The sequence below is a fragment of the Arachis ipaensis genome, chromosome B8, assembly GCF_059453495.1.
Source record: "Arachis ipaensis isolate K30076 ecotype BB chromosome B8, ASM5945349v1, whole genome shotgun sequence".
In the NCBI taxonomy this organism is placed as follows: domain Eukaryota; kingdom Viridiplantae; phylum Streptophyta; class Magnoliopsida; order Fabales; family Fabaceae; genus Arachis; species Arachis ipaensis.
The window spans coordinates 123,007,409-123,079,497 of record NC_142443.1 but is presented as its reverse complement, the minus strand read 5'-3'; the positions used below and the strand labels follow the sequence as shown (position 1 = coordinate 123,079,497).

At 34.4% G+C, this 72,089-nt stretch overlaps 2 protein-coding genes across 2 annotated transcripts; both read right to left on the bottom strand.

The window, feature by feature from the left end:
- Positions 1-27,941: 27,941 nt before the first annotated feature.
- On the bottom strand, positions 27,942-30,814 carry LOC110262460 (putative disease resistance protein RGA1). The gene has a single exon (XM_088496103.1). The coding sequence runs from the start codon at positions 30,723-30,725 to the stop codon at positions 28,143-28,145; it is 2,583 nt and encodes an 860-aa protein (XP_088352229.1). The 5' UTR covers positions 30,726-30,814; the 3' UTR covers positions 27,942-28,142.
- An 8,664-nt stretch (positions 30,815-39,478) lies between these two features.
- Positions 39,479-46,232, bottom strand: LOC110265344 (uncharacterized). The gene is made up of 4 exons (XM_021108303.2): positions 46,185-46,232; positions 45,875-46,120; positions 41,985-42,033; positions 39,479-40,526 (listed from the first exon to the last, which is right to left on the bottom strand). The coding sequence occupies exons 1-4, from the start codon at positions 46,230-46,232 to the stop codon at positions 39,751-39,753; spliced, it is 1,119 nt and encodes a 372-aa protein (XP_020963962.1). The 3' UTR covers positions 39,479-39,750.
- Between the last annotated feature and the right edge of the window lie 25,857 nt (positions 46,233-72,089).

The window sequence follows — 72,089 nt, the reverse complement described above, 5'->3', positions numbered from 1 at the left end:
AGATACTTGCAACTCTATTCATATGGAAATTAATAATTAGTTGGAATATTATGTAGATGGGGAATGGGGTACCCGCGGGGAATGGGGCCCCGTGGGGAATGGGGATGGGGAGCAATATTCCTCCACGGCGGGGAATAGGGGCGGGGATGGGGAGCAGGGAGGCATCCCCGCCCCCGCCCTACCCTGTTGACATCCCTAATAATTATCAATGACTAATTATAAATTTGACAATCAAAATGTATAATATGACCTTCTTTAATTGTATTAAAATTAAAATTAAAATATTGAAACCGAAATTAAAATTAAAATATATCTATATTATGTATCATATATTACTATCTAATTTAATAACCAAATGACATTCTCTTATTAAAATTGAAAAAATATTTTCTTCCAAAATTAATAAATTATATTCCTAAATTCTCTCATCTATCTCTCTCTATTTTTCTATTTTTCTCTACCATTTTCACTCTATATATAATTTATATTTTATATTAGTAATTTGACAAATCAAAATATGTCATTCGATATTTTTTATTAAATTAAAATAATTTTTTTTCCAAAATTAACAAACTCTCACTCTAATTCTTCATCTTTATCTTTCTCTCTCTTTTTCTCTCATTTTTTATTTTTTCTACTTTTTGTTCTACAAAAAACAAAATTAACAAAATAATATAAATTTAAATAAAAAATATTATTATTATATATATATTTTTTTAATTTTTATTTAATTTTAATTTCTCACCACTTATCTTTCTAATCTATATTTTCATTTTTTTTCTTTTAAATATTTATTATATATAATTTGGAGAAAATATTAATGTTATAATTAAAAGTTAGAATCAAGATTTAATTGTTTAAAAATAATTAATTTTGAGTTAATTTTATAACTATCAATATAATTTTTTTATACTAATATCTAATTATATTTTTATATACATAAAAAAAAAAATATTATTTTTAAATAACAAGTCTAAAAATTAATTATTTTTATTTGTATAACAAATTTAATATATAATTAAATATAAAAATATACATATAAAATTATTTCAAATTTTACTTAACGAATTTAAAATTAATTATAATAAAAAATTAGACTTTTTTTTTATAAAATTAATAATTAAAAATTTTATTATTTGATTTTTTATTTTTAAAAATTTTGGTCTTTTTAGTTATAGAGTTTTATTTATCTATAACTTTTTTTGTTAACAATAATTTAATTTTATAAATTTTGTTGTATAATATATAATTTATACTATTAAAATAAAATAAATCATAATTTTAAAAAATTTATATTTTCGTAATGCTAATGTAGATAAAAATATTAGTTTTCGCTAACAGTACTATCGAAAATGATGCAGAAGCTTCAACCAAAAATGCAAAGGGAAATGGAATTTTATTTTTGAAAAATGCATTCCTAGAAATGTGTGAAACTGGCATGTAGGTAGGAGTCAATTTCACTGATGCTATTAATCTTTCGGTTCAAAGTTTTCATTTTAGTATAGATTATTCGTTTCTTACAAAAATTATGTGTGATTGATTTGGACGTTTTTATTTTTATTTTTGATAAACATAAAAATAAAGTATAAAAATATGATTGATGGAATATTTTAAAAATATTTTTAATAAAAATATTTTTAAAAAGGAGTATCAAATTAAAAATGATATTTTTTTGTTTTTAATTTTTTAATTAAAAATGATAAAAATATTTTTAATTTAAAACACGGTATTTTTAATTGAGAATTTTTTGATTGATCGTATTCGATTCTTGACTATTTTTTTTTATATCTTACCACCAAAATTAAAAATACTCTCTCACGTTATGATGGAAATCGTAGAGACAACATTTTCAATTCTTTTTTTATTAGTTCTTCTAATTTCGTAGTTTTCTTCAATTGAACTTTTTCTTTTTCAACTGTACAGTGTACACTGAAAGGTATCTCTTTTAAGTTAGTTAAAAAATTTCTGTTATATTTTTTAAAATTAGATTTTAACATGGTATCAAATTTGAGTTCTTTATAAGCATTTTTATCTCCTCTTTCAGTTTCTACTCACATTGTCATTTGTCATTTACTAGTTGTTTACTTGTAGCTAGTTCTCTTTTATTCAAAAATAAAAAATGTCTATAAAACTTTATTTGACTTAATTAAAAATTCCTAACATTTTTGTAAATTAAATTAGAATATTAAGTAATATGAGATTTGAGTTCTATTTTTTTTTTGGTTATAATCAGCTATTTTTTTTTATTTCAAACTCCTTTCTATCTTTAATGTCTTTTAATTTTCTTTTATTTTTTTAAAATTTTTGTGATGGTATATTTTTTATATCATGAAAATATGATAATTTTTTTATTAGTATATTGTTTATTTTCTATATTGTTATATGTTTTGATGTTTTTTATTTAATTCGAAGAAAATAATGAATAAAATTGATAAGTGCATAAAAATATTAATATAAAAATTTATTTATATTCTTATTCAATATCAATTTTTTCATTCGTATTCTCGTTTTAAAGCCAAATTCCCGTGTACTCTCATTTTATATATTTTTTTTGTTTTATATTTATAATCTATATTTAATTTTGTCAATGAGTAATAACTCAAATGGCATATTCTCCCCATACTCAATTAAGAGGTTGTGGGTTTGAATCTCATATCTTTGGTAAAAAAAAAAACTATATTTAATTTTTAATAGTAATATAATTTATTTTTGTGTTTAAAAATATTAATTTAAAATATTTTTATTTTAAAATATTTTTTTCACATTATTTTTTTAAATGCCCTGATCTATCTTGTTTAACAAAATAAATAAAATATTGTTATAATTGAATAAAAATATAATTTTTAAATCTAAAATATTAGAAATACATTTTAAAAATAGACTAACCAAACATATTTTTATTATTTTCAACGTTTAGAAATGAATTCTCTTTTCACATATCAATCGTATTTTTTAAAATGTGAAAAGTTGAAAAATAAAAATTATTTTTAGAAAATAAAAACAGAAAATATTTTCGCAAACTAATCCGCTCTTTAAATTGTATTTTTTCTTGGGTTTAGTTAAGATTTTCATAAATATAAAAATAAATTCATTGAAAACTTAAAATTTTTAATAGGTTTTACAATTTTTAATTTTAATAGATATAAAATAAATACATTAAAAATTTAAATTTTTTATATTTTTAATAAAATTTTTTAATTTATAATCTTAACATATATTTTTATGACACATGATAGATAAACTCTTTTTCTCTTTTAAGTATAAATTTATATCCCACTCAATAAAATGATTAGAATAACAACAAAAAAAAAGAAATATTAATATAATAGAAAAAGAAAGAAAATAAATGAGATAATAATTGAAGATAATTTTATAAAATAAATTAGATCTGTTATAAACTTATAATTATTATACTTTTCAATCATGTAAATATTTAAAAATAAAGAATTGTTTTTAAGCAAATATAGTAATGATTAATTAATGCTTAAATCTTTGTTTAAGCATTTTTTTTCTTTTTAATTCGAGAGAAAAAAAGGGTAAATTTTTTCAAAAATAAAATCCCATTATCTTGCATAGAAATAAATGAAAGCGTGTTGGAAATGCCTAAACATTTGTGATTTGATAAATTCTATTATCCTTGCATTTTCGCTTGCAGCTTCTATAAATGTTATTTCGTTCTCACGTGTACGGTAGTATTAGCAAAAATGTGAGTTTAAATTTTTCCCAATTTTTGCTAGCTTAGTCACCAAAAGCATTGTAAATTTGATTTTTGTATTTTATGTCTGCAAAACTGTCACTTATATTGGTAAATATTTTTTTATTTAAATTAAAAAAAGTCCCTTAAACTCTTCCTATTATTTTTTTTTTAAACAAGACATTTTGAAAACCTGGCTAATAATTAGTTATAAAAAATATATTCATCCAGCATTTTTCATTCTCATAACACTATTGGGCACTAATAATATGAAAAATATTACTTGAATCAATTTTACGGAAGAACTCTAGAAAAGGATTGAAATTTTTTTTTTTAGTTATTAATTAGAAACATTAGAGTGGTGAGAAGAACCAAAAATTTTATACTTTTATAGTTTCCTGGGCAGTTAATAATAAAATTCTACTTTTCATTTTTAATTTGTAAAATTTTTCCTTTCTTGTTCTTTTATAAAAATGCTTTTTTCTTTTAGAATCACTAATCTACCCAATCCTGAGATAGAAGATAACTTAGAAATCACGCACCACAAGCTTCAAGTTTAAAGCATTGTCAAAATGAGGGAATCTTATTCCAATAGTGAAAAGTGTCCTATTCTTTGCTGCTCAATCTCCACTGTTTTATTCATGGTATAAACAAGAAATAATAAAATATATGGAAAAACAAAAAGGTGTGGAGAGGGAATTTGGGATGATGGGCAGACCATTGAAATCAGAAAGGATAATAAATAAAGAATAAAAAAAAAAGAAAAAAGGAAAGAGATTCAAGGTACTTGGATATATGTCTAGAAAAACGTACCCAAAAAAATGTCAAAACTTTAAGTATTTTAAAAAAATAATATTTTAATAAAAAAATAAATGTAATATTTTTATTAGTTTAGAGACTGGTAGAAAGTAATAATTTAATATTATTTTAAACAAATTTAATTATTTTATGAGAAAAAACAGTTAAAAATAATAATAAATTATTTTTTTTAATATAAGAGAGTTAGTGTTCCAAAATCAATATTTATTTTGTTTGAGAAGTTAAAATTGTGATTTTGCATAAATTTTCATGGTATAGAGTTCTCTTGAGAAGTTTTTTTTTAGAAGCCATAGAAACTAATGTGTGTTTATTAATATATTTTAAGGATGAGATTATATTTTATACCATATACAAAACAATGTGTGAAATTTACTTGTGCAAGTCTAGTATTTTTTATTATTCCTTACACGATATGACGATATCATTTGTAGAGTTACAAAGTAGACTATGCCAACATATATACGATGATTTGTCAAACAGAGTTAGCAGTATTTTATACAAGCAACCCATGTTAGTTTTTAGTGATGTAATACAGTTTCAAGTAATGAATGTGACCGCTGAATCCATCATGTTAGAAATGTTAGTGATTTATCGACAGAATTAAGCTCATGTGTCGATGATCGAGCTGTATGTTGAACTCGAGGAGTTGGCTATTAGTCACGAGGTTGACGAATCCTTCCTAAATGAAGGGGGCAACACAGACTGGGAAAAAAAAATAATAGTGACAGTGAAGAAGAGTTCTTATCCAACAATGACATGTTGGGAGAAAACAAGACTATTGACATGGAAGTTCAGGCTACAACAAGCATGGTAAGAAGCCAACATTCATTTGGTGTTCCATCTTTCATGCGTGCTTTAGATCTTGAAACTATGAACGCACCTAAATTTTCTGAATCATCAAATTCAGGTATGTCAGCATATCATTTTTGTCATGACAATTTTATTTTTAATCTTCAAATTTCGGTTATACATTTTAATTTTATTTGTTGAATTATTTAAGATATATTTGTTTTTAAGTTATCAGTTAAAGTGTGTTTCAAAAATTGTTAACTATTTAAAAACGATAAATTTTGCTCAACTTGAGAGTACTTTTTAATAAGATTGTTTTGTACGAAAGATAAAGAAAAACCCAACTTACATTATTTTGCTAGATATTGTGACTGCTTTGATGAAATATTATACAAATCATTGAAAATTGAAAATCCTTTAAATACAATTAGATATATTTTCTTAGAACTTAGAAATTGTTATTCCGCATACACAGATGTTTCTTTTGTTCAAGATGGTGAGTTTGTTGTTGGAATGGAGTCCAGTTCTAGAGAGGCTGTAGTCATGGCAATTAGGAATTACACCATTTTCAGGGATGTCGATTACAGGGTGTTTGAGTCTGAGCCTTTAACATTTTATGCAAAATGCATGTAGTATGATAGAGGTTGTGATTGATTGATTCGGGCTAGTTTGATTCAGAGAAAATATTGTTGGAAAATTAGACGATACAATGGAAGTCATACTTTCACTATTGGCACAATTTTTCAACACCGTTCAAAACTAGATTCCGACACAATCGTGGACGCTATAAGGCCTCTAGTTGAAGCTGACCCATCTCTGAAGATCCGAGTCGTGATCGCAGATGTTCAGTTGAAATTCAACTATACGATAAGCTATCATAAAGCATGGTTGACAAAGTAAAAGTCGATTGCAAAAATCTTTGGTGGTTGGAAAGCTTCCTATGAGTGTTTGCTGGCATGGGGTATGCAAATGTTTGCTGAGAACTCAGGATCTATGGTTCAGGTTGATACTATATAGGTATATCGTGGATCTAAGGTGGAGGAAGGTGTTAAGATAATGCGCCAAGTTTTTTGGAGCTTCCATCCATGCATTAAAGCGTTTTGACATTGCAAACCACTCATGCAAGTTGATGGCACACATTTGTATGGGCGATATAAAGGAGCTTTTTTGGTTGCTGTGTCTCAAGATGGAAACCAGAATATTGTGCCACTTACTTTTGCCATCGTTGAAGGAGAGACCGCTGACGTATGACACTTTTTTTTGAATAATCTACAGAGGAATGTCATTAGGAGGGACGATGTCGGTATTATTTCTGATAGGCCCGACTCTATCAGTGCAGCAATGGCTAGATGTAATAGTGTGTGGAGTCCTCCTAGGGCATTTCACCTATTCTATGTCAGGCATATTGCATCAAACTTCCTACGAAGATTCAAAGCACCTTAATTGCAAAAACTCATCATAAACATGGGTAAAACATGTTCTTTATATTGAGTTGATCTTTGTTGAACTTAAAATTGCTATATACTATTTGAATTACTGATGAGTGGTACTATGTTGAAATGAATTTTTCTGTAAGGTATTGTAAGATAGAACAACAATACAACAAGCAGTACCAGTGGTTGTGGGATCGAGGAGAGGCATATACTCAATGTTGTGACGCTATTGATCGTCGTTAGTGGGTTATGGCTTTTGAGGAAGGGCATCGCTGGGGTCACATGACGACCAATCTGGTGGAGTGCATAAACTCTGTGTTAAAAGGTGTCACAGCATTGGTCAGGGCAACCTTTTACTACTTAAATGAGCTATTTACCTAGAAGAGCACTGAGGCTCAAGAGTGCATCAATGCTGGACATGCTTTCTCAGAATTTACCACCGTGAAGTTGCAGGAAAATTTACAAGCATCAGGGAACATACAAGTGCATCATATGATAGATGCAACAAAGTTTTTGAGGTTCATGTAGTGGGGCTGAATACACCATCAATCTAAGGCACAGAGTCTACGGATGTGGCAACTGTAACACCCTACCACACAGAGTCTTACGCTTAAGTCGTAAAGCAGAGGTGGCGAGGTATTACGACCTCTAAAAGAAAAGACGTACACATATATAGTTGAAAAAAAAACTATAATGATATCATCTATCGATTATATAGCCAACCCGACATGTCCTGGTAGCTAACCGGTGACAGTCTCTCTGTACACGCATCCCCAAGCTCAATTATATCCATGGAAAAATCCCAAGCTCATCCATAGGGGAGACAAAATTCCAAGCTCAACTTATAGGGGAGACACCCCAAGCTCAAATTCACATATATATATGTATGTCCATGGGGGAACTCAGGGAGTTAAAGTGCCCGGTCACATCTTACGATAGATGGTCAATAATTTGTCTCAATTATATAAGTCAAGTAGATTTTTAATTCATCATTTATTAATGTTATTATCATCATCAATTCATATCTCATTTCATCTCAATTTCATCATTATTATTATCATCATTGTCAATTACATATCATGTATCATTCATTCACTTTATTGCCTTAACAATTCAACCATTCACTTCTCAATATTTTCCTCAATTTTCTACCTAACTTACTCAACCCATTCGCCCTTGGTTAAAAACTCGCTAACGAACCTTAAACAGGTGTTAAAGAGGTTTGAAAAACTCAAGGAATGGTTTAAAACTTAAAAAATGCACTTTTCATCAAAATAGGGGTCATGCGTACGCATGTCCACTCTCGTGTATGCATGCTTACTCTCGCGTACGCATGAGCGTTAAAATGCCAAAGTCGCATACGCGAGCTACATCTGCGTATGTGAGCTGCACGTTCCCACGTACGCGTGGTTGAAAAATTGACAAGGTCGCATACGCGTCCACCCCATGCGTACGCGAGTATATTGAACAGAGAGAATTCTAGCGTACGCATGCATGTTTCTGCATATGCATGCATTACGTTTTTCCAAAAAGCTTATAAGTTTGCAGAAATCAGTTTTTCATACCCAACTTCGAATGCGCAACTTTTTCATTAAAAATAATTTTTAGTCCGTTCTTTGAGCGTTATAATCCTAACGAATCCAATTTTCATTCAAAATAATTTTTACAAAATTTGGGGATCCAGAAGCCAAGTTATGACCCGCCGAAGTTGGTTAATAATCACCTTTTACCAAAGTTTACAAACTCTCAAGTTTTCCAAATTCTCAATTCCAAACCAACAATTTCACAACCAAGACAATCCTAACAGTCCCTAACTAGGTTCATACACTACTCATTCATACCACAACATGCCAACATACAAATTAACTCAATCTATTCAATTCAATTCACATTCCACCATCAATCCTCAACAACAATAATAATCATCATCATTTTATACTTATCAAAATCACACTCCAAATCATAAAAAATTATACCTCACCACATACAAGCTCATTCATCCTTCATTCACAATTTATATACCACAAACACATTTCAATCAATAACTCATTTAGTTCATTCCTATCTTAAAGTCTTCTAGCCTAAGTTTTCACATGATATTAAACATTAACTATGAAAAATTAAAACTATACCTTGGTTGATTCCTCCTTAAGGCCAGAACACCTCAAAACACCTCTTTTTCACCAACCACCAACCACCGGACTTGTGCTACATTCCACCTCTACTTTACCTTCTCTGGTCCAGCCCCATTCTTGTTTTTGTTCATCTTTCCAGGTTCCAATTTTCCTCTATTTTAGTTCTATTAAAAATTTAGCTTGCTTAATCTGTTAGATTTTTGTTAGTTAGATTATTTGAAAATGCATGTTAGTGGATTATAGGGGGTTAGGTAGTTAATTGGTTTTGTAGTGGATATAGGTTTGCTTGATTATTATGCTGTTTGATGATGTTTCTGTTTTATGCATTTGCCATGTTGCTGAGATGTTTTGTTTGATGTTGTTTATTGCTATTTTCTTGTATATCTTATGATTGATGCCGTTGGTGCTGTCTTTATGTGTTAATGCCAAATTCATATGAGTTATTGTGTTTATTGGCGTTTAAATTTGTCTTAAGCTCATATGATTTGAGTTTGCTACTTGTTTACATTTCGGGAACGTCTAATTTACTGCCGGAATGCTGCCGAATTTTTCTAAAATTTTTGTGCTATTAATTTCCAATGTGTGAATTGAATTTGGTGCATTCTGACTTTGGTTTCATTTGGTTATTACCAAACTCAATTCATGAATTGGTCGGCTGGCATTTCCGCTCTTTTTGGTTCCCTTTTATTTGAATTAATGATTGACGGCCATTCAATTTTGAACCTCTTTTATGTTTTTCATTTTTCAAGTTAGGTTAATACTTTTTCTTCTTCTTGGTTCTATTTCACTTTTAATTTTTTCTTAACCATTGAAGTTGTTTTCATAGATTTTTAAAATTGGCCTAATCTTGTTCCTTTTTTATTAAGGTTCTTTTAAGTTGTAATTATTGGTGCATTTTTACTTTTGTAACCGTTTTCAATAAATTCTTAGTTTTCAATTCACTTGGGGTTGCATGAGTACATGTTTAATTCTTCCACACCAATTTTTGCACTTAAGTGATCAAACGCATTGATGATGACTTTCATTTCTCTTTTGTGCTTATGTGCATTACATATTTCATCATCAATGACTTGCATTGCATTTCATGAATGTGAGTATGCTTGTCTCTCAAAATATTTGAAATTATCTTGGTTAAGATCATTAATTGTTATGCCTCTAACTTCTAACTTTTGGTTTAACAAACTTTCTAACTTTTCTTTTTAATTTTTCCTTTTCCAATCGACTTTTTTTAAATTCTTTTAAGGCATAACAAATTTTATTTCTTAACGGACAAGCATTCTAAATCTTATTGTGTTTAATTTCTTGGAATGCGATTTCTTATTGATTTTGAATTCTGTCTTCCATCCATTCCAAGAAATTACATTTTATACACTCACTTCATGTTTTAGTTCTAACTCTTTTGTTTCTTATTTTCTATTTGTTTGATTGGATACTTTTTGCTTTCCATTCCTCTGCTTTTATTTGATATTCTATATCCTGTGAATTCTGTTTTTCAAGATGGCTAACAGAGGAAAATGCAAAGCTAAAGCCACCTCCAGTAAGAGAAAAAGGTCACAGCCATCCGCTGAGTCAGCGAATGTGGATTTGTTTGAGCGGCAGCTTACTGAGAAGGAGAAGGCTAACCTAGCCACGCCTTCCTCCAACCCAGTTAAGTTTGCCAATCTTAACTGTGAGCTCAGATTTCTGCAGTTCTTGGAGCGGAACCTCATTCTGGAGAAGAAATTAGTTGTACCCTCCGATATGAAGCAGTTTACTGAGCGTCGGATTGAGGAGCACGGTTGGGTATTCTTGGATAGAGATTTGGTGAGAGTGAACCAATCTTAGGTCTGAGAGTTTTACAATAATTATTACCGGGTGACCCTTGATGCAGTTCACCCCAGAGACAGACAGATTCTGGTGACAGAGGAAGCTATTGAGGAGATCCTCCATTTTCAGCTGAAGATCAGTGATAAAGATGACTTCCATAAGGCTGAGGAAGCGATTCATTGTATGGATTTTGATTGGGACGCAGTGCGCCAGGTTGTTGCTATTCGTCCTGATGTCCCTTGGGAGTATGGTCATTCTAAACCAACTCCCAAAGGCATCAAGTTTGATTATCTGACGCAGGAGGCTAAGGTGTGGCAGCAGATCCTGGGTATTTATGTCATGCCTAGCACTCATGCTACTGATGTTTCGGCCAATATGGTTGTTCTGATATGGTGTGTCTTGGATGGGAAGGAACTCTACCTTCCAAGACTCATCAGAAGATATATGGCCCGGGCCTACATCAGAGGTAACCTGCCATTTCCGTGTTTGATCACACAGTTAGCTCACCAGGCTAAGGTACCATGGGAGCAAGGAGATGAGACACCAGCATTTCATGGTAAGAAAGAGAAAGTCATTCCCTATGGGAACTGGTTTGGTGATCGTCTAGTAGCCCAGTGCCTAGACCGAGCTGCACTTGCAGCAGCTATTTAGCCGGCTACTTCTTCAGCTGCCGCAAGACCTTTAGCAACACCATCAGCACCTTCTAGACCAGCACCATCATCCACATCTCAGCCGATCTACCATCTAGTGCAGCGTCTCTTTGAGCGCATGGATCAGATGGAACGTTGCAACAAGCGACGTTACCAGCACTTGAGGCGGATTGTGATTTCCGGTGGCACCGATATTCCCTATGACCCCGACACTTCATCCGACCAGTCTGAGGAGGAGGCTTAACAGGAGGATGCCTAACAGGAGGAGCCACAGCAACATGTGATAAGGGATTTAATTGGGGTTTAAGGGTTTAATACATTCAAAGTAATAAAATCCTAATGGAAGGGGGACAAGAAAAGAATGACATCAAGAAGTGGAATTTATTAGCATAAAGAGACACAGCGAAAACACAAAAGATAGATAAAGGAAAAACAAAGGATAGATAAGGTTTTCCTACTAGACCTCTAAGATACCTGTTCTTAGCAACCTAGGTCACTGGAAAGGATTCCCTGCTAGACCTTCAAAGAACATGTCCTTGACAACCTAGATTAGAGAGACGAAAATTGAAAGAAACCACCACGCAGATCACCTTAGTGTTGGATCCTCCAATCTTCCTCATACAACAAGTGAAACAAATCACTCACCTCACTTCTCACACAATAAAAAGTGCTTAAAAGCAACTGAAATTTATTCATCAAAGTTATGTAAATTGTCTCACCAAAGGTGTTTAAATAGGCACCTAACAACTAACTAAAAGATAAGATAAGTAATTTAAATCAGATTTGATCTTATTGGATTAGATCAGATTTGATTTAAATTTTAAAATCCTAAAGATATGATAACTAATTTAAATCAGATTTGATCTTATTAGATTAGATCAGATTTGATTTAAATTTAAAATCTCTAAAAATACTACTAAGCATAGCATATTTAAAATAAGTCTTCTAACAAACTTTTGACCACATAACAAACTAAAACAAAAGTCTAGAATTTTGAAATTTAAAGATAAATTATGCCTCTCACTAAATTCGGAAAGCATTATTGGGCTTCTTGCTGTCCTGACTTAGCCCAATGGGCCTTGCCCATTCTTCCTTGGTTAGAACTTGATGTAACTCCATATGCACAATCGCTGCCAGGTTCCCAAAACTCTCCTTGAGCTTCTTTGCACGTGCTCTAGTGATGGGGCCCTCTGAAAGTGTGAAATTTCCATTCTGTCCTTTTGTCTTAGAATGCCCCTGTTGTCTTTCCGAGCATGTATCATTCCCTCCTTCCTCAAAAAGATTCGTCCTCAAATCTGTGTCCATATCAAAAGGAGAGAGATCAGAAATATTGAAAGTAGCAGAGACATTATACTCACCTGCTAGGTCAATCTTGTAGGCGTTGTCATTGATCTTCTCAAGCACTTGGAATGGGCCATCCCCTCTAGCATCAAGTTTAGTCTTCCTCTGAGTAGGAAATCTCTCCTTCCTCAAATGTACCTAAACCCAATCTCCTGGTTCGAAGACTATATGCTTTCGGCTCTTGTTAATCCTTTCAGCCGTGGTTTTGTTCTTCCTCTCAATTAGGTCACGAGCCTTTACATGTATTGCTTTAACTTTCTCAGCCTTGCTAGCTCCATCTAAACTAATAAGATCACTCAAAGGTAAAGGCATTAAATCTAAGATAGTGAGAGGATTAAAACCATAGACAAGTTCAAAGGGTGAAAAACCAGTGGAAGAATGGATTGTCCTGTTATAAGCAAACTCAATAAAAGGTAAACAATCTTCCCAGGTTTTCAAATTCTTACCAACAATAGCACGCAATAAAGTTCCCAATGTCCTATTTACGACTTCAGTTTGACCATCAGTTTGAGGGTGACAAATAGTTGAGTATAACAATTTTGTTCCCAACTTACTCCACAAAACTTTCCAAAAGTGACTTAAGAATTTGACATCATGATCAGAAACAATAGTTTGGGGAACACCATTTAAGCACACAACTTATCGAAAGACTAGGTCAGCAATATGTGTGGCATCATCAGTTTTATGGCAAGCAATAAAATGAGCCATTTTACTAAATCTATCTACCACAACAAAAATGCTATCTCGACCTCTCCTAGTTCTAGGCAAACCAAGAACAAAATCCATAGAAATATCAACCCATGGATGCACAGGAACAGGTAAAGGAGTATACAAACCATGTGGTAAAGACTTAGATTTAGCTTGTTTACCTGCAATGCATTTAGCACAAAATTTCTCAACATCTTTACACATGTGGGGCCAGTAAAAATGCTCAGATAAAACATCCAAAGTCTTATGCACACCAAAATGACCCATCAAACCCTCACTATGTGATTCTAGAATAAGTCACTCCCTAATAGAACAAGTAGGTACACAAATCCTATTACCCCAAAAAAGAAAGCCGTCATGCTTATAGAATTTGTTATATGCACCATGTTCACATGCAGCATAGATAGAGGCAAAAGCAGAATCAGTTGCATACAATTCCTTCATACACTCAAAACCTAACAGTTTAGAAGTAAGGGTTGTGATTAAGGAATACCTTCTAGATAATGCATCAGCAACCACATTCTCTTTACTTTGCTTATAGGCGATTACATATGGAAGGGATTCAAGGAATTCTATCCATTTTGCATGTCTCTTGTTCAGATTCCCTTGGCCCTTCAAGTGTTTGAGGGATTCATGGTCAGTATGTACCACAAATTCCTTAGGTAGCAAATAATGCTGCCACACTTCCAAAGCTCGCACCAAGGCATAAAGCTCTTTATCATAAGTGGAGTAGTTGAGACAGGCCCCATTCAACTTCTCACTGAAATAGGCAATTGCTCGCTTTTCCTGCATCAAAACAGCACCTATACCAATTTCGGAAGCATCACATTCAATTTCAAAAGTTTTAGAAAAATCTGGTAAAATAAGAATGGGGGGCAGAACACAATAATTCTTTCAAGGTGTTAAAGGCAAGTTCTTGTTCTTGATCCCATTTAAAGTTGACATGTTTCTTGATGATTTCAGTTAAAGGTGCAGCAATAGTAGAAAAATCTTTAACAAACCTCCGATAAAAACCCGCAAGACCATGAAAACTTCTAACATCAGAGACACTCTGAGGTGTGGGCCATTCTCTAATAGCCTTCACCTTCTCATCATCTACCTCAATTCCTATAGAACTTATCACAAAACCTAGGAATATGACTTTACTCAAACAGAACGAGCACTTTTGGAGATTAGCATACAATTTTTCCTTTCTAAGTACCTCTAAAACAGATTGAACATGCAAAATATGATCATCAAGACATTTACTGTAGATAAGGATATCATTAAAATAAACAACCACAAATTTACCTAAAAACTCTCGCAAAACATGATTCATTAGTCTCATGAATGTACTAGGTGCATTAGTCAAACCAAATGGCATAACTAACCATTTATACAAACCATATTTAGTTTTGAAAGCTGTTTTCCATTCATCACCAAGTTTCATTTGTATTTGATGATAACCACTCCTTAAATCTATTTTAGTAAAAATAACAGAACCGTGCAATTCATCAAGCATATCATCAAGTCTAGGAATAGGATGGCGATACTTTACCGTAATCTTATTTACAGCTCTGCAGTCAACACACATCCTCCATGAGCCATCCTTCTTGGGCACCAATAGTACCGGAACAGCACAAGGACTCATGCTTTCTCTCACAAAACCGTTAGCCAAAAGGTCCTCGACTTGCCGTTGCAGTTCCTTCGTCTCCTCAGGATTGGTCCGGTAAGCTGGCCAGTTAGGAATGCTTGATCCGGGGACAAAGTCAATCTGATGTTCAATGCCTCATAATGGAGGTAAACCTGAGGGCATCTCATCCGAAAATACATCGCCAAATTCCTGCAAGAGTGAAATAAAAGCACTAGGCAGGTTATGATTAATTTCAATGGTAGAAAGTAAAAACTCTCTAAATCGTACTAACACCAATGCTTTTTTTCCTAAACTAGCATGCTTCAGATCCCTCTTTTTCATAAAAACATATTTTGTGAGCACTCTCACTCTCCACAGATGCTTCTCTTTTAGAACTCTCTTTTTCACTCAGACCCTGACTCTTTTTCTCACACGTTTCATCTCTCAAAGCCGTCTCTTTACCCTCTTGTTTTTCAATTTTCTCACATCCTAAAGACTCTTTAGTAGATTTGCGCATGCTCAGCTACTCCAGGTACACTTCTTTAGGTGTCAAAGGTGCAAGGGTAATCTTCTTCCCAAGATAAGTGAAGGAGTATCGGTTTGTGAAATCATCATGGACCACCTTCCTATCATACTGCCATGGACGGCCTAGGAGTAGATGACAAGCCTGCATGGGAACCACGTCACAAAGTACCTCGTCACTATATCTCCCAATAGAAAATTGTATGCGGGCTTGCTTCATAACCTTCAATTCACCAACATCACTTAGCCACTCCAGTTTGTAAGGGTTATGGTGTTTGGTGCATTTCAACCCCAATTTTGTGATCAAAGTAGAGCTAGCAACGTTTGTATGACTTCCAGCATCAATGATCATGAGTCCAACCTTACCTCCCAATAAAACTTCTGTATGAAAGATGTTCTCTCGCTGTTCTAGATGATCGTCCTTGGCTTGTACATTTAAGATTCGCCTAGTAACAAGGGTCTTGCCACTAACAGCATACTCAACTATATCTTCATTATCTGTAGCATCATCCGCATGTGGCATGTCTTCATACCCATATGAGTTATCAGATTCTGAGAAAATATCATTTGCTTTAATTACCATGGTCCTTTTATTTGGACACTCGGAAGCATAATGGCCTAATCCGCGGCACTTAAAGCAGGTAATATCACGATGTCGTGCAGGAGGTTTAGAAGTGGAATTAGGCGTGTGCGTCTTCCTGTGCTGCTCTGTGGGCTTCTCCTTTGATTCGGTAGGTTTGGATCCAGTCTTCTTCCCGAAATTAGCACCTCTCGAATACCACCTTGAAGTAGAATTACGCAGCCCTTTCGCCTTTTGCTGTCTTTCCACCTTGATAGCTAGGTTCACCAAGTCTTCCATAGTCACAAATGGGAGATGTTCTACAATATTTGCAATGTCTCGGTTCAGCCCACTCAAGAAACGTGCCATAGTAGCCTCAGACTCTTCCTCAATGTTTGCTTGGATTAGCAGCATCTCCATCTCCTTATGATACTCATCTACAGACTTAGAACCTTGGTATAACCGTTGGAGCCGTTGATGTAGCTCCCTGTAGTAGTAAGAAGGGACAAACCATTGTCGCATGACCTTCTTCATCTTCTCCCAAGACATAATTGGTGGTTTTCCATTCCGCCTCCTCTGTTTGTCCAGCTCGGCCCACCAGACAAGGGCATAATCTGAGAATTCTACAGCCGCTAGTCTTACCTTTTTTACATCAGAGTAGTTATGACACTGAAATAAGAGCTCTACCTTGCGTTCCCATTCCAGGTACGCCTCAGGGTCACTTCTGCCTTTAAATTCTAGGATGTGCATCTTGATAGCATTAAGGTTATTATCAACATCTGCTGGTTGTCTATGATGCCGGGATCTGGATGAAGTCTCCTCTTCAGACTTCATAGAATCATTATGAATAGATTCTCGTGACCGTGCTTTTCGCCTAGGGGAAAAAGAGTTAATTCGAGAATCCATGTCATCAAGACGTTGTTGAATCCCTGTAAGGATGCTGGTAAGTGCGTCGAGGTGGAAAGTTAGTTGTGGATCGGGGTTCCCTTCAGTGTTAGCCATCAATGAACCTATAAAAGAAAAGACCTTACAGCACTCTTCTCACGTGTATCACTCGGAATAGGACACTCGTGTTTCACTCAATACGTGGCTTTTACCCTCTGATGAGCTCACCACTCTTACCTTTTTTCACTCTTGGATTGCTTTAACAAGTTGTACTTCGGAAGATGAGGAATTGAGACACCAAACTAAGATAATCTGAATGATAGAAACGTTCAACTTGACAAGAAGACAATTAAAGTATGTGAAAAATGAAATAAGGAGTGATACTAGGATGACAAAAACTAGCAAAATTGAATCCTAAGTGGAACCCAAGGAAAATTTGAAAAGATAAAACAAAGGAAAAATTTAAAATTTCGTTTTTTTTTTCTTATTTCTTTTTTTTTTGCTTTTTTTTTTTACATTTTTTTTGTTAACTGGAATAAACAGAAATTGCAGTAATAGAATTTAAGGAAGAATTTTTTCATTTTTTTTAATCTAAAGTAAATTTGTAGAAATTGAAGAGAAAAATAAAGAGATTAAACAAGACCCATGGAACGTGTAGATAAATAAGAATTTACCTACGACCTGTAACTAATACCAGATGATAAGAAAATAAAAAAAAAGATAGATAAAGGAAAAACAAAGGATAGATAAGGTTTTCCTACTAGACCTCTAAGATACCTGTTCTTAGAAACCTAGGTCACCGGAAAGGATTTCCTACTAGACCTTCAAAGAACCTGTCCTTGACAACCTAGATCAGAGGGACGAAAACTGAAAGAAACCACCACGCAGATCACCTTAGTGTTAGATCCTCCAATCTTTCTCATACAACAAGTGAAGCAAATCACTCACCTCACTTCTCACACAATAAAAAGTGCTTAAAAGCAACTGAAATTTATTCATCAAAGTTATGTATATTGTCTCACCAAAGGTGTTTAAATAGGCACCTAACAACTAACTAAAAGATAAGATAACTAATTTAAATCAGATTTGATCTTATTGGATTAGATCAGATTTGATTTAAATTTAAAATCCTTAAAAATACTACTAAGCATAGCAGATTTAAAATAAGTCTTCTAACAAACTTTTGACCACATAACAAACTAAAACAAAAGTCTAGAATTTCGACATTTAAAGATAAATTATGTCTCCCACTGAATTCGGAAAGCATTATTGGGCTTCTTGCTGTCCTGACTTAGCCCAATGGGCCTTGTCCATTCTTCCTTGGTTAGAAGTTGATGTAACTCCATATGCACAAGCGCTGCCAGGTTCCCAAAACTCTCCTTGAACTTCTTTGTACGTGCTCTAGTGATGGGGCCCTCTGGAAGTGTGAAATTCCCATTCTGCCCTTTTGTCTTAGAATGTCCCTGTTGTCTTTCCGAGCATGTATCAACAGGCCCCTGCATAGCCACAACCGACAGGGCCAGAGGCACATCCACCCACAGGCGATGGTGGAGATACAGGCGTTGACCCCTCTCACCCGACTTGATTTGAGGAGCATCGAGGACGATGCTGTCATTTAAGTGTGGGAAGGTCGCCGTCATCGGCAGAGTTTATATTTTGGTGAACCATTCCAGACACTTCTACTTTTATTTTGTTTTACGTTTCAGTACTTGCATTTTTACTTTATTGCACTTTTGGATTCTTGTATATATGAGTTGTTTTGGATACTTTTTAGTTTGTTGCATTTTGCACTTTTTCTTGTATATACCTTAGATTTTTAGTTTAATCTGCACTTTTTAGTTTGATAGTATATATATAGTTATTTTGGTTTATTAGTTGTGATTGAAAAAAAATGCGCATAATTGAGCTTAGTTTATTCCGTTGCATATGAGAAATTGATTTGGTTGAAAATGGGAAATAAACTAAGGATTTTTAACTTTTCACAATCACACCATATCATTTAGTTAGTATATAATAGATGTTGGTCGATTTGATGAAATTTTCAAGAAATTCTTTTCTCTTAGGCATTAAGATTCAAAATTGATTGAGTTGAAACTTCTTTTTGAAACTTGCATGATATATATATATATATATGTATGTATGGTTTTTGAGCTAAGAACCCACAACTTGTGAGTTTTTTAGCCTAATTGCATGGTTACATTATTTAACCATGATTTTGATTCTTGTGTGTTTTCTTCTCTATGATTGCAATATTTGGTTTGTTCCATTCTATATGTCCATTATTTAATGTATATTCATGCATTTATGTGATTGAGGCCATCATTTGATTATAGCTCACTTGATCCAAAGAGCCTACCATTTCCTTTACCTTTGTTTGCCACTTTTGAGCCTTTTTATCCCCCTTTTGTTCTTTATATTACCACATTACTAGCCTTAAGCGAAAAAATAATTAATTGTCCTATTTGAATCTTTGGTTAGTTTAAGATAGTGAGTGTGTGTGTTAATTAAGTGTGGAGAGGTATGGAAACTTTGGTTGATGAGAATGTGTTTTATTTTTATTAAGAAATATTGAGAATTTGGGTGTATACTCATGTGAAAGTATAGAAACCATATGCATTGATGTCCTTTGTATATATTATGCTTACATATATAAAAAAAAGAAATAAATAAATAGGGGACAAAATTACCCCAATGTAAAGTTTAATAAAAAGATCAATTCATGTGTGTGTGTAAAAGTGAGATTTTGGGTAGTTAAGCTTGATTTTAGAATTGCTTAGATTGTGTGTGTGTTAGGTGAGAACTTATGTTAGTCAAAGATTCAAATGATAGCTCACTTGACCATACATATATCCTTACCCTTACCTTAGCCCCATTACAACTTTGAAAAGCCCTCATGATAGTTGCATATGTACACTAAATATTTGTTGATTGGTTAGATGAAGAACAAACTTTTAGAAAGTATGATTAGAGGAGATTTGAGTGGATTAACCCTAAACACTTGAGCGATTAAAGTGCATATATACATCCGGAGAGGGTTCAATTGCTCAATTCCATATTTCCATCTTTGATCATTGCTTACCTTGCAAGTTTTTAAATTCTTTTGAATAACTCAATTCAATTGTGAATGTGTTTTGATATGATTGATTTAGCCCTTGATTGTGCATATATGATTTCTTGGAAATTTGACTCACTTTGACCACATATATATATATATATATATATATAGCAATTAGAATAGTTAGATGCATGTAGGTCACTTGCATTTAGATAGTTTGCATTGAATAAATTGATTACCCCTTTTGTCTTTCTTGAATTTAGCATGAGGACATGCTAATTTTAAGTGTGGGGAGGTTGATAAACCACAATTTTATGGTTTATTTTGTATTGTATTTGGTGGATTTTGTTAACTTTTCTCCCATTTGTTCAACAAAATAGCATGGTTTCATGAATTTCTCCTAATTGTGCTTAATGGTTAAAAACATGCTTTTTAGGCTTTTAATTAGTTAAATTTACTTTACTTTGATTCCACTCGATTCCTTGATATGTTTGTTAGTGATTTTAGGGTTAAGAGGCAAGGAATGGATCAAATGAGTGAAGAGAAAAGCATGCAAGATGGAGAATTCATAAAAAATAATGATTTGGAAGATTCAAGGCGACGCGTACGCGTGAAAAAGAAACTCGTCAAGGCGACGCGTACGCGTGACAAGCGGCACGTGACCTCATTAAAGGCAACATGCTGGGGGAAATTTATGAGCTCACTGAGGCCCAAATTCAACTCAATTCTGAAGTATTTGAGGCAAAATTCAAGAAGGAACAAGGGAGAGCAATTAGGATAGAATAGTAACATGCTTTAGGTTACATTATAGAGAAAGAAGCTCTCTCTTCTCTCTAGAATTAGGGTAGATTTAGAGTAGATCTCTCCTTGGTTTAGTCTTTAATTCTTGCCTTGATTTAATTTCCTTGTAATTTATTTTTCTTACATCTTTGTTTTTTTAGTTTGATTTGCTACTCTTTTTATTTTGTTACTTGTATGTTCATGCACTCTTGTTATTTTTTATCTTTATTAATACAATTTATATTTTCATGTTATTATTGCTTTCTTTAATTGTTATTGTTATTTTCTTGCATTGGATAGTTGTAGATTTATATTTCTTGCAATTTTAACATGCTTTCCTTTTAGTGCCTTCCAAGTGTTTGAAAAAATGTTTGGTTGGATTTTAGAATAGATTTTGGTACTCTTGACTTGTGATTGAGGATTTAGGACCATTGAGATCATTGATGTCCAGTTCCATTGGCCATTTAGGGTTGTTAGTAGTTTTTGGATCAACTATCTCCACTTGACTTAATCCTCCGATGTTAGAGGACAACTAAGTGGAATTAACTCTTTTTAATCGCTATGTTGTGGTCAATAATCCAAGATAGGAGCCCTTGACTCTTGATCCTTGCTAAGACCCATCTTAGTTGTTAGTTTTACTTTCTTGTCATTTTTATTTTCTTGTCAATCAAACCTAAAACCCCCAAAAGATACAATCATAGCCAATAATATGCACACTTTTCTGCAATTCTTTTGAGAGACAATCCGAGGTTTGAATACTTCAGTTTATTTTTATTGGGGTTTGTACTTGTGACAAACAAATTAAACTTTGATCGAGGATTGTTTATCGATTTAGATCTATACTTTGACGAAATAATTTTGTGAAATTCCTAACCGACATTAATCCTACACAAAAAATGCAACTTTCTTATCTAATTGTTTAGATGGTTTTGAAGAGAATTCTGAGACGAACGCGTGGCTGCTGACGACTCGTCAATCAGAGCTCCGAATTAAAAGTTATAAGGATTTGAAATTGGAGGTGGAAGGGTTAGGGTTCAATGGTTGTTTGCTTCTTCCTCAACGTGCTTCAGATCATTTGGGGAAGATGAGGCTGAATTATGTGTTATATATATATATATATGTTATGATTTGGGTCCGGTTTGGACCCAATCCAATCAGTTCGGCCTGTTGATCCAATTTTGGGCCAAATTCTTTAAAATCAGTGTTAAAATTTGTATTTTAAATATTTTTACTTCTCTAAACTATAAAATTTAATTTTTTAATGTCTTTTAATAATATTTAATTTATTAACTAATTATTCATCAGTTTTGCGGGATTTACAGTAACTTCCAGGTGACCCGACTTCTGTGTCGATACGTTTTTGCATGTTGTGCAGACCAATGTTTAAATTGCAGTGTTTATGTGCATGAATGTCTTCAAGATGGACGAAATTCAAAGAGTTCACCGAACTGAGTTTGTACTAGTTGGAGATCTGAGCACATGGCCAGCTGACACTGGTCCACAGTTGATCCCTAATCCGGCACCTAGGCGAGGTGGTAAGGGTTGACAGAAATCAACTCGATACTTGAGCGAAATGGATGCTTGCCAGATGCATGGTCTGCGACGATGTAACTTTTTTAGAGGTGAGGGACATAGCCACAGTTGATGTCCTTATCGTGCCGGGTCGAGCTCAGGTTGGGGAGGACCTGTTACATAGTTGGTTATGTTAGGGTCTTCTAATTATCAATATGTTCATAGAGTTTACATGATTAATTTAGATGTTGTCTTTCTATTCAATGTTTTGTTGTAGATGTCATTACTTTGTTATTGTCTAACTTGTTGACATTAGTTTTTGGTCCTTCCATTTTTGTCTAGGTTTTACAGTACATGTAGTTTTGCAGTGACTTATACTGTAACATAAAAAACCACAGCTTGCATTTCAAGTCACTAGACAAACGATTAATTATGGAAAATTAAATAACGTTATACATATGATAGTTGGTACAAAAGAGTTCATAGTACATAAAAGGTTTACATCACATCGCACACACAAGAGCTGCTTAAGAGTATACTACACTATAAAATCACTTGAGGTTCATTTTTTCTTTCTTTTTTCAAGCCAACTTGGTCTACCGACTACAAACTTCTTTTTCTTCTTAAGCATTTTCATGAAGGGCGATGGACTGAGTTTATCTGGAGGTGCTATATTAGTCTGAAGTAAATATGCCGTCTCATGTCCACTATTGCATTGGCGGTTGCCACCTGCACTACCACGTGGGGAGTCATCATCGCCACCATCACCGCTGTCACCCATGCTTGCGTCCTCAGATCCCTCGTCATCCTCTTCGTCGGAGTCGCTACATACTTTTTTTTCCACCCATTTGCCATGCTTGTTCATGCAGGCGTGTATCAAGCTTCTCATGCATGTACCTGAAGCCACCATTTGGGCAACTATCCTTGGAATCTGTAGATGCTTGTGCAGTAGACTAGCCAATATCTAAAGGAACACGACCAGACCGAGTATCTAGTGACATACGACCAGGAACTAGTTGACTAAGAACGAAATGTGCATGTAATTTCTCGTTATTCTGTGGTTCCTGTTGCTAGATACCAAAATGGAAACCAAAACTCGTCTCATCCCAATTCCATTAACCAAGATATTGACAAACTTCCAATATTTCCTTCTTGTTGTTACCATTGTTTTTGTTGCGAATGAGGTGGTGCTAGTCGTCCTTGTGGTGGTTAATATGATGGAGGAGGTCGGTACTATGGTGGATAGTAGGGTGACAGTGGTGAATAGTATGGTGTATGGTGTGGTGGTGGAGGTGGATACTGCATATAATAGTCCGCTGGTGGAGGTGGATGTTGTGGTTCAGGCAATGGTGGGTAGTACGGTGGATACTGTGGTGGTGGTAGGGCCAGATAGTATGGCTGTAATGGTGGTCATTGTCGGGGTAGGGGTGGTTATTGATGTGGCGGGTGTGGTTGTTGTGCATCAAATGGATCGACCCAAATTTTGTCACATACAGTCAGATGATCACCAAACTCTCTTGTATACCAACCGATGTATTCAACACTAGGCACATAAGGATCTACCTGAAAGTCATCAATGGTGTAATGGCATCGGTGCACCTCCCACGTTGCGACCCAGTCACTATGATATAGTCTCCAGTTGGTATTTTGCTCACCACGCAACATGACATTGTGTGCCTCCTCCAAATTCTTTGGCGGGCCAGGTTCAGGCTGTGGATAATGAAATTGCCGGCAAACGTTATCAGCTGGGTGCCATTCTATGATCTTAAAGTTAATCAATGGGCCCATAACAGTTCATATCTCATGATGACATATACATCTTGCGACACCTCATGTTGGATGTGTACAAATGGTCGCCACAGAAACTGCATTAAAGTGTTTTGTCAGTCAAATTGAAGTTAGCAAATGCAAATATACTATTTTTTATTTTATCTCACGGTTTGTAATTATTACCCCTTTAGACTGGATATCGTCCAGCAGCTGCCAAACTTGTGCTACTTTCATTTCTCTATGGATCTAGCGTTTCCTCCAATTATTCCACCTGAAAATATTAACATATCTATTACTAACATGACAACAAGGACTTAACACAGTAGTATACAATTCACCATGTAATAATACTATTTTTCAAGTGAAAAAATAATTTTACCTTCGTGCCAACAGAAATACTCCACCTGCAAGAATGGGTGCGGGAATTGGAGCTAGCCAAGGAATTCGCTCCCATGCCCAGACATACAACAGCACTAGGGGACCTTCCATCTCCTTCGTATCATAACGCGAGGTCCGACACAAGGACTTATACAAATATGCCAAACATGCCGATCTCCAATTGTAAGAACTGATTTTTCTGCAAAATTCCTCAACAGGGGCAAGTACTTGCAGCTCATCATTGACGTCGACTTATCAGGAAACAAAGTGGTCCCAATCAAGCAGAATATGTGACAACGGACATAGTGTAACACAGACTTTGGAGTGTCCAACGCCTCTGTGTCACGGATTTGTCTGATCCATGACAGCTTGATCACACTAGACACATGATCGTTTTCACCTAGCGGTATCCGAAAGTTGGCCACGCATTTGTCGACCAGGTGGGCAAAACTACTATCCATTCTTCCACTTACAACACCGTCAGTCGAGAGGCCATAGATATGTGCCACATCCTCTAGACTGATTGTATATTCACCCACTGGAAGACGAAACGTATGTGTTTTCAGCCGCTATCTGTCTATTAATGCCGTTATTAAGGATTATTTACAGTTTACTCTTCTTATTTAAAAAACATGATAAAAATCTGTTTCTCGTAATGTTTTCGTCACCAATTAACTATATCAATATGAAGAAACTAATGTTCTAGGTCTTAAAATTCTCTGTGCCCGAATATGAATAAAGATAAAAATAAAAAAATAAACTAACATACAACAAAAATAACACAAACTCTACTCAAAATAAGTATATAAATTAATAAATAAATTAATAAATAAAATTTAGCTAACGTATCTATTTTCCATAACATAACATATAGTATATATATTAATATATATTTTAATATTATTGATATATATTAGCATAATGCTATATATATAAATAATATATTTATGCATGTTGGGCACGGCAATATATTTAGAATAAATATTTTAATATAAATTTATTCAGTAACATAAATATACAAAATACTTTAATGTAAATACATATTCGAAATTAAATTCCGTATAACAATCAATAAATAAAATCAACGTTATGTTTTTTTATAACATGACGTCATATATATTAACATACATATATTTTAATTCTAATGATAAATATTATTATAATACTATATTTATTACTAATATATTTATGTCTGTTGCATAATTTATTTACAATATATTTAGAATAAATATAACTTAAATATATTTTATTAACATGAATATTAAAAAAATACTTTAACGATTACTAGATTTATTACTAATATATTTATGTATGTTGCATAATTTATCTACAATATATTTAGAATAAATATATTAATATAAATATATTTTACTAACATGAACATAAAAAATACTTTAACGTTAATAATATACGATAATTTGAAATATGACTATTTTTTTTAGATAATTACATCTTTACCCAACTCCAAATAAAATTGGCATAGTTCCAAACAACAGCAACAAAAACAGGGCAATAATTACAAAGAAAACATAAAAACTAGCATTAAACAGCAAACAGGAAGTAAAAGAATATGATGATTTTAGCTCCTCTCAAGACCTTTAAAGTGAACCTGCTCAAATATACAACATCAAATCATGATCATACTCCTTCCAATTTTTACTCTGCAAACTTATTTGCCTTTTCCATAAATCAGAAAATCATGCATCAAAAATCAACTTCATATGTCTTCTAATTCCCCTTAAACTTGATATTTGCGCTCATAAGTACATCAAATACTCCTAAATTGTCGATCTTGACACCATCGATTTGTGCATTCGACAACTTCCTCCTTTAACTTCTTTAATACCAACACTCCATTATTAAAGACAATGTTATTTCTACATTTCCATGTGCACCATATTACAGAGAAAAATAACACCATTCATACTTCCTTCATATCTTTCCTTATTTTTCTATCCATCCACACCTCAAAGCGTTCTTTGGTGGTTCCTGGCCAAACCCAAATCACACTCCAATCCACCAAGATTGATCCCCACAACTTCCATATGTGATCACATGAAAAAAACAAATGATGTACCGTCTCCAACCTATCCTTACATAAGACACAACAGGATTCCGCTTCTAGAACAATCTTAAACTTACATAATCTATCTCTAGTATTCAATCTTTCCAAAATTACAAACCACATCAGCAACTCAACCCGTGGAGGCACAATATTCGTGAAATTATACATATTAGGTTCCACTCCTATCTCCTTATTCTTATAAACCACATCTAAAAAAGATTTAACAGAAAAATTACCTTGCTTATCATGCTTCCATTTCAAAGTTCCACCTCTTCTTGTCTAATTCCGATTTTTGACAAAATTACAAGAAGCTTTACAAGGTCTTGTTCCTCCCATTCCCATAAAGCTCTTCTCCATTGTAGGCTCCATCTCCAAATATAACCATCTCAAATGCCACACTCACTGATTGAGCACTCCTTGTTCAGCGTCATTCTGTAAAGACTCGGAAATACCTCTTTCAATCTACCTTCCTGTACCCAAAGGTCGTGCCAGAATTTGGTTTTAGTTCCGTTACCCACTTGCAATATACCCACAAGACTACTCTCACTCATACGTATGTTGCCAATGTCAGCCCATACACCCCCAATTCTCTTCAAATTTTGATTTTCAAAAGACACACCACCATCAAGGTTATTGCAAGAGCAAACTACTTTCTTCCAAAGCGGACATTCCTCCTTATTGAACCTCCACCACCACTTAAACAATAGAGCAGTATTCTTCAAAGATATGTCTTCAACCCCCAAACCTCCTTGATTTTTTGATTTTTGTACAACACTCCACTTTACCGTTGGCATACCCTTTCCACCATCTGCCTTACTCCAAAAAAATCTCGACTGTATCCATTTTTCTTTTTCTGTCTTGTCTTTATTTTATAATATCTAATCAATTTTTTGCTGGGTAGTGCGCTTATAAAATCCCTATCACCCTTAATTTCTTACTTTAAGTATTATTATATCAATTAACATACCCTTCCGAAATGAAAGATAAAGATTTGAAGTCCGTCAAGAAATCCAAATTCAGAAACATTGTCAATACTCGAGTAGGCAATACAACAATCAAGAAAAATGCGTAAATATAGATGTTTGAACTTTGAAAGAAAAGTATTGAAGTTTCAAAAAACAAACAGAAAATTTTCACAACAACAATGGCTTGCTCATAGAAGCGTGCAATATAATGGGAAAAAGATAAAGCATAGAAACACTTGTCAAATATGTTTGTGCTTGTGCTGCTATGCTATTGCGATCCACCTACTCACCTGGTAATCATCACGCCAAATAAAATGCTATCCAAGTTCTTGAGAAATTCCACAAATCTCAATTACATGTGCTAACTATTTACTCAAGAATGTTTCAGCTAGTTGGATAATGTCATGCATGCATGTCCTTCCTTGAGATTGTAACTTAATGTCTAATTTGTAAAGAATTTCAATAGAGGCAACATTAAATCAGACTTGTTGAATTACCATCTTGAATTACAAAAGAACATACAGAAACTTGAAAAATCACTGAAGACATATAGTTCAAAACAAAACAAGAACAATTGTGTACATTATGGAAACTGATGAAGAAACAAAAGGCACTTTGACTCCAATCCGGGTTGTTAAGACAATTCTTTTTCATCTTCCATTAGCTATTCCCATGTGTTCCTAATGTCAGTATGCTTGATGTGAGATATCATGGGCCAGCACTCTCCAACTTGTGGCTCGTATTTTCTATATAACTCATGGCAATTTATGATTCGCAAAACTTGCAGACTTGTTAGACGGTGGATATCACTGGAAAGAGACTTCAATTTCGGACACCGGGAGATATAAAGAAATTTCAAAGAACTCAGATTCCACAGCCATTCGGGCAGTACCTCCAGCTCGTAGCAACGTGAAATCATCAAACCTTGTAACGTGCTTGCATATTGTTGGAGAGAATGAGGCAATGTTACCATTTCAAAAAGAACAATGGTTTTTAACCTCAAGACAGCATTAGTATCCTCTGATCTATGAAGCCAATCTTCATTGCCAACACTGCTGATTCCCAAAGTTTCTAACTGAGGAAAATTCTGAGTATCAAGTGGCAAAGACTTTAGATTCGCACAGCCACGAACTTGCAAAGTTCGAAGTGTAGGCAATCTTGTCTCAACAAACAAGGACTTCAAATTATCACAATTTTCGACAGACAAATGTTCAAGACAATTCAACTTTGCAATGTCACTCTCTGGCAAAATAGATTGCTTTGTGGTTATCTCCAATCTTTGCAGGCTGATCAACTTTCTTATCTTTTTCGGTAAAGTTTCCAGATTTGAACACCTATCAAGAAGCAAAACTTGCAAATGTTGCAGCTTGCAAATAGAATTAGGGAGCCTCTTTATTCTTGTATTACCCTGAAGAGAAATATATCTTAAATGTTTCAACTTACCAATTGACTCAGGCAGAGTCTCACATGTAGAATCACTTAAATCCAAATATCGCAGGTATTTGCAGTTTAACACCCATGCATCCAAGAAAGCTTCACTGGCTCCCTGATTGTCAACTGGAAACAGAATGCTTCTCACACCTTGTAAGCTTGGCTTGATGGAATTGTAAGGCAAACCATTCTCAACAAAAGACAAATGCAGCACATTTTCTGATATATCTTGCGTGTTTGAATTGACCAATTGGCACACATCTTTTGCAACATATACTGCAAGATCATGCACTAAATCATGTATGTCAAATATATAAAAGGTGCCACAATAAAAAACATCATGAAGAAAAGATCTTGCCATTAAGTCTCTCAAATATTGATGTGCAACGTCTACTATTGTTTCATCTTTGCTTTCCAATGAAAGCAAACCTGCTGCCCCCCAAAGTGAAGCAACGCCAAAAGAAATGTAATAATGATTCTTTGGATAAAGGGAGAGCAAAGCAAAACATTGCCTCAAATGGGATGGCATTTCATCATAACTTAATTTTAATGCAGGTAAGATATCATCCTTTTTTTGTGGCAAATTCCAAATCTCCTTGTCTCTCAATGATTCCCACTCTTGTCTCTCGTGTTTGGAAAATAGTGAACTTCCCAACGTTCTCACCGCTAAAGGAACTCCTTTGCACTTGTCTACGATTTCTCTTCCAATCCTTATCAAATCTGGATATTTTCCCTCTTCTCCTTCTTTAAAAGCCCATCTAACGAACAAACGCAATGAATCCTCGGGAGAAAGACTTTTTAAATGGTGCGAGTAGGCAACGGTACCCATCATGGAAGCGATGGATGGGCTACGTGTTGTGACTATTACTTTGCTTCCTTGAGCACCCACTGAAATGAGATCTTGCAGCGCAACCCATTTAACACGATCTTCATTCCATACATCGTCCAAGACTAGGAAAAACTTTTGACCCTCAAGCATGTTTCTTAGACAATATTGCAATTGTTCAACCTCTAATTCTTTTAAATTTTGGTGGCCCGGAAGAGCACCAGTAGAAACAAAATTGCTAGCAGCATTGATGATCTTAATAATCAATTGCTTGAGATTAAAGTCTTCAGACACACACACCCACATTTTCAACGGAAAGGAGTCAGTTATCCTTTCATCATTGAAGACAAGCTTAGCAAGTGTGGTTTTTCCCAAACCTCCAATTCCCACAATGGGAATGACAGAGATATGTTTAGAGCCAGCATTGTTGTCAAGACTGGGTTCCATCAAGAGCTTTACAATCTTTTCTTTATCATGAGCACGTCCTATGACATCAGACTCAACAACATGGGAGTAAGTCATTTCCCTCCTATGCACAACTCGCCTATCAACATCAATTACTTGAAGCCCAAACTTATCCCTATCAGCCGCGACTCTGTCTAATCTCATCCTAATATCTTTGATCTGAAGAGCAAGCTTATAACGAAACACAAGTGGACTAGAACTCGAGAAGAAGCGGCCTACCTTGTCCTTGGGAGTGCCGTAGTCTCTGATGACTTGCTTGCGCAGTGTTTCACAGTCAACTTGATCAAGCACGTTCTCAGCATCATAGAAGATGAGTTTGATCTGCTTCAGCCACTCCCGCAGTTCGTGGTTCTGCTCCTGCTTCTGCTCAGCATCCAACAGCACAGCTTTCACATATGAGAGACTGCTTTTCATGTCTTGGAGGTCATCGTAGACACCAACCACCTGAGATGCTTCTTCGTATGCACGAGAAGCAAGCTTAGTTATGAGTGATTCAGCGATGCTGAAGATGAATGATTCTGCCATGATAGTTAATCTAAGAAAATATGAGAGAGTATGCAGAAGATGAACGCAGTCAGAGTCTTCAATCTCAGCAGCGAAGTCTATAAATTACAAATTTTAAAATCCAAAGTCTTCTTGGATCATTGGATGCTAATGCAGTTTTTTATTTCACTAAAGTTTAAAGAGTTAACCAATCACATATTAAGAGATTAATGTAATTGGCGGAAACACGCCATCATCACATGAAGCAAACTCAAGTGTCTTTAAAATATTCGTTAAACAAATTATTTAAAAATGTTAAATTAATATCACAATTCATAACATTATATATTTATATGTATTTTCAAAAGACTAAATTACAAATTGATATTCTTTTTTCATTATTATTTAATTATTCGTATGAATACTATGGGCACATTTTAACTAAAATGAAATCCTTTGTTTTAATACAAAGAGATAAATAATTATAGCATGACCCATTGAACTTTTCCTTTTTTATTGGATTATTAGATGTGAAATCTCCGAGCATGATTATGTGTTATACATTGCTATGCACATTTACAACATTTGGTGAACCAAGAAGGATATTACCCACTGATTTACGAGATTTGTTTTAGATAAATAAAATAAATATTTTAACTATGGAAATAGATAATTCGAAGAATTTTTATTGATTTTTGTAACATTACTTACCTAGTTTACAAAATAAATAAAATAAACATAGGCGTATTTTATTTACACTATAAACGAAATAAGACATACTCAGATCGTATTACATGTGCACACATATTATGTGAGGAAGAACGAACTTCACGTATCTCGTTTATACAATATATGAACAAACTAATTTTGTTTATTGTGTAAACGAAATATAGTAAGATAAAAATCAATCAGTTATAAAAAGATCTTCAAATGTTGGTATTCTCCACAAACATCTCAATCCTTCTTCTTTTTCGTTTTTCTTCGAAAAATTTAGTAAAAATGTCTAGTACTGACCATGAAGGGCCTGACACCTACGATCACCTCTACGTACTCCCATGTCGGACGCCGGTACCAAGTCTAGAAGTCACGCAAGCACTCACCCACTGGCTCTCCGTATGTGCGTAACCCGAGGTGATAGCAACATCCTGCAAGGTGATAGTGCACTCATCCCGTGGTAGGTAGAAAGTGTGGATCTCCGGACGCCAGTGCTCAACGAATGCAGTGATTAGGGAATTGTCAAACACGAAGTTTCTGAGCTGTACCGTATCGCCAAACCCAGCTTCTCTCAGGCAAGGAACAATGATGTTCGACGGTGCAAGAATGTGACTCACCCACCTAGATAGTAGCAGGCCAGGCTTCTGTTTAAAAATAAAACTTTTTAAAAATTTGGATTTCAACTTAAGTTCTCTAACATTATAAACATTTTAAAATTAACAATAAGTAATTTTTATATTATTAGACATAATAATGTCAATATATAACAATTATAAATACGAAAAAAAATTAAAAAATTCTACCTGCATATTGCAAAAAATACTTTTTTTACTAAGTATTTTGTCTTCGAATAAACTTAATCATAATATTAACATAAGTAATTAATTGTCTGAATATTCAAAATGACAATAATATTAACATATTAAAAGAAAAATAACACTAATAATATAACACATATATTGATATAAATAATTCTGACAAAATAATAAGTTATATATTGAGAATAGTTTAGATGTGCAATAATATATTTTTTTGGTAAAATTAAATTTCATATCATTTTAATTCAAATCACACTTTTTTCACTAATAACTACATTTTTATTATCATAAAAATAAGTACATAAATTTTCTTTTTCCACCTCTTCCTCACTCTTACTTTCACAATCTCACTTTAGATAAGTGTAACTACATTTTTCTCTTCGTGTAAATACAACGAGAAGGAAGACCTGAATTTATAAATGCGGAGGAGGTGGAGACATCTACTTCCATACATGCTTACGTGTATCTTCTTCTGTCTTTTTCACTGGTCACAAGAAACGAATTATGCATGCTGATTAGAACTTGCAGCATGTTTGACGGTGTTCGAAACATCACAAAAGTTTGCATCTTATATAAGTTCTCACTACAAGCCAAAGAGTAAGGTTGAGAGAATGAAGAGACAAATGGCCAAAATGATGCGTAGAAACAAAAAAACAGCCGTCTTTGAACATCAGCAACAACATATCAAGAATTTTGGAGGAGGAGGAGATCTGCTTTGCAGGTGAACGTGGAAGATCAAGCTCATCATAATAATAATTATGATGCTCCTCCTGGTTTTGATGTTCGTTTTAGTGTTGGCAAGATTAAGATAGAGCCTTTTCTATAGATGTTATATATTATGTTATGTATGTTCTTCATTTCCTATTTGCTATTTGAATTCACAAGTTCATTAGTGTTTAGTTATGGGTTTTAATTGTCATGGTTATGGAGTTATATATATGTATTATTAATTATGTTATATTTTGTTGAATTGTGTGGTTTTAGTGATATTATGTATGTATTTGGACATTGGTCTTTTATATGAATTATTATGTTTAACTGAATCGTGGATTCGAGTTATGTTTATATGAATGATTAGAATGATAATGACGATATTGATTTTGTTCTTCTGTAACTCTTTAATGGCAAAAATATTGATGGCAGTTTACAGGTTAATAAATAGTAATAAATCTTTTAAGAAGATCGAGAATTTAATGAGATAATAGCAATAAATTAGAGTGAAAATGTTATTCAATGTTTATTTCTTTTAATTATTTCCATTCAAATTCAATATTGGAGGAATGAAAAATGTGATATATATAATTATTTTTTTAAATGGTGCCTTTCAGTCACTCTTATCAAGACCCTGAGCCCAATCACCCCATTCCTACCCTTTGTTCAGACTTGACCTACTTAGCTACGTAGAGACTACTCGCTACTCGTCGCCTGTAAACTCTGTAAAATTAGTGAATAATTAGTCAATAAATTAATTTTTAACAAAAAATATTAGAAATATGAATTTTATAGTTTAATGAGATAGAGCTAATTAAAATAAGAATTTTGACACTAATTTTAAAGAATTTGGCCCAAGATTAGATCAAACAGACCAAACCGATCAAATCGAGCCCAAAACCCAAGTATATAAGCCACACTTCAGCCTTTTCTTCCCCAAAGGATGAGAATCATGCTGAAGGGGGCTGAAAAGGTGAAGAACACACAAAACACTCACTTAGATATTCAATCCAACGTAACTTTTGATCCGGAGCTGCGATCGCTGCACCGTTTGCGGCCACGCGTCTGCAGTGTTGAGTTCTACAAAGTCCAATAGATAAGAAAACCACATTCCCAGTTTCAATTTCTTCTTCTCAAATCCAAAAATGTTATGGTCTTGGTTGTTATGATTTGTGGTTAATTTGATGTTTTAGGGCCAAATTGACTTGAGAAATTAGTGGGTCTTGGCATCATTGAGGCACATACAAGGTAAGGATCCTCAACCCTAGTAAATCCCTTAGTTAATTGTAATTTTGGTATTAAGTGTGTATGTATGGGTTCAATGATATGATATAGGTGTTTATATGTGTAAATTGGAGCTTAATTGTGTATGTTGGATGCTTGGTGAAACTTTGGAGGCTGAATTTTGGTGGTGGAACTTGTGAGCTTGCCTTGTGGGGTTGTCTTAGGTTATACGAGAAAATCGACCAAGGTATGGTTTTGATTTTTTGTATTTAATATATAATGTCTTATGAAAACTTAGGCTAGATGACCATAGGATAAGTGGGAAAGCATGAATATGTTAATTGCTTAGTGCCTTGATGATAGTTGTTAAAATAGGTTGGGCATTGGTTTAGTGATTGATGTTGGTGATGAAAATAGAATGCTATATGATGATTTAATGATGATTAACAAGGTGTTAAGAATGAATATGTATATGTGATGAATTATTGATGATCTTGTTGGTTAATTGAGAAATTTATGTATGAGATTGTGTAATATTGAGATATGGTTGATTGTGGTAAGTTGTGGAGATTGTGGTGCTTTAAATGGTATATTGTGGTGCTATTTGTATGAGTGGAATGTTGGTATTGAGTTTGATTTTGGTGAAAATAGAGGTTTAAGAACTTTTGTGAAAAACTAATTTTTGGCCAAACTTTGGCAAGCCATAACTCAGCTTCTAGACTTCCAAGTTCTTTTCAACTTATTTCATATGAAAATTAGATTCGTGAAGTTTACGTTGTTCAAAGAACGAATGCAAAATATTTTAAAACGAGAAAGTTATGTGCGCTGGAAGTTTGGTGTGCAAAATTGAAAATTTTGTAGCACTTAGCGTTTTTTACCTATTCTGCAGAGCTTGCGTATGTGACCACTGCACATGACGTGACCAACCCTTTTGAGTTTGGCATCTCGCATACGCAAGCAGGGTGCATGCGTGCGCCAGCAGTGATTTTGAGGGGTTGGGTACGCAACCACCTGCACGCGACGAGACCAACCCTTTCGGGTTGGACATATCGTGTACGCGAGCAAGGAAAAATACACTCCCACGGCCACACATACGCGGGACCCTTGTTTTCAACAAACTTAATTTTATCATTTCAAACCTAATTTCGAACCTCAACCTCTATTTTTACTCTTTTAGCCCTAAACCTTAGTTATGTGTTGATTGATGAGAAGAAGTTAGGAGGGGTGGTAACTTGGAGATGAAGAAAGCTTGAGAAGTGATGAATTAGGTATGAGGAGATAGGTTGCATAAATATATACATATATATACTTCTTATATTATAAAGCCGACTAAAGAAAGGAATGAATGTTACATCTGAGCACTATTTTTTGAAAGTGCGACCCCAGGAGATGGTGGAAGGTGAGGATCCCCTTCTTTGTTCCTCCTGGTATTGTAAAATCGCCTCCAGCAAGATAGTGGGAGGTTAGGATTCCCTCCTTTGTTTCTCCTGAGAATATGAGAATGTACCTCCTGGGTAGACGCAAGGGTTGTGGTTCTGCCCCACTTGCTCCAGGTTGGTTAGTATAGAGGCTCCCCGAGTAGATGCAAGGGTGTGGTTCGCCCCACTTGCTTCGAGTTATGGTGAATTATGTATAAAAAGTGCAAATATATGATGATAAATGATGTTATGGCTATAATGGATGATTATGAAATGATTATGAATGACAATGAGGCGTTTTCACTTATTTTATCTGAGATACGAGTTTCCCTGGGTAAAGGGCAGTGGCTTGCCATCACGTGTTCCAGGTTGAGACTCGATACTCTGTTGACCCTACATCGTAAGGGTAACCGGACACGTATAAATTCTCGGAAAGGATATCCCCCAATGAGCAAGATTTATATATGAGAAAAAAGCTATGCATAGACTCTTGCGGATGCGCGACGAGGGATAGTCCAGGGTTTAGCAGACGGACTTGTCGGGTTGGCTTGATAACTGACAGATGAGACTCATCAGCCATAGGACTGGCATACATCATATACATATATTTGAATTGCTTGTTCATGCTCTAATTGGGAGTGCCTATGTGATTTTAATATGCTTATTTGTCATATGTGTTATCTGCATTACTTGTATCCTAATTGTGATTGTCATTGTCTGCTTGCTTATCTGTGTGATTCCACCGGAGATGGAGGTTTTGGAGGAAAGTGGATAATGGAGGGTTAGGTTAAAGTTTTGGTTAAACTTAGGAAGCCTTAGAGAACCACCCTGATTTATAGTTTTTGTTTAAATTTTTAAGTTTTGTAATCTGAGTGTCGGCGTTCTAGGATTTCTTCTGGCTTTTCCAGGAACTTATATCTTATGTATGCGGCACATTTACCATGTTGAGAATCCCCGGTTCTCATTCCATACGGACATTTGTGTTTTTCAGATGCAGGTCGAGAGGCACTTCGCTAGGCGTCTGGAGTTCTCTGCAGCGAAGTGGGCTTTTGGGATTTTGATATTTTGTTCTATTTTGCTATATCGATATGTATAGACTCTCCTTATGTATATGTGCTTTACTTTTGCAACTCATAGAGGTTTATGGAGAACTAGGGTCTCTTTTATGTATTTTTGGGTTATGAATTTCTATATGTATGTATATAAATATTCTTCGACCAGCCTTAGCTTCGCAGGCTGAGTTAGGAGCTTGATTATTCTGTACCCTTGACCTTCTTTTCTCGCTTTCTATACATATATGTTCATGTACCTTAGCTTTCTTCGTACGCAAGTAATCCTTATTCCTGAGCGTTGCACTTTTAATTTTACGATTTTTGCTTTACCTATTCTTCAAGGCTCCTCGTATACTACGTTCTTTCAATTATATATATATATATATATATATATATATATATTATTTTAGAAGTTGTAATACCACACCACCTCTATTTTACAACTTAAGCGTAAAACTCTGTGTGGTAGAGTGTTACATTGCCCTTAGCTCATCATGGTTTAACTTCTTCCATGTCACTCCTCTCTTCGATGTCACTGATTGCTTCTTTTGTTCCTAACATTCCTTTCTTCGTCTATCGCTGTGGGCCACCGTAGCGTCTTTCACTTATGTCGTCGCGTTGCTGCCCCCACCGAATTTTGCATATATTCTCACCTTATCGCGCTTCTCTTCTCGCCTAAATGCGATCATTATTATTGTTGCATTGTCGTTTGCTATTATTGCTGCATCGTTAGAGCTACTTGTGTCTTCTGTTCCCCTCTTTTGTGGTGTGCTCTATTCCTACATTACTTCATTCATGACGGTCTTTTTTATTTAAATTTAGATATAAAAGAGGTTATACTGGAAAAATAATTATTGATTCAATTGTTTATATTGCACTGCGATAATTTTTTTAAAAATAATAAATTTCAATCATTTTAGAAATAAGGTGTCAGCAAAGAATTCATTTGGCATATTATAATTTTGTGGTGCTGTTCAGAGGTAAAAAAATATTGAAAAAAAATAGTGACTTTGGCTAATGGTACGAACATATTGAGGGACAACTAACATAGGAAGTAAATTAGGGAATTGAAACAATTTTTATGGTATTGAAAAGAGGAACTAACACAAGAAAAAAAAGAGTAAAAAAAGGAACCAACACAAAAAAATACAAAAGTGAGAGAAAATATATATAAATGTATTTGTCTCACATTCTTAAAGAAAATTTATTTATGTGAGATAAAAAATATATTATTAAATATCAACATAATGATAAAAATATATTATATATAAATTTAATCTGTTGAGATTAAAAAAATCAAATATACTCAAATCAATAAACAAAAAAAAAATAAATAATAATAATCCAACTATCCAAAACAAAATTTTGTCTCTCAAATATAAATGATACTATTAGTATTTAATAGTTTTTTTATTGATATATATATATAATTTATTTATTTTAATTATTTTATGTAATTTAGTTTGTATTTAGTCTTATATATCTAATAATGAGTTCTGTAAAAAAAAATATTTTTCACAAATTATTATAGAATATCAATTGTACTATGCGATTAAATGGTGAAAATTTGTTGAATAATTACTCAATAAAAAGAAAAACATTATTTATACCTATATATAAAGAGAATTGGGATGGTTTTATTTGAAATTTTGTTGCTTTTTTCTCTCAATTTTTTGTCCCTCTCACACAATTATAGTAAAGAATTGAAGTTGATCTATCGGAACTATACTTGTTATCGATTCTTTAACGATTAAGCTATAATTTTTTTGTAATGAATAAAAAATAATAAATAAAGTGTGATTTGACAGATACAATATCTCAAAAAAGCCAATATTAAAAATAAATATATTAAACATTGCCAAAATATTAAAATAAGAAAAAATACTCTTAAGTTAATATATTTTTGATATGTTAATTAAATTATTAGAAACTTGATTAATATGTTTTAAATTTTAATATTATAATATTTTATATTATTTTCTTGTAAAATATTTTGTATATCAAAATTAAACACAAACTAAATATAAAAGAATACGTGTGAACATAGTTTATATTTAACAAAATAATATTCTAGTGGTATAGAAGGGCTTTTAGTAATTAACTTGGTGCAATGCACCTTTCTCTTGATACCATTTGCTTTAACCCTGAATTTCAATTTTTTTCTCCAGCTATCATGCCCAAATTTCGTGACTTTTATTATCCCAACCATGAAAATGGCATTGATGATGGTGGTGCTGTCAAGAGCTTTAACTTTACCATTTCACCTCTTTCTTCACCCAATTCTACTTGTGATAACACTCACAACTAGAAAATTACTTAATACAGACAGATTTACAGACATATTTAGTTTTTATTACAGACAGATTTTTGGTTACCGACGAAAACACCAACGGATTTTGTCCCTCTGTAAAAGTCTCGTCGAAAATTATTTACCGACGAATTTTTTTCGGTCGGAAAATTACCGACGGATTTTTACCAGTTACCGACAGATTTTTCCTCGATAAATTCTCCCCTCCATTTCCCTGAAACGTCGAACTTTTCGACGGATTTTTCGTCGATAATTAGAGACATTTTTCGACAGATTTTCCATCTGTAATTAAAGACAGATTTTCCGTCGGTAATTAAAGACAGATTTTCCGATGGATTTTTTGTCGGTAATTAGAGACAGATTCTTCGACGGATTTTTTATCGGTAATTGGCAACAGATTTTCCGTCTGTAATTAGAACTTTGGAAAATCATCTCAAACTCTGAATACTGACAGAAAATCCGTCTGTAAATCCATTAGTATGGTAAAATAGAATTTTTTTTAGATTTTTCTATTGCAAAATAAACTTTTTTCATATAAAATAAATATAAATTTAATACAAATTTTTATCTAATTTGTATTCGAATATTTATAATATTTCAAAAGATAAAGAAATTTATCGTATTGTCAAACTAAAAGAAAAGTACTATAAACAAGCAAGTCAATATAATTCAAAACATAAACAAAGTGTATTGATCATCAACTATAATTCCTAGTATATTGTTCAACCATACTAAAACTATCAGCTATAGTTCATCATCAGAATATAGCTGATAGCTCATCAGGAAGTGCTGATAGTTCATCATCAGAATCTTCAACTTCAGCTAGGAGTTCCTGTTCTTCCAGCTTCTTTTCAAGAATTTTAGCTCTTTTAATTCCTCTTTGGCCTCTGCAAGCCTACCCTCACGCTTCAATGTAAGATCCTTTCTTTTCAAAGCAACAACCTCAGTCTTGTCAATTCTGCTGCCCTTTTCTTCACCAGTCTTCGGACGAACTTTTCCAATGATTGATGATAATTCACCCTCCAAACTCAAGCTTGCTGGCTTTCTATCTTCACAATGTAGATCCATATCAGACCAACCCAGCTCTCTAAGTTCAGACATAAGATCATCCTTTTCTTTACCCGGATGAGGAAGTGACTTTGTTTTACTGCCAACCTCTTTTGGACTACCTTTGTTATGCATGTCAGACAAGTTTCCAGAAGATAACATCTTCGTTATCTTCTTACGGTTCTTCCTTAAATGAATTTCCAAAGAATCAGCCTGCCCCTCAAGTTCCTTTCCTCTCGTAAAAGATCTCAAGGCCTCCTCAGATTTCCCATCTCCTTTCAGAATTTTGTACTTCCTTTTTTCCTCCAAAGCTTGCTGACGTAACTCATCAGGAGTGGTGGATCCAACATCAATGCCCAGAATATCAGGCTTATCATTTGAGACAAATTGTTGTATGTCGCTGTCATCAATGCCCAGTATATCAGGCTTATAACTTGAAGATGATGCAGTGCAAATTGATTTTTGACTGCTGGGAGCTTTTTCCTCTCTACCAGAACCAAGAATCTGGCTTAAAACTTCATCCTCATCTCTAGAAGTTGATTTCACGTTCCCTGGATGAATTGAAGTGAATATTTGAAAATATGGAGAGTACAACTCCAGTGTAAACTAGTACACATACAAAAGATTTTGTTTTTCAAAATAAAATTGTTGCATAGATCATACACGTGATGACAGAAAAGAAATTATGATCATATAAAGAAACACACACACACAAACATAAGCGAAATGCAACATACCGCAAGGGATTCTTGCAGGTAAAATTATTCACAACCAAGAAGAAGATTCAGTGACTCACTTTTCACTTCATAAAATCGCACATTATATCAACCCGAAACCCAAACTTATATTGCATGTACATTTCACGCACAGATTTTATTTAATTGTATTGAATGTATGTATTGAATTGAAATTGATAGGTATTAAAATCAGAAATTCATAGTAGCATTCATCAAGATTAATACTAGTAGTATAGTGGAGTACATTGTATTGCGTGCTACTCTTTTAAGTGATCATGTAGTTCAATCCGTAAGAGTAAAACTAAATGACAAATGAATTATTTTTTTTATTTGTGTAATTATAATTCTTTTATGAGTAATATTAAGTAATTATTTTTTTAAGATAATATCACTCAATTTTTTAAATTATTTTATTTATTTTAAATTTTAAATTCTAAATCATAAATATTTAATTTTAAATTCTAAAAACTTAAATATTAAAATTAACTAAAATTTAGTTCCTATAATTTTTTTCTCTTATTATAGGATATAATATAGAAATTGAGAAATATTAAATAAACAACCTATTTTTGTAATCAAGTCTAACAAAAAATCTTTATAAATGCATAGCTCCACTTATATAAATTTTTAGTATATAATCAATTTTCAGCACTCACACACCTAATGATTCAAACTCAGATACTGGTGGTTTCTATGCAGCTTTTCCCGCACAGTCTGCTCCTTTTGGAGTTACTTTCTTCTAAAAACCAGCTGCCGGGCTTCCGATGGCAGACTCATGATTGATTTTCTTGGTAATCTTTCATATTCTTTCTTCCTTAGATTATAGATTATAACATCTCATTTTGTTTCATTGGATTGATCTTACCACTAAACCAAAAGCTATATCTGTTAGTTAAGATGTAATTCTTGTTGCTTTAACTTATTTGGTCATTATTTATTTGGATCCTGCTAAAGCAGAATACTAGCCAATAGCCGACATTATCTCATCCTTATTGATTATTAGATTTGTATCTTTCTTTTTTCTTAAGCAGTTCTCACTATAAGACAAGATTTTTATAGCTGGAAATATTTGTATGTATAGTAATGGATAGATTCTCAATCTTTATCTTTACGCCCCACCAATAATTTCAAAATGACTTTCCTAAAGCTAACTCCAAATCAATGTGTAATAACTAATAAGCAGTATTTCTATAGGAACCACTCAATTATGATGAAGAAGAAATCTGGTTATTCATTGATACTAAATTACTAATATTAACAATTATATTTTACCTTTGATTTGGAAGCTCAAGCTCTTGGATTGCCATTTTTGAGTCCCTATCTGCAATCAATAGGATCAAACTTCAGACATGGGGCATAGTTCCACTTATAATTGTGCATAGTTCCACTTATAAAAATGTGCATAATCCATTTTCAGCACTCACACACCTAATGTTTAACTTTAATTGTGCATAGTTCCACTTATATAATTAATTGCCTCCTTTCCTCCAAGTCTAAGAAGAAAGAGAAAACTGCAAAGGAATAAACTGAAAAGGAAAAAGTGGAAATAATAATAATAATAATAATAATAATAATAATAATAATAATAATAATTAATCACCAGATAATTATAATTAATCCAAAAGGGAATGAAGGAATAGTGATTTATATATAGCTGATGATTAACACTCCATGTAGTCGTTCCTTTCATCGATTAACCAAAAAAGAAAACAGGAAAAATTTTAATGAAAACAGAGATACCAACAGTACTTATTTAAAGTTTTTCTGATCCAGACCTCTGAATTCAAAATATATAAACAACTCACTATAAATGATGCATAACTACCACCAGCGTAAATTAAAAAGAATAAACTATGACCATGGCAACACCCATAAGTTTCCACACCGGTAGTGAATAGAAAATTTTGATTAAAGATAAAATCTGACAAAAACTAAGTTTTATATATAAAGAATAGCTTTCCAATCTCTTAAGTCATAACATATCCAGGGAAAGTCCTATATACATATACACTAGATAATGTATTATTATTGTATTGGTAAGATGTTAGAGGATATTGGTACACAAAATTGGGTAAATACAGTCCTGGAGGAGGCAAAGACCATCACACAGTATATTTATAGACATGCATGGATTCTTAATATAATGAGAAAATTCACTGGTGGAAAAGAACTAATCAGACCAAAAATTACTAGATTTGTCACTAATTTCCTTTCCTTGAGGTCCTTAGTGATACAATAGGATAATTTGAAGCACATGTTCGCTCATTCAGATAGATTTTGGAAATATGAACATGAAGCTGTGAGCATGGTTGATGGGGACATGCCTGCTATGGATTCCATTTATGATTTTATTGACATGTTAAAACCATGATTGCAGCCCTTACCCAAAAGTGGACACGCACGATACCAACGGAAAATGTTGTGAATCAAATATGCTATTATTGAATAATTAGTTATATCCAAACATAATCCCCCAAAGAACATTATATTTTACGGGAGCAACTCCAAAAGAACTTGGAATGACCCATCTTGTTTCTGAGGCTTTTCATCAAACAGCTTATGTGCATCATTCCAAATGCTTTGATTAAATAAAAAATTCATCACAGCAACCAAAAAAATCACAAAAGCAAAGGCAAACGCTAGCTTAATCCCAAATCAGAAATGAAATCAAGCACCAATTAAACTAACACGACATGAAAATTACATTGTAATAATGGAATTCCATTGTATCAAAAACTGGAAGAAAATATAGTAGAACACAGATGATTCGGATGAAGAAAATTACTTTTGTGCAAGACGAGAGTGATGAAGTCCCAAAGGTGTTGACGATGGTAATTCAGATGAAGAATACGTGGATGAAGGCGCTGAGGAGAAAGGTTCCAGTGTGAATGGAGTGTGGAGCTCGTTTGCCTGTGAAGCTCGAGAGGAAAGGGGTAGAGTATTAGGTTTAACTCTATTTTGGACCCAAAATTTTAAATTATAAAAAGATTTTTTTGTCTATAATAATTTAATAAAATGCAGCGTTTTCGTCTATTTAATTATAGACGGATTTTTTGTTGATAACCATTTTTCACGGAAAGAAAATACTTTTTTCGGACAAAATTATTGACGAATTTTTTTTTTCGTATATAATTTATGCTAATTTATTTTTTTGGTTTCCGAAAAAATTTTTTTTCGCAAATTCTGTCTTTATTTTCATGGGATAAAATCTGTCGAAAATATCCGTCTTTAATAACTAATTTTCTAGTAGTGACCATCATTACAGTGATTCGTATCACCCGTTAGCAATCATTGGTAGTAATAAGAGTGAACCAATGAGTGGAATTAACCAACTTGACATGAATCAAAAGTTGAAAGAAAAGAGAACACGTGGATATAATAATGATGATGATGTGAATTCCAATTTCATTCATCATGCATCATCATCATCATCCAAAGGTAAAAGTATGAGTGATCATGCAGCAAAAGAGATGCTAAAAATTCATCAAGTTGAACATGCATGTCCAACGAAGGAGAGTCTAATTTGGACACAAAAAAATCTCAAAATGTATGATAATGATTTTCTCTTTAAAACAATTGATGAGTCTAGTGTTTATGAAAATTTTTTTGAGAAAGTAGTGTTGAAGCCATAAGGAGGAGTGAGAAGAGGAATAAGAATAATTAATCACAATGATAATAGTAACAAAGGACCAATTAGAAACAATATCAATCAGCAACACCATCACCACGATGATCCAGATAATAATAATCAAAAGAAAGTAATTGATGATGTTGTTGTTAACGATGGTGAGAATGGAAGAATCCAAAGCCTTCCTTACAAGAAAAATAGGCCGTACACATGTTCAAAGTGTATGGTAGTGTTTGAAACATCACAAAAATTTACGGCTCATATAAGTTCTCACTACAAGCTTAAGAGTAAGGTTGAGAGAATGAAGAGACAAATGGCCAAAATGATGCGTAGAAGCAAAAAAACAGCCATACTTGAACATCAGCAACAACATATCAAAAATTTTAGAGGAGGAGAAGGATCTGGTTTGTAGGTGAATGTGGAAGGTCAAGCCCTTCATAATAATAATTATGATGCTCCTCCTGATTTTGATGTTTGTTTTAGCATTGGCAAGATCAAGATGGAGCCTTTCCTATAGATGTTATTAGGTTATGTTCTTCAGTTCCTATTTGCTATTTGAATTCACAGGTTCATTAGTGTTTAGTTATGGGTTTTAATTGTCATGGTTATGGAGTTATTTATCTGTATTATTAATTATGTTATATTTTGTTGAATTGTGTAGTTTTAGTGATGTTATGTATGTATTTGGACATTGATCTTTTATATGAATTATTTTGTTGTGGGTGTGTGCTACTAAATTGTGGATTCGAGCTATGTTTATATGAATGATTAGAATAATAATAATGATAATGATTTTGTTCTTGGATAACTTTTTAATGGTAAAAATATTGATAGTAGTTTACAGGCTAATAAATGGTAATAAATATTTTAAGAAGACCGAGAATTTAATGAGATAACAATATTTATTATCATTTATTAGCCTGTAAACTACTATCAATATTTTTACCATTAAAGAGTTACAGAAGAACAAAATTAGTATCATCATTATCATTCTAATCATTCATATAAACATAGCTCGAATCCACGATAAAGTAGCACACACCCACAACAAAATAATTCATATAAAAGATCAATGTCCAAATACATGTATAATATCACTAAAACCACACAACTCAACAAAATAAAACATAATTAATAATACATATTTATAACTCCATAACCATGACAATTAGAACCCATAACTAAACACTAATGAACCTGTGAATTCAAATAGCAAACAGGAAATGAAGAACATAACATGATAATATCTATAGAAAAGGCTCCGTCTTGATCTTGTCAATGCGAAAACAAACATCAAAACCTAGAGGAGCATCATAATTATTATTATGATAGGCTTGATCTTCCATGTTCACCTGCAAAGCAGATCCTCCTCTTCCTCCAAAAATCTTGATATGTTATTACTGATGTTTAAGGACGGCCATTTTTTGCTTCTACACATCATTTTGGCCATTTATCTCTTCATTCTCTCAGCCTTACTCTTATTCTTGTAGTGAGAACTTATACGAGTCGCAAACTTTTGTAGTGTTTCGAATACCGCCATACACTTTGAACACATGTACGGCCTATTTTTCTTGTAAGGAAGGCTCTGGATTCTTCCATACTCACCATCATTAACAACAACATCGTCAATTACCTTCTTTTGATTATTATTATCTAGATCATCGTGCTGATGGTGCTGCTGATTGATGTTGTTTCTAATCAGTTCATTGTTATTGTTATCATTGTGATTAACTATTCTTATTCCTCTTCCTATTCCTTCTTGTGGCTTCAACACTACTTTCTAAAAGAATTTTTCATAAACAGAAGACCTATCAATTGTTTTAAAGAGAAAATTATTATCATACCTTTTGAGATTTTGTTGTGTCCAAATCAGATTCTCCTTCGTTGGACATGCATGTTCAACTTGATGGGGTTTTAGCATCGCTTTTGTGCATGATCACTCATACTTGCACCTGTGGATGATGATGATGATGCATGATGAATGAAATTAGGATTCACATCATCATTATTATCATATCCACCTGTTCTCTTCTCTTTCAACTTTTGATTCAGGTCAAGTTGGTTAGTTTCACTCATTGATTCACTATTATTACTACCAATTATTGTTAATGGGTGATGCGAATTAGTGATGGTGGTGGTAGTGTCATCACAAGCAGAATTGAGTGAAGAAAGAGGTGAAAGGGTAACATTAAAGCTCTTGATAGCACAACCACATCACCAATGCCATTTTTATGGTTGGGGCTATAAAAATCACGAGATTTGGGCATGATAGCAGGAGTGAAAAAATGAAATTCAAGGTCATAGCAAATGGTATTAAGGGAAAGGTGCAAAACCATCACCAATGCCATTTTTATGTTTGGGGCTATAAAAATCACGAGATTTGGGCATGATAACAGGAGAAAAAAATTGAAATTCAAAGTCATAGCAAATGGTATCAAAGGAAAAGTACATTGCACCAAGTTAATTACTAAGAGCCCTTTTATACCACTAGAATATTATTTTATTAAATATAAACTATATTTACACATATTCTTTTATATTTATTTTGATTTTAATTTTGACACACAAAATATTTTACAAGAGAATAATAAAAAATATTAAAATATTAAAAATTTAAAATATATTAATCAAGTTTCTAATAATTTAATTAACATATCAAAAATATATTAACTTAAGAGTATTTTTTATTTTAATATTTTGACAATAGTTAATATATTATTTTTAATATTGGCTTTTTTTCAGGTCCTGTATTTGTCAAATCACATTTTATTTATTATTTTTATTTAATACAAAAAAATTTATAGCTTAATCGTTAAAGAATCGATAATGAGTATAGTTCTAATAGATCAACTTCAATTTTTACTATAATTGTGTGAGAGGGACAAAAAATTGAGGGAAAAAAAGCAACAAAATTTCAAATGAAACTATCCCAATTTTCTTTATATATAGGTATAAATAATATTTCTCTTTTTATTGAGTAATTATTCAACAAATTTTCACCATTTAATCGCATAGTACAATTGATACTCTATAATATTTTGTGAAAAATGTTTTTTTTATATAGAACTCATTATTAGATATACAAGACTAAATTCAAACTAAATTACATAAAATAATTAAAATAAATAAATGATATATATATATATATATATATAGTACTTGATGACAAGTCATCTTAGCCCATTTTAGCTAGTCTTTTTCTTTTGTTTTCATTAGAATTATGCACTTTCTTAAGCTACAAGCAAGCTAATTGAGTAGAATTTCATGTTTCCCTTGATTGAACCAACCATATGTGAATTCATGCCATTTCATGAGGTTTTAAGCTATAATTGTTGCATATTGGGGAAGATTGAATACCTCATGATTTTGAGCAAAACTTTGATTAGTTTGGTTGATCAATGATAGGTGAAGAAGGCTTGGAGAAAGGTTGAAGCAAAGAGGAATGGCTAGGAGTGAAGAGAGGACAATGGAATAAGTGAAAATTGAACCGGGTTGCATGAAGTTAGCCCCAAGGTTAGCCCCCTAACTTGGAGGCTAACGTTGGGCATGTGAATCACTCTTTGGAAGTAGCCAACGTTAGCTCCAACGTTAGCCCCCTAACTTGGAGGCTAACGTTGGGCATGTGAATCACTCTTTGGAAGTAGCCAACGTTAGCTCCAACGTTAGCCCCCTAACTTGGAGGCTAACGTTGGAACTTGAGAGTTTCTCCCTGGGCTACCAACGTTTGCGCCAACGTTAGCCCCCTAACTTGGAGGCTAACGTTGGCACTTAAATCACAATGGGGGAGTAGGCAACGTTTGCGCCAACGTTAGCCCCCTAACGTGGAGGCTAACGTTGGCGCCAATCACACCAAGCAAGGCCAACGTTAGGGTCAAAGTTAGACCCCTAACGTTGGCGCCAACGTCCATACCAGAAGGATGTGGTTTGCTGATATGAAAAGTTAGGGTCAAAGTTAGACCCCTAACTTTGACCCTAACGTTGAAGACCAACGTTGGCTAACTCCATTTCCGGTTCAATTGGTTCACTTCGGTTCTTCTTCAATCTTCAAAGAGCAATCAACCAAGGCCTCTTTCAACCCAATTCCACCAAGGACAAAGGCCCAACTCAAGGCTTGAAGATCATTTTGGAAAGTGTATAAATAGGATAGAATTCAATTTATTGGGAGAGCTTTTTCTTTTTGGAATTTTCATAATAGTTTTTAAGGAGCTTTCCTTTTGGAATTTTCATAATAGTTTTTGGGAAGCTTTTGTTACTGAGTGAACTTGAATTTCTTTTTTTCCTCTTACTTGCAATTTCATTTTACTTTTGTCTTGGATCTTGGATTGGAGAATTGAAGAAATTCTGTTTCAATCTCAATCTTAGATCTCTCTGTTTCTTTATTTTACTGTTAATTGAATTTCATTTCCGGTTCATTGTTCTTCATCTCTTTTCTTTGCAATTTACAATTTCCTTGCCATTGTTCTTATTGGATCTAGGAAGGCATTGAGATCTAGACTTGGTTTTCTAGTCTCTGGGTCCTGAGATCTGAAATTCTCATTTCAATTTCCTGCTTATTGCTTTTTCTGTTCATTTACTTTACTGCTTTGTTTCCGGTTCAATCCCAATTCCCTTTCCCTCTTCTGTTTGATGCAATTTAGTTTTTCTTTGTTTAAATTCTGCAAATCCACATCCCAATTCCCTTTCCATTTCAAGCAATTTATATTCCTTGCACTTTAAGATTCCGCAATTTACATTTCTTGCACTTTAAGTTTCTGCCATTTAATTTCTTGTTCTTTAAGTTTCAGCAATTTACTTTCCCGCTCTCTTTAATTTCATGCAATTTACATTCTGCAATTCACAAATCACCCAACCAAATCTTGATTCGCTTGACTAAATCAACCACTAAGCTAAAATTGCTCAATCCTTCAATCCCTGTGGGATCGACCTCACTCCCGTGAGTTTTTATTACTTGATACGACCCGGTACACTTGCCGGCTAGTTTTGGGTGTTTTGGGAGAGATTCGTTTCTCATCAAAATATCTCATCAAGTTTTTGGCGCCGTTGCCGGGGATTGATTAGATTGACAATGATTAAGTGAGGTGGTGATCTAGATCGAGCACTTTTTCTTTATCTTTCTTTAACCTTTGATTAACCCACTAACTGTTTGAATTTTTGCTTAAGCTAACTAAAACTTCATTCTAGCAGTAGATTGAAGTATCACTGGTTTGTGAGCTCTTATGTTCTGCTTGTATGTCAGGTACACAAAGAGCCATACCCAATTTTCATGAACAAGACGAAAGAACTCTCAGGAGGTTAAGAAGAGCCGAAAGAGGGAAAAGTATTGTTGGAGAAGAAGAATCTGAGGAAGAATACCACGAGATGGAAGGAGATACATCTAATCCAGGAGAAGGAGTTAATAATCCACCACAACAGAGGAGAGTATTGGCTTCCTATACTTTTGCAAATGCTAGACATTGTGGAAGCAGCATTCTCACCCCTAATGTCAATGCAAATAACTTTGAACTGAAGCCACAACTCATCACATTGGTCCAGAATAACTGCTCATTTGGAGGAGGACCATTGGAGGATCCAAATCAACATCTATCTACCTTCTTGAGGATCTGTGACACTGTCAAATCCAATGGTGTGAATCCTGAAACTTACAAGCTTCTGCTGTTCCCGTTCTCATTAAGGGATAAGGCTGCACAATGGCTTGAAACTTTTCCCCAAGCAAGTATCACTAGTTGGGATGACTTGGTGACTAAATTTCTAGCCAAATTCTATCCACCCCAGAGAGTCATCAGGCTGAAAACTGAGGTGCAGACATTCACACAATTAGATGCTGAATCCTTGTATGAAGCATGGGAGAGGTACAAAGCCTTAATCAGAAAGTGCCCTCCAGAGATGTTCAATGAATGGGATGTGCTGCAAAATTTCTATGAAGGCCTGACATTGAAATCTCAGGAGGCATTAGATCATTCTGCTGGAGGTTCACTACAACTAATGAAAACTGCTGAGGAAGCTCAGAATCTTGTGGACATGGTGGCCAACAATCAATATTTCTTTGCTCATCAAAGAAGCCGCCAACCATCACAAAGAAGAGGAGTAATGGAACTAGACGGAGTGGATTCAATCCTAGCTCAAAACAAGATGATGCAGCAGCAATTTCAACAACAATTTGAGCAAATGGCTAAGAGGATTGATAGTCTCCAAGTTGCAGCGGTCAACATTAGCCAGCCATCAACCACATGGGGACAGAGTGAAGAGACTCAAGAGGAGCAACAGCAAGAACAAGTCCAGTACATGCACAACCAAAATTCTGGGCCAAATGAAGTATATGGTGACACTTACAACCCTTCTTGGAAGAACCACCCAAACCTTAGGTGGGGAGACAATCACAACCAAAATCAACAACCATGGCAGAGAAACTCAAACCAAAACACTTTAAGAAACAACCAAAACCACAACCAGCAGCAAACTAACCAAAACCCCTACAGAAAACCTCAAAACAACTACTCCAACCCCAACCATTACCAATCTAATAACCAACCCACCAACCAAAATGCCTACCATCCACCATCCACATTTCACAACCCACCACAAGCATCACCTGAATCTCAAAGACTCACCAACTTGGAAACCTTGATAGACAAAATGTGGAAACACCAAGAAATGACAACCAAGAACCATGAAGCCTCCATGAAGAGCCTAGAGAGGCAAATTGGGCAAATCTCCAAACAGATTTCTGTTGAGAAATCTTCAAGCTCACTGCCAAGTGACACAATCCCAAATCCTAAGGAAGAATGCAAGGCAATACAACTGAGGAGTGGAAGAGTCTTGGTGAAAAATGAAGAAGCAACCAAGAAGCCAAAGGAAAGTGACAAGAAACAAGCTGAAGAAGAGAAAGTCAATGACAAGAAGGAGGCAGCAAGCAAGCCAACTCAGAATCAAGTTCAAGAAAAAGAAGATCAGCCACAAAAATCAAGAAAGGGAAAGGAAGTAATTGAAGGGCCAACTAAGGACCAAATGCAGGGAAATAACTTCACTCCTCCCTTGCCATACCCTCAGAGGTTCAACAAAGAGATTAATGACAAGCATTTTCACAAATTCCTTGAGATTTTTAAGAAGCTGGAAATCAACATTCCCTTGGCCGAAGCACTTGAGCAAATGCCTCTGTATTCCAAGTTTCTGAAGGATCTTATCAACAAGAAAAGAAGTTGGCTTGAAAGGGAAACCATATTACTCACAGAGGAATGCAGTGCTGTGATCCAACGGGGTATTCCACCAAAACTTAAGGATCCGGGAAGCTTTGTAGTCTCATGCACTATTGGCAAGATAATTCTCAACAAGGCCCTCTGTGACCTGGGTGCCAGCATCAACTTAATGCCTCTCTCAATGATGAGAAAACTTGCCATAGAAGAACTTAAACCCACCAGGATGTCACTAGTCATGGCTGACAGATCAATCAAGACACCTAATGGAATTGTGGAGAATCTGTTAGTAAAGATTGGGGAGTTTATCTTCCCAGCAGATTTTGTAATTTTGGATACTGAAGAAGAAGGAAACGACTCAATCATTCTGGGAAGGCCATTTCTACACACAGCAAGGGCCATCATTGATGTTGAAAAAGGAGAAATGACCTTCAGGGTCCATAATGAACAAATGATTATAAATGTGTTCAAATCAATGCAAAACGCTCCTGAGCAAGAAGATTATGTGAGAGTGGAGATGATAGATAGTTTGGTGGAAGAAACTTTGGAAGAAAATTTTCAAGAGCAAGAAGGAAATCAAGAAACAACAGAGGAACAAGTGGCTGAGACCTTTGCTGAGCAATATGAAAGGCAAGATAAGAAAGAAGATGTACGAAGACAAGAATTGAAACCTTTACCCACCCATCTCAAATATGCATTCCTTGGCACATCGGAGAGCTTCCCAGTAATCATTAATTCATCCCTGTCAAAGAAGGAAGAAGGAGAACTTCTTGATGTACTCAAAGCTCACAAAGATGCTTTAGGATGGACCATTGATGATTTGAAGGGAATCAGCCCTGCAGTATGTATGCATAAGATCCTCTTGGAAGATAATTCCAAACCAGTGGTTCAACCACAAAGAAGGCTAAATCCTACAATGAAGGAAGTTGTCCAGAAGGAAGTAATGAAGTTGTGGAATGCAGGGATAATATTCCCAATATCTGACAGCCCATGGGTAAGCCCGGTTCAAGTTGTACCAAAGAAGGGAGGGATGACAGTCATCACTAATGAGAAGAATGAGTTGATCCCTACTAGAACAGTGACTGGGTGGAGAATGTGCATAGACTATAGAAGATTGAATGATGCCACCAGGAAGGATCATTTCCCTCTCCCATTCATTGATCAGATGCTGGAAAGGTTAGCCGGCCATGCCTATTACTGTTTCTTGGACGGATATTCTGGGTATAATCAAATCGTGGTAGACCCCAAGGACCAAGAGAAAACTGCCTTCACATGTCCATTTGGAGTTTTTGCGTATAGGCGGATGCCTTTTGGGCTATGCAACGCCCCTGCCACATTTCAAAGGTGTATGCTCTCCATTTTTTCTGATATGGTCGAAAAATTTTTAGAAGTCTTCATGGATGACTTCTCTGTTTTTGGTGATAATTTCAATGCTTGCCTAAACCATTTAACTCTTGTCTTGAAACGGTGCCAAGAAACTAATTTGGTTTTAAACTGGGAGAAGTGCCATTTTATGGTACCCGAAGGAATTGTTCTTGGCCATAAAGTCTCAAGAAAAGGGATAAAGGTTGATAAGGCAAAGGTTGAGATTATAGAAAAACTCCCTCCACCAATTAATGTGAAATCTGTTAGAAGTTTCTTGGGGCATGCTGGATTTTACAGAAGGTTTATCAAGGACTTTTCAAAAATAGCCAAACCTTTAAGTAATCTGTTAATACTTGATAACCCTTTTGTTTTTGATGAAAACTGTCAGCATGCATTTGAAACTTTAAAAAATAAACTCACAACAGCACCAATAATCACACCCCCAGATTGGGGATTACCTTTTGAACTCATGTGTGATGCAAGTGACATTGCAATTGGTGCTGTACTTGGGCAAAAGAAGGGGAATTTGCATCATGTCATATATTACGCAAGTAAAGTGTTGAATGAGGCCCAAAGAAATTACACTACAACAGAAAAAGAGTTGCTAGCTGTAGTCTATGCATTTGATAAGTTTAGATCATATCTGATAGGATCGAAGGTTGTAGTTTACACTGATCATGCTGCACTTAAATATTTGATGTCAAAACAGGATGCTAAACCAAGACTCATCAGGTGGATACTGCTCCTACAAGAATTTGACATTGAAATAAGAGATAGGAAGGGCACTGAAAATCAGGTCGCTGATCATCTGTCAAGACTACCACATGAAACAAATCAAAAAGCATCCCAGCCAATAAATGAAAGCTTCCCAGATGAGCACCTTCTGCAGATCCAGCAAGCACCTTGGTTTGCTGACATAGCAAATTACAAAGTGGGAAGGAAGATACCGCAAGAATTCTCTAAGCAACAAGTGAAGAAGTTGATTAAAGAAGCAAGGAAATTTTCATGGGATGAACCCTTCTTATTCAAGAGATGCTCTGATGGAGTGATCAGGAGGTGTATTCCTGAAAGTGAAGTGAGGGACATCTTGTGGCATTGTCATGGTTCAGCTTATGGTGGACACTTTGGCCCAGAAAAAACAGCCGCAAAAATACTACAGAGTGGCTTCTATTGGCCAACTATTTTCAAGGATGCCAGAGAATATGTACACCAATGTAATGAATGCCAGAAAGCAGGAGGATTAACAAGAAGGAATGAGATGCCTCAAAATTTTATCTTGGAATTAGAATTGTTCGATCTGTGGGGAATTGATTTCATGGGGCCTTTTCCTCCTTCCTATTCTTTTAGATACATCCTGGTAGCAGTGGAATATGTCTCAAAATGGGTAGAAGCTATAGCCACAACCACCTGTGATGCACAGATCGTCCTCCAATTCCTCAAAAAGCACATCTTCACTAGGTTTGGAGTGCCCAAAAGTCTTATTAGTGATGGTGGTAGTCACTTTTGCAACAAACAAATGGAGAAACTCCTTCACAAATATGGAGTAATTCACAAAGTAGCCACACCCTACCACCCTCAGACTAACGGCCAAGCTGAACTTGCAAATAGAGAATTAAAGAAGATCCTAGAGAAAACAGTGGGAATCACAAGAAAGGATTGGGCTAGAAAGCTAGAGGATGCACTGTGGGCATATAGGATAGCTTTTAAAACTCCTATTGGCAAGTCACCCTTTCAGCTATTGTATGGCAAATCCTGCCACCTCCCTGTAGAGCTTGAACACAGAGCTTTTTGGGCCACTAAACTCCTCAACCTTGATCCCCAAGCTGCAGGAGAAAAAAGGTTGTTACAACTAAATGAACTGGATGAATTCAGACTGGAAGCTTATGAAAATGCGAAGATATACAAGGAGAAAGCTAAGAAGTGGCATGACAAGAAGATCACAAAGAAGGAATTCAAGCCTAGACAACAAGTACTCCTGTATAATTCAAGGCTTAAAATCTTCCCTGGCAAACTGAAGTCTAAGTGGACTGGCCCATACTTGGTGACAAAGATTTTTCCCTACGCGAATATTGAACTACTAGACGAGGCAACAAAGAATCAATTCACTGTGAATGGTCACAGAGCAAAGTTGTACTTGGGAGGACAATGGGTTAAGGAAAAAGAGGTTCAACACCTACAGCCCTCTTGAAAAGAATTGAAAGATGTCAAGCTAGTGACAATAAAAGAGCGCTTGTTGGGAGGCAACCCAACCGGAGGTACTTTTCTTTTCATAATTAGTTCAATAAAAAGGTTAAATGAGTGGTATGTATTGCAAGGAGCTAAGTTTGGTGTTTCACATCAAAACATATTAAGGGAGAATAAAGGATTCTAAGTTTGGTGTTCCACCAAAATCTTACTTAAAAGCACATTCTCACTTTCTATATAAAAAGTTACCAGCTCCAAGCAATCTGACAAATCATTTAAGCATTGTCTGTTTCTAGTTTTCAATTCTATTACCTTTAGCAAAGATTTAAGCTTTCAACATATGGTTATGGATAAGAAACATGGCAAGAGACTAAGTTTGGTGTTCACCCACCAAAGTAAGTTCAAACGCCTACAAGAAAGTCTTGCACACTAACAAATCACATAAGGGCTTGAGAAACAAGCAACTTCCATTAACACTGCAGAAAATCAATCACTCTTCTAGGAGGACTACTCACCATTAGCTGAGATGAAAGAAGAAGGAACCACCAAGAGGTTGTATTGTCATTTAACTCCATCAGTATTGAATTGCTCTAATTTGGAAGTATGAATATGCCCATTTTAACAGAAACTGTTAGTATAGTATGCATCAATTATGTTTTAGTAGGCTAGTTTATGTGTTGGCTTGTGTGTTCATTTTCACTTGACAAGAAGCATATGTTGTCCCCTGCATCTTTTAATTCAATAAAAGAACAATTTGAATGTGAAGAATAATAGTCTTTGTTAGTTAGAAGTGGAATAAAAGTAAGTGGTGGTGTGTGTGACTGTATAATAACTCACTTTAGTGAATAAAGAGCTAGGATATCTCCTTCTAAGTAGAGAGTGGCCTACTGTCTATGAATCTCAATTGAATTGAATTCCTTGGTTAGAAAGAAAAACAAAAAGAAAGAAAGAACAAAGAAAGCCAAAAAGTGGCAAAACAAAAGAAAAACAAAAAGAAATAAAGCTGGACACCAATAGCTTGAACTTTGAAATATATGCCTGTGATGTTTTTGTACTAGGATCTGCTTGGATTAGTAAGCTCTTAGGAGTGCCTCAACACTTGGTGACTTGGGTTAACTAACCCGGGATCATCAGCTGAAAATCCACTATCAAGAGCAACCTAACTACAAAGCATTTAGTAGCCCAAAGAGGTGCTGGGCATCAATGTTTTAAGAAGGAATGTGAGCCAAGTGTCTATGGTGAATAATGTGTCAAGTATAAAAAGAAAATGAACTTGCTACACATGACACTCAAATAAAGCTTTTGAATAAAGTAATAGCCAAGGATAAAGGAATAATGAGAGGTCATAGCAGTATGTCACTTGAAACTTGAAGGAGACTTTCTAGGCCTAGGAGTCAATAAGAAGTGAGCATTTGCATATCCACATAAAACCCCATGAACTATCAATAACACTTTGCTAGCATGAACTTCCTCTTCCATTTCATTCTTTCTTCTTAATAAATTCATTTCTTGCTTGGGGACAAGCAAGCTTTAAGTTTGGTGTTGTGATGACAAGTCATCTTAGCCCATTTTAGCTAGTCTTTTTCTTTTGTTTTCATTAGAATTATGCACTTTCTTAAGCTACAAGCAAGCTAATTGAGTAGAATTTCATGTTTCCCTTGATTGAACCAACCATATGTGAATTCATGCCATTTCATGAGGTTTTAAGCTATAATTGTTGCATATTGGGGAAGATTGAATACCTCATGATTTTGAGCAAAACTTTGATTAGTTTGGTTGATCAATGATAGGTGAAGAAGGCTTGGAGAAAGGTTGAAGCAAAGAGGAATGGCTAGGAGTGAAGAGAGGACAATGGAATAAGTGAAAATTGAACCGGGTTGCATGAAGTTAGCCCCAAGGTTAGCCCCCTAACTTGGAGGCTAACGTTGGGCATGTGAATCACTCTTTGGAAGTAGCCAACGTTAGCTCCAACGTTAGCCCCCTAACTTGGAGGCTAACGTTGGGCATGTGAATCACTCTTTGGAAGTAGCCAACGTTAGCTCCAACGTTAGCCCCCTAACTTGGAGGCTAACGTTGGAACTTGAGAGTTTCTCCCTGGGCTACCAACGTTTGCGCCAACGTTAGCCCCCTAACTTGGAGGCTAACGTTGGCACTTAAATCACAATGGGGGAGTAGGCAACGTTTGCGCCAACGTTAGCCCCCTAACGTGGAGGCTAACGTTGGCGCCAATCACACCAAGCAAGGCCAACGTTAGGGTCAAAGTTAGACCCCTAACGTTGGCGCCAACGTCCATACCAGAAGGATGTGGTTTGCTGATATGAAAAGTTAGGGTCAAAGTTAGACCCCTAACTTTGACCCTAACGTTGAAGACCAACGTTGGCTAACTCCATTTCCGGTTCAATTGGTTCACTTCGGTTCTTCTTCAATCTTCAAAGAGCAATCAACCAAGGCCTCTTTCAACCCAATTCCACCAAGGACAAAGGCCCAACTCAAGGCTTGAAGATCATTTTGGAAAGTGTATAAATAGGATAGAATTCAATTTATTGGGAGAGCTTTTTCTTTTTGGAATTTTCATAATAGTTTTTAAGGAGCTTTCCTTTTGGAATTTTCATAATAGTTTTTGGGAAGCTTTTGTTACTGAGTGAACTTGAATTTCTTTTTTTCCTCTTACTTGCAATTTCATTTTACTTTTGTCTTGGATCTTGGATTGGAGAATTGAAGAAATTCTGTTTCAATCTCAATCTTAGATCTCTCTGTTTCTTTATTTTACTGTTAATTGAATTTCATTTCCGGTTCATTGTTCTTCATCTCTTTTCTTTGCAATTTACAATTTCCTTGCCATTGTTCTTATTGGATCTAGGAAGGCATTGAGATCTAGACTTGGTTTTCTAGTCTCTGGGTCCTGAGATCTGAAATTCTCATTTCAATTTCCTGCTTATTGCTTTTTCTGTTCATTTACTTTACTGCTTTGTTTCCGGTTCAATCCCAATTCCCTTTCCCTCTTCTGTTTGATGCAATTTAGTTTTTCTTTGTTTAAATTCTGCAAATCCACATCCCAATTCCCTTTCCATTTCAAGCAATTTATATTCCTTGCACTTTAAGATTCCGCAATTTACATTTCTTGCACTTTAAGTTTCTGCCATTTAATTTCTTGTTCTTTAAGTTTCAGCAATTTACTTTCCCGCTCTCTTTAATTTCATGCAATTTACATTCTGCAATTCACAAATCACCCAACCAAATCTTGATTCGCTTGACTAAATCAACCACTAAGCTAAAATTGCTCAATCCTTCAATCCCTGTGGGATCGACCTCACTCCCGTGAGTTTTTATTACTTGATACGACCCGGTACACTTGCCGGCTAGTTTTGGGTGTTTTGGGAGAGATTCGTTTCTCATCAAAATATCTCATCAGTACTCCAGTAAACTTGCATGCTAAAGAGGGCACGACAAACTTCGCCTTGAAGCTAAGGCACCTTAGGAAGAAATGGAAAAGCCCAAAATGGCACCCCCGCCTTTCTCCGATTTGAGAAAGGGTATGGGGAACGAACGTTATAAAAAGAGGAAGGCAGGCTTAGTTCGACGTGGTCACCCAGCCGAAACATTCCATTTTCAGTAATCTCATCAAACTTTCGATAGTAGGGGCTCTAGACTTTTGCTTTGGGGAGTCCATTGCATCAAGAGTATAGAGATTGATTGGGCCTCGGGATAAGAATAACACTCTAATCTTTCCTACCGGGGATCCATGCTTGCGATCTCGGTTGTGAAATTTTCATTTTCTTTTGGCTGTGAGTGGGGATTCTCCTGCAGAAAGCCGGATGAGGGGAGCAACGACAGGCGAACGGGCATTTTCGGGGACTCTCTTATCATAGATCGGACTCTTCCTCAAATAAGAGCTAGCACTTGCTATAAGGGCTTCTGACTCGCCGTGTGAAGCTTAGCTTTAGCAGCCACGTGATGAAGCAATGAGTCTCTGAAGCGGAATAGCAACTTCTTACTTTTCACTGAATAGACTGCTACCAGCGTTAGGAGGGTCTTTCTCCATTCCTATAGGGACTAGCAAACTTGTCTTGACCCCTATCCTAAAAAGCAAAGCGCCGTGAACCTGAACTCATTCTTTTCGATCTTTTAGACAAGCTAGCCGTAGGCTATTAACCAGAACTTAAATCCATTTTACATATCCACTTGTACCATGCGGGGGGACCACTCAATCTTTTTGAAACTGGGTCCGCTGGCAATGGGATGTGTCTATTTATCTATCTCCCTGATTCAAGTAGTCACTTATTTAGGACATATGATAATATTATAGATATAGTGTATCAAAAAAATTAGTTTGTAAATATAGTTGCTTAGAGTATAATATTTTATTACAATAATATATCTTTTTATTTTTATTTCTTATATAGCAATAATATTATATATATTTATATATCTACTTTTTTTTGGCTTTTTCCTAAAGTATTGGCATATAATTAATGTAAATAATATATATACTGAGCAAGTATCTCCATTTAATTAATCATAAAAGTTAATAAAATATAATGGCATAATTTTCACTTAATTATAACAAGTATCTTTATTGAAATTAAATGCTCATTGTAGTGTTTGATTTTGTTTGTATTTATTTAATTAATAAAAATATTTAAGTAATTTTATTTTTTTTTATTTTTTTATTTATCTTAAACATAACGAAACATAATTCAATTTTATACACTTTACACTAAATACAATATAAAATTTTAATTTAATCTCTATTTCTTAATTTTTATCTTTTCTCCTTTCAAACACAATCTAAATAATGCATAAAAATATAGCCTTTTTTTTAGGCCGAAAAAATTTGATATGAAAATATTGTTGGAGATGTACTTTAAGATGGATTTGGATGGTCTAATGGGTCATTTGCTTCTCGATCACATGGTTCGAGATGATTTAGTAAATTTTTTAAAAATATTTTGCATTTATATCTTGCAGAATGCAAAAAAATATTTGAAAAATATTTTTAATAATGCATCTCGTTTGGTGCGAGGAAGTTTTTATTTTTTTAAATAAAAATTAAACCATTAACTGTGAGAAGTATTTTTAAAATAAAATAAATTAAAAAAACAAGAAGAATAAATTAAATGGAGTTAGCTATAGTAGTCAATGTCAATGGTAAAAATTTGAACTCCAACCCTGAAAAATAATGTCATCCAAAGAAAAAATTTTTGGAGGAAATTATTATTTTTTTTTTAAAAATGTTTAAATGATATTTTGATTATTTTCTCTTAGTCTCTTACAATATTAAAATAAATTATATAATTATCCTTTAATAATTATATATATATATATGCAAATCAATTAGTGATAGTATTTTGTTGAAACAACTAACCATATTAATGCAATAAATAATTATATTTATTTTTAATATTTTATTCTTAATCACGCATGCACTTCGCGCGCCATTGGTGCTTTGCTCTCCTCTTATTCTTCATTGGACGGTTCGGATGGACTTCGCCGTTCTTTCCCAACTAAAATGGAAAAAGCTGTATCACATCGAGATGTCGATTCGACACCGAAGTATGCGCCAACCGAAACCAGGCGTTGAGCTCATCCTCGATGCAGTGAAAAGCTGACACCTTCCTCAGCCGCTTTTGATCGGCTGCAGAAAGCTTTCTCCTCACCTTAACCTTCACCCGAGCTGACTATGATGCTCTGTGAGGCCAGTTCCCTGCGGTGAAGTTTATTCCTTTCCATAAGGGAAAGGCAGGCTTATGTCACTCTCAAATGGAGCGATATATATATATATATATATATATATATATATATATATATATATATATATATATATATATATATATATATATATATATATATATATATATATATAAAATTATTGTCGAAAGACATTTATTAAATTATTTAACAAAGTCTTAAAATTTAAAATTTAACTATATATATATATATATATAAAGTTGTAATTCACTAGTTATTCCAGGTGCTCGCCAAATCTGGAAAAAACCGGAGGTTATTTGTATTCCTCGGAAACCCCCGCCAACATCACCATTTAATATTTCTTGGCCCACTATTAGCCAAAACCACTTGGGCACTAGGTCCAATGTGAGTTGGATCACTTAGCCATGCTTCATAATTGGAAAAACGAGCACCATGGAAATACATGCCACTAAGCCAAAGAAAGATGATGGAGAGTTGGCCGAAATGGGCACTAAATACTTTTCGGAAAATCTCCTCTAAATCACTAGTATGGCTATCGAAATCATGAGCATCAGCATGTAGGTTCCAAATCCAAGTAGACCTTCGCAGTTGCTTCATCGATATTACCCACCAAATAAAAGGCTTGCTCGGGAAGACCATCTAATTCTCCAGAAAGAATCAATTTAAACCCTCTAATTGTTTCTGCTAGACCTACATATTTTCCTGGCGAACCGGTAAATACTTCTGCTACGAAAAAAGGCTGTGATAAGAAACGCTCAATTTTCCGTGCTCTTGCTACAGTTAAGCGATCCTCTTCGGATAATTCATCGATCAAGAGGAAGAAACCTATAATATTGTGGCTGCTCATGGTTATTTTGGACGATTGATCTTCCAATATGCTAGTTTCAATAATTCTCGTTCTTTACATTTCTTCCTAGCTGCTTGGCCTGTAGTAGGTATCTGGTTTACCGCGTTAGGTATTAGCACTATGGCTTTCAATTTAAATGGTTTCAATTTCAACCAATCTGTAGTTGATAGTCAAGGTCGTGTATAACAATGGGACAGTTAGATAGAAATAAAAATAGAGATAAAAAAATTATGGTTTAATTACTCTGTTGGTCTCTATAGTTTCACGAAATTTTTAATTAGGTCCCTGTACTTTTTTCCTTTTTAATTGAGTTTTTGCACCAAAATTTTTTTAGTTAGGTCCATACATTTTTTCCTTTTATTTGGGTCCTTGAACCAATTTTTTTTTAGTTGGGTCCCTATAAAATTAAGCCAATTAATGTCAAGAGGGATCTAATTGAAAAAAAATTGGTGCAAGGACCCAATTAAAAAGAAAAAAAGTATAAAGACCTAATTGAAAATTTTGCGAAACTATAGGGACCAACAGAGTAATTAAACCAAAAATTATAAAACTAAGATAAAGGTATTAATATACCACAATTTATTTTTTATATTGAGCCTTTTTTGGTGTTATATAGGTGAGTGGGGTTAATAGAAATTGAACGTAAGAGTGATGATGGATGCATCTTGTAACACCCTAATATTCAAATTCTTATGCTTGAGTCATAAGTTAATGATAATAAGGTGGTACGACTCTCAAGGTGGATTTTTTAATACATAGTTTATAAGTATAATTGAAAGGAGTATTAATTGAGAAGCCTGAAAAGGAGTAAAAATAAAATCACGAAGTCGTATCACTCCCGTATCGACAACAAGAAGATAAAGCGTGAAGTCGGAAGCGATATACAGACAAGGCATTAAGGAGAATAAGAGAAGGACATTATATAGATATATAACATAAGTAAATAGCTACTAGTCGCGACTCGTGAAGTTTAGGCCGGCTAGGGTACAGTATGAAAGTAGTTGACAACAGGATCTCCTAATTTCTCCCAAAAAAAACATAAGAGCCTCTATAGGCAAGTTCAAAATAGTTCAATACATAATATAGGCATTTCAAAATAAAGGTGGAGATATTCTAAGCAAAATATAAAGTAGAGAATATAAAGATCTTCGCCATCTCTCAGATGAATCACAGCTCACTTTTGAGCACCTGGACCTGTATCTGAAAAACAAGAGATATATACGGAATGAGAACCCCCGACCCATGGGTTCCCAGTATGGTAAAAGTGCCAAATAAATACAATGCATTATAATAAAAACTCACTAAGCATCCTAAACTTCCTTTCACCCAATATTCATCTTATGTTCTCGCTAATCCATGAATAGGCAACGGTCATAAGGGAATGCTAAATCTGATTCATGTTCCTTATGCTTCCCAACTTTTTAACTCTCCGATAATTCACAATCAGAATTATAAATGAAACCATCCCTAGCTATTCTGTCTCAGCAATTCTATATCATTACCTCATATCCTCACTCGGAGCAAGTGAAATCACTTCACTACGTCTACCCAGGGAGCTCAAATTATCTTGTTTAATAATCATAATCATTATTCAATCACATCATCAAATCATCTCATCAAGAACAGCCCTCAGCGTCAACCGACACCAGCATGATGGACCTCTTAGTTGTACAAACACAAGCAATACAGGCAAGTAATACACAATAAGGTGCAAGTAGAACAAGTAGTACATAATCAAGTAACATAGCATATATGATGCAACAATCCAAAACAAATAGGCAAACCCAAACAATTCAAACATATGCAAATAATGTATGCATGTCCTATGGCTGATGATATCATCTGTCGGTCATCAAGCCAACCCAACATGTTCAGTAGCTAACCTGGGCACAGTCTCTCTGTTGCGCCTTATTACCATTAGAGGGAATACGTGACCTGTCACCATTAGAGGGATTATGTGCCCTGTCACCATTAGAGGGTATATGTGCCCTGTCACCATTAGAGGGTATCCGTGCCCTGTCACCATTAGAGGGATTATGTGCCCTGTCACCATTAGAGGGTATTGACGTGGCGGAAATTTGCCAATTAAGAATTTATAGTGAAAATAGCGTTGCGAGTACAGTTCTTAACCGACAAAAATTTCGTTTATCAATTTAGAAAGATTTGTCACAAATTGAGAATAAAAAATACTGGGAGTAGGAATCCCAGGTCGTCTCCCAACGAGTTGACAAAAGAATGCTATTTTATTGATCAGAAGTTTTCCGAGAAATTTTAAGAGTTGAAGAACAGAAAAGTAATTAATTGTAAATTAAAGTAATGAAAATCAATGAGAGAATTTATATAATCAAAAATAAAGGCCTTGACTGGGAGAGGATTAATCGGAAGTTCTATCCTTGTTGGATGTTCCCAAGTGTAATAGTAAGAGGTTGTTGTTCTATTTAGTTATCCTTTACTGAATAAAGGGAAGTCAAGTAACTAACTAACCAACTCTATCCTCAAGTCCTAATCCTCCCCTAAGGAAGGGTTAGAGTTAGAGACTAGAGAGTCAGCCAACAACTTTCAATTAAAATTAACACTTGAGTATTCCCAACTCAAGGTTCTCCTCTTAATCAACTCCCAAGTCAAGTTGGGAATCTACTCCATTGACATGAATACTACATTCACAGGCATATAAGGGGAATAAAGAGAAGGCATGATAAATTGAATAACAACTGAAAATTGATTAAAGGTAAAAATAGTTCTTTGCATTAATAAATCCCAAAATCATAAACATATGTATCTGAACAGGGTAAATGGGCAATTAAAGAGTAAAGGAATAAGAAAACAAACTAGAATGAAGAAAAACTTCAACGGAGGTAGTAACTCTTCTCAATATCCAAATCAAAAGTATAAAACTAGAAATTTATGAATGTGAAGAACTCTAGAGGAAGTAGTGATTTCTCTCTAAGATTCCAATCTAAAACTAAAACTATGCGAATGAGAATGTGTGTTGAGTCTCTGCTTGTTCCCTGGCTCTAGTTTGTGTTTCTGGGCCGAAAACTGGGTCCAAACTCGGCCCAAAATCGCCCCCAGTGTTTTCTGCGATTTCTGCAGGTAGCGCATGTCACGCGTACGCGTCGCTGGTCATCCTCGCATGTCACGCGTACGCGTCAGGCACGCGCACGCGTCGCCGTGCGAACTCCAATTCACGCGCACGTGTCAGGTACGCGCACGCGTCACTCCTCGCTGGTTATCTTCTTTAATTTTTGTGCTCTTTCCATTTATGCAAGCTTCCTCTCCATCCTCCAAGCCATTCCTGCCCTATACAGCCTGAAAACACTTAACGCACGGATCACGGCATCGAATGGTATAAAGGGAAATTAAAACACACAATTTAAGGGCTTAGGAAGCAAGTTTTCAATTGTTGAAAAAAACTAGGAAGGAATTCTAAAACTATGCAAATTGTATGGATAAGTGTGCAAAGACTTGATAAAAACTACTCGATTGAGCATAAGATAAACCATAAAATAGTAGTTTATCAGGTACCCTGTCACTCTTACAACCAGAGAGAAAACATAAGCATACTCACATTCAATATTTTCCATCATTATTTATTTACCACATTCATTCATTAATCATATATGCATCTCCAGCATACTCGCCACATGTTAAAGCTTCCTCAATCAATCATCATTGTTATCAAATCTCAAACATTAACCTAGAGCAAGCAAAACGAACCACAACCCTTGCTACTACCCAGGTATCACAAATACACATTCATTCATAATCACTTTTCATTATTACCAATTCTCAAACAATGACCCGGAGCAAGCGGGACGAACCACGACCCTTGCTACTACCCAGGTATCACAGACATACATTCATTCAAAACTCCCTAATTAAACTCATTTATCATAATTCTCCTTCCCCATCTCATACCCGGAGCAAGTGGACAACGCCACTGCCTACTACCCGGGGTCACACGTCACATTCATTTTCAAACCATCATTTCTACACTTCCTCAATCACAGTTCATTACTCCAAGTCTTTCTTCATCAACAAGTTATCACATTTCCTAACTTCTTCTCATTACTAGGCATACTATAAGAATTAAGGACTTAAAGGATGAAAATAAAGGCTTAAAAGTCTGAAATCCGGCTTTAAAAACTCAAAAATCAATTTTTGCTGAACACGGGGTCACGCGTGCGCGTTGCCCACGCGTGCGCGTCAGTGTGAATATCCGATTGTGATGCGTGCATGTCATCCATGCGTACTCTTGGAAAGTAGAGAGGCATGGTGACGCGTGCGCGTCAGTCCACGCGTACGCGTGGATGCGTTTTTTGCTTCTCGCACAAAACCAGCACGGTACCATCACAACTCTCTAGAATTTATACTATGCACCTGCATCAATACAGCAATGCCTACGCGCCGGCCAGGCGCACGCATGAGAGAGTAAAAATCGTGAGTTACGTGTGCGCGTCGACCATGTGCGCACGTCAGAGTACGTTTTACTAAAAATTTTACTAAGTTTAAAAAGCCGCAGGATTTGATTTCCAAATCCGAAACTTTCGACGGGCATAACTTTTTCGTTTCAAATTATTTTCCATCCGTTCTTCGAACGGCATAAACATCTCGGATCCAATTTTATTTCTAAATAAGTTTGATACAAATCGGGGATATGGAGACCAAGTTATGTCCCATCAAAGTAGACTAAAATAACAACTTTCATAAAAACCTACAAAAACTAAATTTTCAACACAAGCCAATTTCTAACTTTTCAAAACCAGCCAAAATTTATCAAAATCAACCTCAAGCCTCCTCAACTCATATTTTCAACATTTTCATTAAATTCACAATCCACCAATCCACCATCTTGACCAATCTCCACCAAATAACTCAATTCCAAACAAAATACCATATCATATATTTCATTCCACATCTCAAATTCCAACAATACCAATTCCATCAACCCCCAATACATATAAATCCATATCATCATATACAACTCACATGCATTATCAACACAAACATCAATTCCTCCCTCAAAACCAATAACCACATAATCCATACAGTCCATGGTAACCAAATAACAACAATCACAATCCCATTCAACCTCATATGACATCACACAATACACACATTACTTACCTTCCTTACTTCTTTCTGGCCTCCGGCCCAAGATTCACGGCCTCCGGCCCAAATTCACAATTTAAATGCATATTCCATAAACTAATATTCATGATCCAATTTATCATATTCTCAACACACCAAACATACAAATTCACACAATTCTCAACCCAATCATTAATTTACATTATATATCAACTATACATATTAGTACCAACCATTTACACAATCCAAACTTAATCTTAGGGGCATCTAGCCTAGGAATTCTCATCACACCACACGGTACTTAAATAAAATTTAAACCGTACCTCTTGTAGCCAAAATAATTGAGCTTCTTCTTGGAAGTCTCCAGCAACCCTTAACTCCAAGCCTCACCAAAGCCCCACAAGTAATATTAATCTTCCAATTGTGCACCAAAATTACCCAATACTCTAACATAATCAATTTTCACACTTATAATCAACCTAGGGTTCATGAAATTGATAAATCACAAGGGTTAGAGGGTTCCTTACCTTAACCCATGAAAATGATTGATGGAACTCACCAATGGCTCATACTAGAGCACTCCTAAATAACCAAAATCATAAAATTACTTAATACTGATAACCAAACTCAAATTTAAGGAGAAAAATGATAACTTGGCAGAGGGAAGTGGAGTACTCACCAAAAAATTAGATAGAATTGTAGAGGATGAGAAGAGCGACGCGTGGCCGCAAATAACTCGTCAATCGGAGTTCCGGAGATAAAGTTATGGTGATTTGAAGTTTGGAAAGCGAATTTTTCTTTCTCTCTTCTCTCTATCCGCCCCCTCTCTCATTCTCTAGGGTAAATGAGCTGAAATGCTCATAATTAATATTTATATATGTTGGATCTTGGGCCCACTTGAGCCCGGTTCACTTGTTTTAGTCAGTTGTCCCAATTTTGGGCCAAAACCTCTAAGATTAGAGTTTTAAATTGTATTTTAAATATTTCTAGCTTAGCAAATTATGATTTCTCATTTCCTAACCTTATTCACTTATAATTAATTTATTCAACTGCAGTACTAGATAGATCTTAACCGGTATTGCCGGTCAAATTTCCAGTGTGCATTTTTATGCAGAAAATTATGTTTTTCGACTCAGAAAAATCCATTGAGTACTCAAAAAAATTATGTTTTTAAATTATCGAATTTCGATTGCTAAATTTTCTAACCATGTTCGCTCTTATTTAATTTATTATTTAATTAATTACGGTTTGACCGGATTTTACACATCTCGCAGGTAGCGAGAACTGGCACTGCCATTTCGCATGTTGCAAGAAGATGTCACTTCCGTCTCAGGGTGGAGAGAAGTTGGGGGTGCGACATGTACACACGGCACTTTGAACATGTGTACAAGTACAACCTATTTTTCTTGTAAAGAAGGCTCTGGATTCTTCCATCCTCACCATCGTTAACAACAACATCGTCAATTACCTTCTTTTGATTATTATTATCTGGATCATCCTGGTGATGATGCTGCTGATTGATGTTGTTTCTAATTGGTTTGTTGTTATTGTTATCATTGTGAATAATTATTCTTATTCCTCTTCCTACTCCTCCTTGTGGCTTCAACTCTACTTTTTCAAAGAATTTTTCATAAACAGAAGACCCATCAATTATTTTAAAGAGAAAATTATTATCCTACTTTTTAAGATTTTGTTGTGTCCAAATCAGACTCTCCTTCATTGGACATGCATGTTCAACTTGATGAGTTTTTAGCATCTCTTTTTCTACATGATCACTCATACTTGCACCTCTCGATGATGATGATGATGCATGATGAATGAAATTGAGATTCACATCATTATTATTATTATTATTATTATTATTATTATTATTATTATTATTATTATTATTATTATTATTATCATATCCACCTGTTCTCTTCTCTTTCAACTTTTGATTCAGGTCAAGTTGGTTAATCCCACTCATTGGTTCACTATTGTTACTATCAATGATTAATGGGTGATGCGGATGAGTGATGGTAGTGCTAGTGTCATCACAAGCATAATTAGGTGAAGAAAGAGTTGAAAGGATAACGTTAAAGTTCTTGATAGCACCACCATCACCAATGCCATTTTCATGGTTTGGGCTATAAAAGTCACGAGATTTGGGCATGATAGTCGGAGAAAAAAATTGAAATTCAAGGTCATAGTAAATGGTATCAAGGGAAAGGTGCATTGCACCAAGTTAATTACTAAGAGTCCGATCCTTTCATACCACTAGAATATTATTTTATTAAATATAAACTATGTTCACACATATTCTTTTATATTTATTTAGAGTTTAATTTTGATACACATGAAATATTTTACAAGAGAATAATAAAAAATATTAAAATATTAAAAATTTAAAACATATTAATCAGGTTTCTAATAATTTAATTAACATATCAAAAGTATATTAACTTAAGAGTATTTTTTTATTTCAATATTTTGGCAATGTTTAATATATTTATTTTTAATATTGGCTTTTTTCAGGTACTGTATCTGTCAAAGTACATTTTATTTATTATTTTTTATTCAATACAAAAAAATTTATAGTTTAATCGTTAAAGAATTGATAACGAGTATAATTCCAATAGATCAACTTCAATTCTTTACTATAATTATGTGAGAGGGACAAAATTTTGAGAGAAAAAAAAAGCAACAAAATTTCAAATGAAACCATCCCAAATCTTTTTATATATAGGTATAAATAATGTTTCTCTTTTTATTGAGTAATTATTCAATAAATTTTCACCATTTAATGGCATAGTACAATTGATACTCTATAATATTTTGTGAAAAATATTTTTTTTTACAAAACTCATTATTAGATATATAAGACTAAATTCAAACTAAATTACATAAAATAATTAAAATAAATCAATGATATATATATAAAAGTTATCTCAATCAATAAAAAAATTACTAAATACTAATAGTATCAATTATATTTGAGAGACAAAACTTTGTTTTGGATAGTTGGATTGTTATTATTTATTTATTTTTTTGATTTGAGAATATTTGATTTTTTTAATCTCAACAGATTAAATTTATATACAATATGTTTTTATCATTATGTTGATATTTAATAATATAATTTTTTATCTCACATAAATAATTTTTTTAAGTATGTGAGACAAATACATTTATATATATCTTCTCTCATTTTTGTATCTCTTTGTGTTGGTTTTTCTTTCTACTCCTTTTCTCCTTGTGTTAGTTCCTCTTTTCAATACCATAAAAATTGTCTTAATTCCTTAATTAATTTGCTTCCTATGTTAGTTTCCCTTCAATATGTTCGTACCATTAATCGAATTCACTATTTTTTTTCAATGTTTTTTTACCTCTGAACAACACTATAAAATTATAATATGCCAAATGAATTCTTTGCTGACACCGTATTTCTAAAATTATTGAAATTTATTATTTTTAAAAAAACTTATTGCAGTGCAATATAAACAACTAAATCAGTAATTATTTTTTTCTAATATAACCTCTTTTATATCTAAATTTAAATAAAAAAACCCTCATGAATGAAGTAATGTGGGAATAGAGCACACCACAAGAGAGGGGGATAGAAAAGACAAGTAGCTCCAGCAATGCGGCAGTAATAGCAAACGACAATGCAACAATAACAACGACCGTATTTAGGCGAGAAGAGAAGCACGATAAGGCAAGAATATATGCAAAATTTGGTGGGGCAGCAACGTGATGACATAAGAGAAAGATGCTATGGTGTCCTACAGTGATGGACGATGAAAGGAATGCCAGGAACGAAAGAAGCAATCAGTGACATCGAAGAGAGGAGTGACATAGAGGAAGTTGAACCACGATGAGCTAAGGGCGGCGAGTAGCGAGCAGTTTCTACGTAGCTAAGTAGGTCAAGTCTGAACAAAGGGTAGGAGTGGGGTGATTGGGCTCAGGGTCTTGGTGAGAGTGACTGAAAGGCATCGTTTTAAAAACTAATTATATATAACATTTTTTATTCCTCCAATATTGAATTTGAATGGAAATAATTAAAAGAAATAAATGTTGAATAACATTTTCACTGCAATTTATTACCATTATCTCATTAAATTCTCGGTCTTCTTAAAACGTTTATTACCATTTATTAGCCTATAAACTACCATCAATATTTTTGCCATTAAAGAGTTACAGAAGAACAAAATCAGTATTGCCATTATCATTCTAATCATTCATATAAACATATCTCGAATCCACCATTCAATAGCACACACCCACAACAAAATAATTCATATAAAAGACCAATGTCCAAATACATACATAATATCACTAAAACCACACAATTCAAAAAAATATTACATAATTAATAATACATATATATATAACTCCATAACCATGACAATTAGAACCATAACTAAACACTAATGAACCTGTGAATTCAAATAGCAAACAAGAAATGAAGAACATAACATAATAACATCTATAAAAAAGGTTTTGATCCGTCTTGATCTTGACAATGCTAAAACGAACATCAAAACCAGGAAGAGCATCATAATTATTATTATGATGGGCTTGATCTTCCACGTTCACCTGCAAACCAGATCCTCCTCCTCCTCCAAAATTCTTGATATATTGTTGCTGATGTTCAAGGACGGCCATTTTTTTGCTTCTACGCATCATTTTGGCCATTTGTCTCTTATTTCTCTGAGCCTTACTCTTTGGCTTGTAGTGAGAACTTATATGAGCTACAAACTTTTGTGATATTTCAAACACCAACATACATTTTGAACATGAGTACGGCCTATTTTTCTTGTAAGGAAGGTTCTGGATTCTTCCATCCTCACCATCGTTAATAGCATCGTCAATTGCCTTCTTTTGATTATTATTATCTAGATCATCGTGCTGATGGTGCTGCTGATTGATGTTGTTTCTAATTGGTTTATTGTTACTGTTATCATTGTGATTAACTATTCTTATTCCTCTTCCTACTCCTCCTTGTGGCTTCAACAATACTTTCTCAAAGAATTTTTCATAAACAGAAGACCCATCAATTGTTTTAAAGAGAAAATTGTTATCGTACCTTTTGAGATTTTGTTGTGTCCAAATCAGACTCTCCTTTGTTGGACATGTATGTTCAACTTGATGAGTTTTTAACATCTCTTTTGCTGCATGATCACTCATACTTGCACCTCTGGATGATGATGATAATGCATGATGAATGAAATTGGCATTCACATAATCATTATTATCATATCCACCTGTTTTCTTCTCTTTCAACTTTTGATTCAAGTCAAGTTGGTTAATCTCACTCATTAGTTCACTATTATTAGTACCAATGATTGTTAATGGGTGATGCGGATCAGTGATGGTGATGGTAG

What these genes read in the sequence shown, in the direction of transcription:
- LOC110262460 (XM_088496103.1), bottom strand. Translation starts at nt 30,725, where the DNA reads ATGGCAGAATCATTCATCTTCAGCATCGCTGAATCACTCATAACTAAG.
- LOC110265344 (XM_021108303.2), bottom strand. Translation starts at nt 46,232, where the DNA reads ATGTCCAACGAAGGAGAATCTGATTTGGACACAACAAAATCTCAAAAG. An exon ending in TGTGTTCAAAGTGTATGGCG is followed by an intron (nt 42,034 to 45,874) that starts GTATTCGAAACA and finishes TATTGATTGCAG; the next exon opens with ATAGGGACTCAAAAATGGCA. An exon ending in CTTGAGCTTCCAAATCAAAG is followed by an intron (nt 40,527 to 41,984) that starts GTAAAATATAAT and finishes CAATTCATCCAG; the next exon opens with GGAACGTGAAATCAACTTCT.